The sequence below is a fragment of the Pseudoliparis swirei genome, chromosome 19 (genome assembly GCF_029220125.1).
Source record: "Pseudoliparis swirei isolate HS2019 ecotype Mariana Trench chromosome 19, NWPU_hadal_v1, whole genome shotgun sequence".
Taxonomy (NCBI): domain Eukaryota; kingdom Metazoa; phylum Chordata; class Actinopteri; order Perciformes; family Liparidae; genus Pseudoliparis; species Pseudoliparis swirei.
The window spans coordinates 16,209,605-16,274,111 of NC_079406.1; the positions used below are offsets into that span (position 1 = coordinate 16,209,605).

A 64,507-nucleotide genomic window follows, 5' to 3' on the forward strand; every position below is an offset into this window, starting at 1 on the left:
GGGCAAGGCGGTGTGCATTCATGGCACCTAGTCTTAATCTGACGGGGGGAGAGAAACTAAAGGCCATGTTCATCCCAGTCAACTCCGTTTAGTGAGTTAAAGGCTGATTCATGCTATGGGCACAGATTGTTACAATATCTAAATATTGGATGTTTATGGTTGATGGATTTCTTTAATGCTTTTGCCTTGGCTAAGTCACATGACTAAGTTCAACTGCAGCGCACAATTGCACATATTGCATGAGACTTAAGTCAGGCTTTGTTTTAAATGTTGAATAGCTTGACATTATTACATTTGTTAAAGCATGCACTGACAATTTTCAATGCGCACCATGTGATGGTCTAATTATTCTTTACTGGATAAGCATCTGATCCTTAGTTGTGGTTATGCATTATCAATTCGTCAGACTCTTATTAAAAATATATTTTCTATTCCCCTCCTAGCTATTTCCAGACTGGCAGATCGACTACGAATCATATGACTGGCGCAAGCTGGATTCAAAAAGCGAGGAGTGCAAGACCTTGGTGAAGGAGTACCTGGCCTGGGAGGGTGACTTTAAGCACGTGGGTAAAGCCTTCAATGAGGGCAGGATCTTAAAGTGAGGGGACTCCGGGAGCGTCTGAACTAAAGCACTCTGCGCTGCTTCCCAGCACTTCCAATGGATGGACCTTCAGCCACCACGTGCTTACTTTACTGCAAGAATGACTTTGAATTACAGTGTTTAAGGCGGGGGTGAATAGTCTCAGTGGCCCCAGACGTTGGTTTTTGTGGTTTTTGGGTTCACCTGTGAAATAAAGCATTTTCCACCAAGCTATCTATGGGATGTCTCGTCTTAAGTCTGTTTTTATTGTGCATTTTTAAAAAGTGTTTGAGTTAACAATTAAATAGTGAATTTAATTTATTTAATCGTTCCTTGTCAGTGCCACCTGTAAAAGTGACATTAATTGTCAACCAGAAGAAATTGATGTGCAAAATGATAACTACGACCTCCAGTCAAAAGTAGAAGTAAAAACTGCTAGTTATAAAGTTAGAAATACAATTTAAAAAAAACATCGTACAACTGTCAATACAGCAAGAGATTAGACTTGAGCGTTTCAGTTGGGTGTCAAATCCAGAAGAGCCGGGGCTGCGGATGAATACGTGGATCTGCTCCACTGCCGGGAGGAGCTGCTGGGGGCTGAAGGCCCTCCGCAGCGCTGCACGTGTGCACTTCTTCCACCAGGGGGCAGGCCGACACGTGACACTGGAAAGCTTCAGATAGTTATCGGTCTGATCTCCGGTTTGTTCAAACAAGATAATGTCGCCTGCTTCAAACTGGGTCATTGTTTTGATGATTCTGGAATCAAAGAAACATTTTATGAAGAACATCTAATTTGACGTCCTTTAAATGTCTTGTAGTTTTCCTTGAGTTTCAATGTGTTATAAATCATTACTTCTCCATACTGAATACAATATAATTGATGTAGACTGATTCAATTATATTAATATCTTGCCTTGTACACATTTTATTTGAGGATGACTAATTTACAGGCGGATATAAATATGTTTTACGGTTTGACCCCACCACTTGAAGGCAAAAATGTCATGTTTTGGTGCCTACTTCTGCAAGTTGGTATCGTTACTATTTAACAGGAACAGACTTGTTTCCAGTCTGCTGTTTTCTCTGCATACAGATACAGCAATTATATCCCCATAAGACTGAATAGCTAAATTGAAAACTAAACTTTTCTTTTGAGAAATATTTCTAAAGCTTCAGGATACTTTCCTATAGAGTAAATATTGGACTGAATATGAATCATTTGGTTTAATCAGCCACGCCCAACCATATCGTAGTTTTGGATTTCTCGTTGGACCGTTTGTTCCCACACCTGGAGACCTGGCTTATCCTTTCACTTCAGCTAGAACTTAATTCTTTGTTTGGCGCTGTGTGTCGTCTATAGCTGCAGGTCAAATAGCACACATCGGCCAAGACCACCGACTTTAGCTATTTGAATATCCCTCTTGAGAAGTGTAGAAATGTAGTGATTACAATCAATCCTAAATGTTGAATTGTAAAGCGGAGCTGATCTTGAGTGGACCTGTTTTGCTCTCCAACTTGAGATGCACAAGAAAGGATTCACGTGAGATCTGTTCGTTCTTCCAGCCTCCGATACGTGATTCAAGATCGCTCCGCTGCAACCGTCTTCCACCATCGTGTTGAACCAGGGAGGCCATTTTAGTTTGTTCTGTGGTCTCATGGAAATCAGAAAATGGAAATGTTCCCACAACAGCAAAGTGCCCCAGTCCTTGAACACATGACTCACCCATCCTGTGGATCATGGTGGAAGAGGGCTGTAACTTGAGCAAATAACTTCAACTCCATCCGCAGCAGTTACAGCAGCGCTGGTGGCGAATAACCCTTTGGTTGCTGAAGGAGTGGCGCCACAAAAGCCTCGTAATCGGGCTATAAAATATGAAGTTAATGTGACGGAGGCACTTTCAGTTTTAAGCTCTTGAGGCAAGTTTCTTACGCAATGTCTGCGATCTTCTAAACTGTTTTATGGTCCTTATTTGTGTTTAGCAACTTCAGAGTTAATAAACACATTTGTTTTTATCTCAGCCCAGCCAACCGTCCTCGCCCTGGTCTTTATTTCTCTCTTCTTCTTCCTTCCTCTCTCATTGCGCTCTACATATTTATATGTCCATACATGTGCTGGTGGTGGTGGTGGTGTGTGTGTGTGTGTGTGTGTGTGTGTGTGGGGGGGGGGGGGGTCTTAAAAGCTGTTGCAGCAGCTAGGAGTGGTGGCGAGAGAGGAACAGAGAGAGGCTGTATTGTTTCACCACATACGGTCCCTGTGTGGCTGTCAGCCCCCGGTAGGAGCTTCAAGCATGGCATGCATGTGCTGAGCATCTGGTGGTGGAAGACACATCTGGAAAAGAGTGAGGCGACCGGTGGGGAGTCTGACAATGTTTTCTTGAAAGAAGCTCAGATGCTATTGCTAAAGAAGTTATTCTATGGCTATAGCGTTTTCGTTCTGACACTAAAGTTAAAAAAGACAGTAGAATGAGCAATTTCTTTGTTGTGGTGGCCGCACAGTCCTTACAAAGAGGTTTCTTCCCATTTGGAGATGTTTACGGCTCAGCTGCAGTATCTGGGCTTAATAGTCCAGACACGACCGTGTAAGTTTTGTCAGGCGGCCGTAGAAGAACACAACACTCAGCCGCCACACATCCAGAGTCCCACCGTCCGAGTTTTATGGGGTTTCCCTGAGACCCTCGTCTGGGTTTGGGCTTCCAGCCTCATTGACACGCACACACTAAAGCTAAACAAAAGCAGGGGCAGGAGTATAAATCCGTAGTCAGCCCCATAGTGCTTCTCCTTCCCTTAAGCAGGGAAGTCATGTAAGGCCCCTCACAAAAGAATATGAAGCAGGGGAGCTATAAAAAAAAGCACGCAAACGTGACGGTGGTAGAAATGCATCACTACATGAGAGCTGAAGTAGCAAGAAAAGGGAGCGCCGTATCTTAACCTCTGTTTTTGGAGTCATGGGCGTTTGTTCCCATTGGTGCGCTGAAAGGGGTGTGAGGTTTCTCTGTGAACTAAAACTCTGCGTCGTCATTTAGGACTGGAATGTAATAAGGGAGGTCAAAGGTGAAGCTGCTCAGGGGGAAATAGCGGAAAAAAACAAGGAGAGGCAAGATATGTTACAGCATCCATAATGACGCTTGCAAGTAACATCCTTAAATTGAAGCGGGACATTATTGTTTACGGGGATTATTTATTCGTTGTTTCTGGCGGTGGGTTTTTGCGTCGCCCTGGAACAGAGATTGCTCGTGTGAGAGTAGAGAGGAAAGTGCGTGACAAGAAGGAAGAGAGAGAGAGAGGTACGGCGGAGGGAAAACAGAAAGCCCCTGCTCTTTTGGACGTGAAACCCCAGAGTTGCCTCTGGCTCATATTACCAGACTCAGGAGGTGGGGCACTGAGGCATGTTGTCAAACTAAAGCTAAACTGTAAAACGCAGTATGACTACCGAGTGTAGCAAAATAATAACTGTCATGGCAAATTGTAATAATGCTAATTTATTTCCTTTTGCCATCTTACAGTGGATACACTACCATCCAATGGTATTCAGATTTGTTTTTTAAACACTACGTTTAAAAGTTAGTCATAACAGCTTCACAAGCACTTTGTGGTTTGGGTGTGTACTGAACCATCAATTTTCCCATTGGGTCCAAGCTATCCATTATCTTCTCATGAAAACAACTGCAATGTTACCTTGTTGAAAATAAGTACTTTGCAAGTATAAGAGTGGAAATCAGCACAGTTTAGAGTAACTTACATTGTTTTTAGAGGTTTAATAGACTTCCTCCTGCATGGTTTGGTCACAAAAGAAGCAGTTTAGGCCTGGATGAGCTTTCTGAACAAACAGGTATCCCGGTCCTGTTTGTGAGGGTATAGATTGCAGCTTCATGTGTTGACTTGTCGGTGGTTTACAGTTTACATACTACCCAAAGACATTGCTGAAGTGTTGGAGCTGTTGCAGCTATGACTGAAATGTGCAGCCAAGGAAGGTTTCTGCTTCTGTTGAAGTACAACAGATGGGTTCCAGCCAAAGGGGGGAACAACTCTTGCGAAACTTTTTATTCCCTTGGATCAATCATTCAAAACAGTTAAACAGTGAGAGACTTTCACACACTGTACAGAAAGTGTTTCTGAATTGGGTTTCAATATTGTAGCGACCCTGGGTCAGGAACGCTACGAGACGTAGATGGCTTATAGGGTGTTTATTCAAGGAACATAGAACAAGCTACTGTTGGCCGTAGCCTACGCCAAAACCACAGCAAAACGCCGTGAAAACCTCCAAACCAGCTTCACGTCTGCTCCGGGTCATAGCTCTGCTCCGAACGAGCCGTAACACAACACCACACAACACAACAACATCACTCGCTGTCCAATCACAGACACGCCTCCCAGCTACCAGCTCGTGAGGCGTTCACTTACATCCGGAACATAACATTTATAACATAACATTCCCTCAGTCCGTTACACTACCCTCCCCCCACAAAGTCCCTCGCCCCCGAGGGGGCAAACAAAGTCTCTCAGGTGGTCAGGGGGCCTGCGGTTCCTCTGAGGCTGCCGTCGGCGCTGGGGAGAAGGAAAAGGGGTTAAGGGGACGCTGGGACCAAGGGCAGGGGATGTGAAGGGAGGGGCGGGGCCAGGGACACTAAGAGTCTGTGAAGGGGCGGCCGAAAGGCTGGGCCCATTGGGAAGGGTTTGGGGGGTAGTCTGGGCTGAGTCCAGGGTTCCCCGTGCCCCAGGCTCTTGTCCTGATGGGGTGGATGTGCCCTGAGGGGCCAGCCTGTCTCGATGCAGAGCGACTTTCCTTCCTCGTGGTGGCAGTTGGACCCTGTACACCACCTCTCCAAGTCTCTCCAGGACTCGGCAGGGCCCCACCCACTCACTATCGAGCTTTGGGCACCTGCCCTTCTTCCTCTGAGGGCTATACACCCAGACCAGCTCTCCGACTTCAAAATGTCGTCCTCTGACGTGCACATCGTAGTTCCTCTTCTGCCTTACGCCCGCACTGCGCATCTGGTTCCTGGCAAACTCGTGGGCCGACTCCAAGCGGTCCTGGAGTTTCCGAGCATAGTCGAGCCCCGGGGGACCCGCAGGGGCGTCAGGAGGTTTCCCCATCATCATCTCCCCTGGCGTCCGGATTTCTCTGCCGAGCATGAGAAGGGCAGGAGAGCAGGAAGTGGAGTCCTGCACCGCAGACCTGTAAGCCATCAGCACCAGAGGCACGTGGTCGTCCCAGTCGCGTTGATGTTTAGCTGCCACAATGGCCAGCTGTTGTGCCAGCGTGCGGTTGAATCTCTCGACCAGCCCATCGCTCTGTGGATGGAGGGGTGTAGTGCGGGTCTTGTGGGATCCCAGTTTGTCACACATGGCGGCGAAGACACGGGACTCAAAGTTTCTGCCCTGATCTGTGTGGATGACTTCAGGGGCCCCAAATCTGCTGAACATTCCCCCCACCAGAGCATCCACAATCGTCTCCGCCTCCTGGTTCGGCATGCAGTACGCTTCGGGCCACTTAGTAAAATAGTCCATGGCAGTGAGGATATAACGGTTGCCCCTCTGAGTGAGGAAACGGTCCAAGAACATCAATCCCCACCCTCTCCATGGGACACCCAGCCGGAAACTGCTGGAGCTGGGCATGAGATCTGTCTGCAGGGCCTTTCTTCGCTGTGCAGCTGTCGCAGCGGCGGCAGTAGTCCTCCACATCCCGCCTATGTTGGCCCCAGTAGAACCCCTGGCGGAGGCGACGGAGGGTCTTCGTAACGCCGAAGTGACCAGATCCCGGAGCTCCATGCATTGCCCGGAGCACTGTCTCTCTCAGAGCCCTGGGCACCACCACTTGCCACCGTGTCTCTCCAGTCGCCGGCTCTTTCCACCCCCTCTGCAGGACACCATCACGCAGTCGCAGGGCTTGAAAAATTGACCAGAGTCCCTTTGTGGCTCGAGAACACATGGTAACCTCTCCCAAGGTGGTCGCTGTTGGGATCCCACCCAAGCGAGCACTGGCCTTATGTCGACATCCTCTTCCTGTTTGCACCCCACTCTGCTGCGTCCACAGCTGTCAGTCCATGGCCTGCTGGCGTGCCCACCGGTCCCACGGCAGCACATTTCACATCAGGTTGCAGCCGCTCTTCTTCCTCGCCTCTCTTTTCTCACAGTAGTTGCAGCCCTCAGCGCTGCAAGGCCGGCGTGAAAGCGTCAGCATTTCCGTGGCGTGCCCCGGTCTGTGGACCACAGTGAAATCATCGCCTGTAGCTCCTCAATCCAGCGTGCCAGCTGGCCTTCTGGCTCCTTAAAAGACATGAGCCACTGTAAGGCAGAGTGGTCGGTCCGGACTGTGAAGTGGAGGCCCCCAAGGTAATATCTGAAATGTCGGATGGCACAGACCATAGCAAGCAGCTCCCGTCTCGTGACACAGTAGCGGCGTTCAGCCTTGTTGAACTGTCTGCTGTGATACGCCACCACTCTCTCTCCTTCAGGAGTCACGTGGGCCAGCACAGCACCTGCGCCTGCATTACTGGCGTCCGTGTCGAGGATAAAAGGCAGGGTGAGGTCAGGCGGTGAGAGGACTGGGGCCTCCACAAGGGCTCTCTGCAGTGAAGTGAACGCTGCATGGCACTCCTCTGTCCAATCAAACACCACCCCTTTTTGCAGCAGGCGGAATAGTGGTACAGCTATGCAGGAAAAACCCCTCACAAACTTCCTATAGTAGGAGGCCAGGCCCAGGAAGCTTTTCAGGTCCTGCACAGTGTTGGGGTAGGCCAATCCCTCACCGTCTGCACTTTATCATCCATGGTGCCGACACCGCCGCCCCCAAGCTTGTGTCCCAGAAATGTGACCTCCCGTTGCATGAAGGAGCATTTCTGTGGGTGCAGCTTTAGACCTGCTGCTGCCACTCTCTCCAGCACCCGCCTCAGGGCCTCGAGAGCCGCCTGGAAGGAGTCACCATGCACCAGTATGTCGTCCAGGTACACAACACACTCCTGCCGAGGGATACCAGCGAGTACCCTGTCCATTAGCCTCTCGAACGTGGCAGGAGCATTGCAGAGGCCAAACGGAAGGACTTTAAACTGCCACAAGCCCCCATTAGTGATGAAGGCAGTTTTGGCCCTTGCTTCAGGGCTGAGAGGGACCTGCCAATACCCGCTCCGCAGGTCCAAAGAGGAGTACCAGGCTGACCCTGCCACCGTGTCGAGGGCCTCGTCGATGCGTGGAAGGGGGTAGGAGTCCTTTTTTGTCACTTTGTTGAGGGGCCTGAAGTCCACACAGAAACGCCACGCCTCCTTCTGCTTTTTGGGGACCATGACGATCGCCGAGGCCCAGGGGCTGGTGGAAGGCTCGATGATTCCACCTCGCTGCATCTCTTGCAGGGCTTTGTCTGCCGCAGCCTGCCTGGCCAGTGGGAGGCGTCGAGGTCTCATCCTAATCGGCCGTGCATCTCCTGTTTCGATGTCATGCTGGATGAGATCTGTGCGGCCCACATCGTCCTCCGACATTGAAAAACAGTCCTTGAACTCAAGAAGCAGCTGCCACAACAGGTCTTGTTCGCTAGGAGTCAGACCACCACAGTTTGCCTGCCAGACCTCCTTCACTGCCAAGACTCTTTCACTGTCGTCAGGTGGAGAGGCGTTTGTCACCTGTGTGTGTGGACTTGTAGCTGGCCGGACCGAGGCTGGGGGTGGGTGCAACTCAGCAGCGGGCAGGGTGGAGGGCAGTGTGGATAGCTCATCTGAAGGGATGCAGCTAGGGGCAGCATCATTTGTTGTCTCAGCCGTCAGCGTGGCAATGGTGTGGGTCGCAATACAGCCAGGCCGGGGTGGCTGGCACCACATCTGGATGACATGACCATCAGGGAACGTGAGAGTTCCTCTCTTTGTGTCGATGACACAGTCCAATGCCCCGAGAACATCCAGTCCCAGTATACAGTCCTCCAGGTTAGCAACCCACACCGGGCAGCGGATAGACTTTTTCCCCAGGCCCAGAGTCACTATTGCTTCCCCAACCATAGGAGTTCGCTCCCCGGTGACTGACTGCAGTTTCACGATAGTGGGAAAAATATCAGTTCCATTTGTCACCACATCGGGCCTCACCAGGGTTGCTGACGAACCTGTGTCTACCAGTGCAGAGCAGCATGTCCCTCCAATGGTGAGCATTGCATACCAACAGTCTCCTATCCATGTTCGACCCAGCACCACTAGTCGCTCTAGCTGACCATCAAAATCCTCCGGTGGTCTGGTTGCCCTTATTTGGTCGGACTGTTGCGTAGCTTTGTTAATTAGAGGGGGCTGGGACAGAGTGCCAGGGGTCCGCATCGTCCCGATTATGCGGTCCCCGGCTCGTTTCCCTTGTTCGCGGTGGAACGGGGGCAGTGTCGGATCAGGTGGCCAGGCTGGCCACACCCCCAGCAGACTCTTGGTCGTGGCTTGTCTTGCCTCTCATCTCTCGAAGTGGCAGCCCTCACTAGCTGGGTTAGCTCCCCCACCCAGGCAGGCTGCGCCAACTCCCTTTCCGTCTCACAAGCAGCGCGCCCTTTTGGTGCTTTTTCAACCACTTTACCCATGGCGCCAGCACACAGCATCTCTCTCCGTTGCTGACTCCAAAGCCTCCTGGAGCGACCCAGGGTGAGCGAGTAGTGTCTGGATGCGCAGGTCAGCTGGCAGCAGGGCCTGGAGGAAATGGTCCCTAGCTAGCTCACTCTGGATGGACGAAGGCATGTGGGCGAGGTGCGGTGAACAAGCCCCTCAATGTCATTAGCGAGCTCCCTCAGCGGCTCCTCTGGCCGTCGCTGTCTGCTGCATAGTTCAGAGCGGAGCAGGCTAGTGGCAGAGCATTGTCCAAATCGTCGCTTTAGAGCCCCAATTAGTGCATCATAATCACTCCGATCATCAGGACTCAGCAGCAGCAGGCTTGATAAAGCGTCACCGGTGAGGCACATCGCTAACTGGAGAGCTTTTACTTCAGTGGACCATCTACTGGCATGGGCTAATAGTTCAAATTGTGCATGAAAAGCTTCCCAGTTGGATTTACCGTCATATCTGGGGGTCTTTATTGTGGACGGAATAGCTTCTCTCCGTGTCTCCGTGTGCTCAGTCATGTCCCTTCCTGCGGCCTCAGTTATTCCTCTACGGCCGCCATTTCCCTCACCGGCGCGGCCCGAGTGGCCAAAGCCAGCCTCCGCAGCCATCCTAGCGGTCATTTCTTTTACCCGCTCTCGGTGCTCCGTCGTCTGCCAGGCTCCGGCTGCGCCGTCCAATTCCCGTTCGTCACTTTCTCCTTCCCGTTTAATCTTGAGACGGCTCCCCGACGTCATGTTTCTCACCGTTGACGAGCGTTAGCCACTTAGCTTCTCTGCTGCTACCTCGCGTGGCGATGTTGATGATAGCGAAAGTTTTACTTCTGACACCAAATGTAGCGACCCTGGGTCAGGAACGCTACGAGACGTAGATGGCTTATAGGGTGTTTATTCAAGGAACATAGAACAAGCTACTGTTGGCCGTAGCCTACGCCAAAACCACAGCAAAACGCCGTGAAAACCTCCAAACCAGCTTCACGTCTGCTCCGGGTCATAGCTCTGCTCCGAACGAGCCGTAACACAACACCACACACACAACAACATCACTCGCTGTCCAATCACAGACACGCCTCCCAGCTACCAGCTCGTGAGGCGTTCACTTACATCCGGAACATAACATTTATAACATAACATTCCCTCAGTCCGTTACACTATGTTGAAACAAGTGTTCATCAGTCGTACACCTGAAGGTGAGCTTGCAGCAACGTAATCGTTCCGCCTGCTCGTTGTGAAAGCAGGCCAAGACTGAACCTGTGAAAGGTGTGACCAGCATTAGTCTGTTTCCATGAGTCGAGTGTGCAGACAAGGAAAGACTGAGGGGGGTGGTTTGGGTGAGGGAGGGGGGGGATATTCTTGTCAAAAAAAGAATGACAAACAAAGTAGAGCAAAGTTACTCACTACAGTAGAAACGTCTTTGTGGCATGTGATATTTATCCATGCACACAAAGAGCATTGCTATGGAAACACCCCTGGAAGTACCTGCCCCCTTGCTTATTATGTTGCTATGGCTGCCATCCCAGAATAGTCTCTTTTTTTCTCCCTGTTTCTGTAACTCCCTCGTGTTCGTGACTCACAACTTGCAGTGGAAACCACATTTCATCTGTCTCTGATTCCCCTTTTCCCCTTTACATTCTTCTCTGCACCAAAGGAACACAGCTCGCCTTTCTGAATCATCAGTGTGTGCGCGTGCGTGTGTGTGTGTGTTTGTGTGTGTGAGGGAGCACGCGCTGCGGGGAATTCCAAAATGATTGCCAATGATGAGTTACTATGGCGATGGCAAATATCAGGCGGGGTGACCTGTGTGTTGCGAGATAGTGTCGGCTGTCTTGCCTACTGCACACTGTCATTAGCGGGCTGTGACTTCTCTGGACTTGTAATCGCTCCATGGATACGCGCAGTGGTTACTTCAGGTTATCTTTGTTTTGAGAGGTTGCAATGTGTGGTGACTTACTCACAGGGCTCTAAGCACAGGATAGCACAACATCACATGGGCAACAATATGTTCAATATGATGCAACAAATGATGCATTTGTCGCTATTAAGTTAAGTTCACTTTTCGCACATCGTCTCTGTTTTGCTTTGGTTCCATGGTCCCGAACTAATTTGCCAAGAAGATGAAGAAAATCCAATTATCTGTGCTAATTGAATTAAGTTAAATTAAATAGGAAAGTCAGGAATTTTCAATTGTATTCAAAGCTTCACTGGTCTCAGTATGAGCTAATAAAGAATGAAAAGAAAAGCCAGCGACTTTGGACTGGGGCTAACAGTTAACATGTTGTGGAAATATGTGTTGCTGTTGTTTCTGACAAAAATGAATTAAATAGCATAAAAGTAAGTCGCAGACTGGCATTCTATTATTTTATGGTAATACTATATTTAAGCTTAATTTATACGCATCCTTGTATTGTTGTAGCAGTCTACGGTGGAACAAATGTTAAGTTCTTAAGATGCTGCTCGGTAATGTAATCATATAGCATTCACCAAATGCTACTGAATTACTTTATTACATTCAATCACTGATTTATTAAGAAAATATTTCTCTTTACGAGGTCGTAATGACTCGTTGTAAAGATAATTGTGTCGTGTAGTATTTCACTTGTTAGTTAATCAGATTTAGGAAGTTCTGTTTATTTCTTAAACTATTTACTTACAGTATCCATTGTGTTGAACATACTCAAAGAAAAGTATCCAAAAGTATTCATATATGTATATATATATATATATATAAACCTTTCTTAACCTTATATATATACTTCCATGACATAATATGATTTTGGATAACATTACAAACTTCTGATTTTAATATCGTGTAAATGTGTGAATAACTTTAAGGTTGCGTTTGAAGATGGGTGTTGTCTGAGCGAGGGCGCCGAACGTAGGCGGGTAGAGGAGAAGGGGTCACTGGCCCCATGGTCTCTTCTTGGATTTAAACAACATCTTTATCTCAGAATTGCAACATTATCGTTTCAAACATTCAACAGATGTGCAATTCAGTGTGTTTGTATTAATCATTCACACACAAGAGATACAAGATACCCCTTACAAAGGAATTGTTTGTCTTGCTGCATCGATTGAGTTCAGGACTCTGAGCTGAGCGAGCCAGCTGGTCATCACACACCACTTACATTCATCTTCACACAAGGGGAACTGGTTTGTTCTTTTTTATGATTCTCTGTACACGTGGAAAATAGTTCCTATCTCATCAATCTGCCTGGTTAACTATAGGAGACATGGTCAAGTGCAACGGAAATAAACAGCAACATGACCAGAAGTAAACAGCAGAAGAAGATATTGCTCAAAATTGATGCAGTTAGAATTTTGCAACCTTTTCGACTCATCTAAAGCAATAGCACACGTCTTAATTTGTGTGGAGCACGAGATGAATCTGTAGTACACTTCCTTTGACATCCTTTAACACTGACAATGCCTCTTTGATCGTGTTTATCTATTCGTCTGACTTCAGCAGTCACAGTATTGACAATGTTGCATTGTGTGGAACATGGAGAACTCTTCTATTTGCACACAATAAGATGTTTAGTGAGTACCGTCTTTCATTACTGATCTCGACAACGACTTTTAAGTTAAAAGGCATTCTTAAGTGACCAAATGCAGCAAACAAGATCAGTTCCAGTGAATGCAGGCCATTTGCATGGTTTTGGAGTTTATGTAAATCAGTATTGTGTTTGTTATACTCACTCTTTATATTGCTCTCTTTTCAGAACAGAGGGAATAAATCAATCCCGGGTGCTATCATTTTGAAAATGTGACACTTCTAATAATATAATTATTAAGTAATTCGTTACGTGTTCAAGTACTCTCAGAATAAATATTGTTCAAGATCCTAAAAGGGGAACAAAGAGAAGCAAACATTGAGCTACATTCTCAAATGTATTTCAGAGTAAAACCCTTCTAGTGTATCTCATGTTCTCACTAATTATCTTGATGACTCATACAAACAAGGCCGTGTGCCATGGACACTGTGTGCATTGTCTGAATTTAGGAATGAATTCCAGCTGATAATTGTGACACTTAGTCAGGGTAACACATGGGCTTTCTCTTTTTTTATCGCATCCAAACCTTTTTCAGCTATTTTCAAAACTATTGTTCATTTGCTTGGGTTGACAACTCTATTGAGATGTGTTCAGATAGTCCATTGTGTCTGATTAATCCTGCGTTACGCAATCAAATGGGCAACTGCCATCTGCCTCTTATGCCAATAATGGGCAGGATCTCCGATAGAATTCAAACAATCATTATATCCAGGTGTGGTGTCATTTCTGCTAAATAATTGTTTCACAAGTTACAGTTCTGCTCCGGCCAGTGCCACATGTGACTTCCCTTATCCTGCGGGAAACATTAATCATAGCCACACTGTCAAAAATACACAAACAAGCATACACAGGCTTACACACAGACTCACACACACATATTCAACCTTCCATCCCCATCTAATCCTTTGATTTTTCTCTCCTCAACAGTCTGAGCTGCCCTGTTTTCATTGTAGTCACGGGCCGTGAGTCATCCGGCGTCTGAGCCAAGCTATTCGCGCTGGTTCACTCTGGCTGACACACCTAGGACCAGGAAACACACCCATTCCCACCCTTGTATTCAACTCGAGTTACCTGCCACAAAAAGGTGTCTGAGAGGTTCCAGTTTGCTAAAACATGCCCTGCATGTGCATATTATTAAGGACATCTCTTTTTTTAGTTGTTTAGCTTTGTCACTGTCGCTCAATACACATTTTTGCTGCGTCATCGTCCATCTCTACTACTTATCGTTATCTTTGTTATCTTAATCTTCAACTCCTGTTTTGGATTGATTTAAATGTATTACATAACAGGTGAATTAATACGTAATCCATCTGTTTATCAGTCACCACGTCATCAGTGTTAGAAGAAAGTTCATAAACATGGTCATCATTCTGAGTGGTAACACAGTGTTTCACTGCGGGGTTGTTATTTGACCTTAAAGACTCAAAACCTACACGTTGTGAAGTAGCATGCCGTCTCCCGGCCTGTTTACATGTGCACACACTAGGAGTTGCCTGTCTGGAAGCGCCATTTACTTTGAGCTGAAACTGTTCTTCAAACGACGGCCACACCTCAGTGGCAGAGAGTCAAACATGTGTGGAGCTCAGCAAACAGGTGCAGTAGCAGGTCACTTTGTGTGAATATGATAATTATCTTTTTGCAGCACGGTTGAAAAGTACCAGATGGTCTCTAAAAGAATCATGTGGACATTGTACGTGATCTCGACAGTCAATACAATTAAATGTCATGTAATGCATGTTGTTCACCTACTCATTTGCAGAATATGATTTAATAAGAACTTTCCGAGCCCCTCAGTCATTGTTTATATGAAACACGGTTGCAGTCTATAGAGAAAAGCAATGCCGCTCTTCATACAGAGTTCTTTACAATCTCAGGGTTGTTTTGTACATAGATTGGATGACTTCTTTGCTTTTATCTCAACATTCTCACAGACAAATTCACACATGTGCACACACAATCCTTCGGGATTCTTCTTTCAGAAGAGAAAAGGACCCGGAAAATCAAAGCGGCCTTGCCTCACGGTGGTGTAATATTAAAGTGTGCGTATGCTCATTTGTGTCTGTGTGCCACTCCCTGTTCGATCTTTGCAAAGCCATGCAGGAACCTCCTCTGTGGACTGCTTGCATGTTTGCTATTTCACCTCGCTAAGCATGGGCGGGACATGTGCAGGGAGGAAAGGGGGGTTTCAAGGACACTGAACATTGGTGAGAGAAATGAACAGGCGCACACGTCCCATTTACAAAACAGGATGCACAAACCTATCCTAAATGAGTGATTTCCAACCAGGGCGACTCGAGTAACTAAACTAAGAAAAACAATTGGAATTCTGTTCTGCTGCTCAATCGCCAACACTTAATTACCACAGGGATGCACTGGCCAGCTGCATCGTGTCAAAGAATCCTGTCGCTCGGCCTCCTCTCCAGCTCTTTCTGTGTGCGTTTGAGGGCGTGCTCCTCCACAGCAGCACGCTCAGTCGCCAACGTGCGGCTAGATCAATTGCTTAGAGCGTCACACCCTCTGAAATGACATGTTTCACAATCGAATTAATTACATTTTAAAAGTTGAAGTGCTGTACAATTGAATGACTTTATTCCAATAAACATTAGCATAGGGCTAAATCGGGGGTTAGCTGGCAAAAGCAGGTACCCCTCAACACGGGAGGCAACAGCATTAAGAAAGCGGATAACAGCAACTTCATTCAGTACGCCAAAGCTGTAAGAGGAACATTAAACATGCCGCTCCTAGCAAGACTTCCGTGTAGGCATTGTTAAACAAAAAACTTAGATAATCCTGTCTTGTAAATACATACTTTGGCTTTCGCATGTAAGTAAAGGACTCACTACTTTTTAATTTTTGTTAATGCTAACTTTCAGTTAGTTTGTGTGCAGTAGTTCAAACACTGTAATTACATGTTTATGCTTTTGTCCAGCAGATCATGTGGTGTGCAACTCTGTTTAATTTATTCTTACTCTAAAAGGTGAAACAAAAGATTAGGAAAAACTATTTATTACAGTTTCATTCAGTTTAAACAGATAATAGAATGGCAAAAATGTAAGAAACAAAGATACAACTGTGAGCATTTCTTCAAGGCAGTTAAAGTTCGCAGCTGGCTGTCGGCTACGAGTCACATGCCTTGCATTCGCTTATACAGTCAACATGAATCTTCAAGTTTTTTATTTTTTTTGGCAGCAAAGATGAAGCACACAATATCCAAAGCGGCCCTGCTTGAATAATATATTATATGGATTCAAACAATATCTCGTCAGCCACTGCTAGTTGCTCACTTTTGATACTTTGACACTTTTGCCAAAAGTAATGTTAAAGTCGCAGACTGCAAGTAATAGTTTGGTGATAAATATAGGTATTTATTGTCCTTTCATTGAGTTATTTTATAGTAAATAACCCTTTCTCTTCATTTGTTAAAGCTTAAGTTACTCTTCCTGTTGCATGTCATCAGAGCCTTCTATCAGTGGGTGGTCCCACGGCTGCTGGGAACCACTCCCTCCCTCCCTCCTTCCCTCCCTCCCCTGAATTCCCTTCCTTCTGCAAACCAGGAGCCCGACCCATGCAGCTACATCTGACCACTTTTCTCAGCCCAGAGAAGCAGCAACACAGACCAAAAAAAAGTTAAAATCAACTCAGAGCAGAGGAGGGCGGGAGAGAGGGGGGAAGAAAACGCCCTGGAAACTTGGTTGATCGAGAAATAGGAAAAGAGTGACAGAATCCTAACAGACGACAACGTTGTGACTGGAAGAAGTGCTTTTGGTTGCTTGGTCTGGGGAGAAGGGACCAGGACACGTTTTCAAGGATGCTCAAGTTGGCGTGAGGCTTCTTGGGCGCAAAGACTGCGCACAGGTAAAGATGCACTTTTTATTTCTTTAGATTTAAGTGAATGCTTTAAAAAAAACGGTGTTCGTGAACTTTGTTGACAGCTGTGCTTTGCTTCAATGCTGCTGACGGGTATTGTTGCTGAACAATAGCAAATCCCGTACAATAACCTGGCTTTAGTTTAAACAACCATGCTGCAAAATCCAACATTCTTGTAATATTCCAGGCAACTGCGTGTGTGTGACAGATACTATTATAGTGTCTTTGTCCTACTTTATCTTGTGTGTTTGTGGATTTTGCGAGTCATGTTTTGTATTAAGAGAAAATGTGTATTATTTCTTGTGTTTTTTTCTGTTGTGCAAAGTGGCAGTGATTTTGGTTTGAATTTCAACATAAGTTTAAAAACTAAACACGATAGGGAAAGCAGTGAGAAGTGGGTGTGTATCTACAGCCACCACATGAATGCAGAGGGCCTGTCTGGAGTTGCGCACTTTCCTTTTCCTTTAACTGTGCACAATGTTTTTTAACCAAGGTGAATATGAGTGCTGAACCCGCTCTTTTAGAAAGAATACACCGTACCTCCATATGATTTAAGTCAAGAAATAAGAGGTGTACATTCTACTGACCTTTGAATACACATAATCACAAGTCTTTGGGATAGATCACTTTTTTTACTGCACAAGAATGTCCCAAACAGTAGGGAAGGAGCTTGAAGATAAAATGTCGGGTACTTTGAGTTCATGCTATTGATCAGGCGTTTCTCTTATCTGTCCAACGCCCTTGGTGAGGATTGTGTAATATAAAAAGTAACGGTAATTCTCTATCAACGCCTGCAGCAACAAGCTTGGGTGTGGATTCCTCCCTCTTCCCTCCCTCCACCCCCATCTTTTCCCCCTCCCTCCCTTCCTTCTTGCTTCACTGTCTCCTCACAGAGGCACACCCTTTAAATAAAAAAAACAAAAAAACATACATGCTGCATACTGCTGTCGCAACGGCTCCCTCTAAATCATACAGAGTTGCACAATTAAGACGACTGATAAATAACTTTTTTATCTGCCTATCCATTGTGTTGTCGGGTGTTGTATTATCAGCCACATGGAACAATGAAACATCTAATATGGGCATTTTAAACACAGTCTGTTGTTGTGGAATGTGGCAAACGCGTCTGAAGGTTCTTGATAAGACGTACATCTGTTTTTCACCAAGGCCCATTCCAGCTAGCGTCACACGGGAGAAAGTTGGCAACTATTACTGCTGCTTTGTAGCCTACTGAGGATTCTTATGACTTACTTTTTTAATATCTTGGATGAAGAGAGATTTCTCTGTCTTCCTTTTACCTTGGGTCTCTTAACCTGGGCACCCGGCCAGGGTGTGCTGGGGAGGAAAGAAGGGGCGCGGGGAGGAGAAGGAGGGAGTCAGAAAGGGAAAGAGAGTCAGGGAGTGAGTAAGTAAGGGGGGATGGGCGGGGTGAGTGCAAGGAGGGGAGTAATGGAATGTCGTGGTTTGGAAAGACAAGCTAATTGAAACCAGATTTGAGGCATGGAGGGGGAAGTTTAGGCTCGGCCCTTTTAGAGAAATAGAGAAACGCACTTTATCTGCCCGAAAAAGTTGTGGAATATTTATTTTTCTGCCTAACTTGTGTACATAGCATAAGCGGCACCTTTCCACGTCTGGTTCAAACCAGAATCATCACATATAGTCTTGTCCGATTGATATGATGGATTTGTTCAAGTTGAGGAAAAAGTTGTGGAAAAAAAGGACCCAATGTAATCGTTTGTGGAATTAAAAGTCTAAGTTCTCGTCGTGGACTTGCTCCACTGCTCATTCTTGCCACACCCAAAAATAATGTCAGCGTTAGGGAGAGCTGCTTTTTGCTCCGCTCTGCACAATCCTGTCTACAATGGGCACCTAACAGTACTGTACATTTCTCAAATTGGTTCAGATGATTGTGACACAGACTTCTTGAGGAGCCACATTTTGACACAGGTCTAAAAGGTGTTTATGTTGTAGTTTGTTATTTAAAACATTATATGTTTAGTGTACATAGCATTTAAAAGAAAGTCATGCTTTCCTTGGGGACAATAAACCTGTTGGTTCATGTTCTTGCCGAAAGGCTATGTATGGTTCTATATGAATATTTGAGCACTTTCATAACTGGTTCCTGAATGCCTGCAGCTAAAACGCTTGTCAGTTAATAACTGCATCTTGGCCTCGGGCGGATACTGTTTCTTTCAACAGAGCAGAGACTATTTTACATTGACACATGACATAATGTAGGACATTGTGAATTGCAAAAACCCAACTTCAAAAGCTTAATTGCTGAGTCATTGTAGCCGACATCGCGGTGCACAGTGTTGATTTTGATGCAGTTGCCACCCATGTGACAAACAGCCTCTCCACTCGCCTTAACCCTTGTGTTGCCTTCGGGTCATTTTGACCCGATTCAATATTTAACCCTCCTGTCGCCTTCGGGTCAATTTGACCCGATTCAATGTTTAATGTCGGTGTTCTTTCGGGAGTCAACAAACAAACATAAAGTACCTCACACTTAAACTTGGAAAACAATATTAATTCTAATAATTTTCTGGAGATTTTAATAGCTGGGGTCATATTGACCTCAAGGGTAAAATATGTTAGTAAATATAAAGGTAACAGGAGGGTGAAACATTGAATCGGGTCATATCGACCCGAAGGCGACAGGAGGGTGAAACATTGAATCGGGTCAAATTGACCCGAAGGCAACACAAGGGTTAAGGACCTGCCTCCTGACGGTTTGGAGGCTTTTAATCATGTCAAGATATTTCTCACAAAAGCACAGAAGCGATTATTGACAGGCAGAACGGGCGAGAGTGTTATCGCTCAGACGTGCCAAGTGTGAAACGGAAAGGAACGGGTCTCGATGCCACCTCCTCTCGCATTTCCTCATGAGCTTGTTGAGCGGGCGGTTGGAAGGAGGGAGGCCAAAAAGAGGGATGGATGTACTAGTCAAAAGAAGGAAGGGGAAAAAAGGAAGGAAGGAAGGAAGGGTGGTTGTAATTAAGCTACATATGATTTTTTTGAGTACTTGGCATTCATGCAGAAGCAACGCTCAGCTTTTGGAGATTCTGCAGTTCCAGCAGCCTCCCTGAAGTCCCACCCAAGAGATCGGTTAAATGAAACAATAGCAAATGAAGTTTGTTTTTCATACAGCTGCAAATCAACAGCAAACGGCAGTGTGCGATCTAGTTGGGAGTGTTTCTAGGCAACCCGCCCATCAGCCACTCCCTTCTCGCTCATCCAGTACCGGTTTGTAATATTTTAGCATGTCCTCAGGTAGCTCTGTGGAGCACCCATCTTCAGCATTGCTTGTCTTGTTGTGGAGGAATAGTGATTTGAAAAGTATGATGGAACAGTCGTCATAAGCCGCATATAAATCCTCTGCAAGTCACACCCATGCACAAGCATGCAATTCACACTCATTGTGGCTTTAAGCTCCGTGAGGTTTATGCAATCATGGGATTTAGAAAGGGTGTGTATCACTATTTGAAGGTGATAACTTTTGCCACTCCTCTGTCAGACATCCGCTAAACAAATCCATCCAAAAGAGATCAATCACATATAACTGTTGCTATACTGCATGCTCTCCACTAATTTTATGACATACACCCCAGCACCTAGAAAAGCTGTTATCTGGCCCTCGCAAGCAATGACACGCATCATCTGTTACAACAACTCTTTGGAATGGTGCAGACAAAATGTCAGGGCAGCACGGCTCGGAATGTAAATTCAGGAATACATTCAGCTTTGTTTAAGTTTTCTTTATCCGCCACGAGATACTCCAGAATGGCACGTGATCACAATCCAACACACTCTTGCGCTAAACAACTCTGCACTACTGCTGCGGTCAGAATGCATACACATACTAACACTGTGTGCTTCCAGCGCTACAGCTACGGACGCCTTCTGTCTATATATACATTCTGCCATCTAGCCTCCTCTTAACCATCTTGTCTGCTGCTCCATGAATGGACTTGCATGAGCTGACAAACTAAAAAGAGTTGAAGTTGGGCAGTTATGGTCTATACTGTTGCTATGTCTGTAAACTGCACTTGACCTCTTATTTCTGTGCCAGAACCTTTTAAACGTCGTCATGCTCTTTTTCTCTGTCCGTGTAACTGGTTGATCTTCAGCTGTGCTTGTCATCGTCCTATTTCTTATGATTTTAATTTATCGATGTTGGCTTTTAAAACTGCCCACAGGCACCAGCCGAGGATCATCAACATGTTTGCAAATATGTTGCTTTTGCTTTTTTTGCATCGCCCCATATTCCGTGTCATGTCTCAGAGTCACGGACTCACAGCCTAAGCCCCTAAGAAGGCATGACAAACTCCCCTTAAAACATCGCACAGAAGGAGAAAATGGAAGAAACCCCGGAAGAGGAAATTCAAAGTGTGATCCTCCCTCCTCGGATGTCTAGAAGTGTGAAAGAGAACGATGAGTAATGACAGGCACTATGATTTATCTGCTACTGATTATCTCATAAAGCATAAAACAGTTATTTTCTTATCCTTTTGTGAAATCGAGGCTTTAGAATAGAATTTAGATGAAAATGTAGACATAGTAGACTCGCAACCCTTGATTCACTTTGTGATCCCATAAAAGAGGATTTTAAGACTCTTTTTCAGTTTTTCCATTTTGTGTGCAAATCCTTCCAGAAACACAATAGTTTAATCAGCAGGCGAAGTCGGCGTCAGCGGGCAGGCTTTGGTTTATGTATTGTGGTTTGGTTGAGGGCTATGTGGACTATGGAGTGCCGAAAAGAACCATTTATTTTGACGTGCATTCCTTTTACATGTGTCACAGATGCATGTCCTATCTGCCTTTTGGAAGGAAGAGTTAACCCTAAGCTGGCTCCCACTGGGTCTCTCTGGGTTTGTGTTGTACTTGCTGTGTCAAACGACAATGGAGAGAGACTAACGGGGAGTTTATTTTGTTTTGACAACACAACTGGTTTGGTCTCTGCTGGTCTCTCTATTTCCCTCTCGGCACTGAGGCCTTTTTATTTTATTCATAATCAAATCACTCACCAGCACCACTGTGCTCGATTCACTTACAATTGAGCTGTAATCGTTGTCACACTGCCACTGTTTTCTGTCCGCCAAATAGATTACATTCGACAATCAACATGATAGATTGTCTCCAGCTACTTTGATAATGTTCCAGTGTACTGTGACCCGATACAAACTGTGCAGGTATGTGCCATGGATGATGATGATGATGATGATGGTGACATGGATTGTGAAACTGGGATCCAGGGTTGCTTCTCAGTCTATATTTTTGAGCGCTTATTTCAGGGTGCCTCTAAACTTGCATTTCTGACTGAATGCGGTGTTCCTGTTTATTTGAGCAGAACCTGGAGGTTGGGGGTGATGGGCGATGGCAGGGGGTGGGCACTTAGGCAGGGTTCGCGGTGGGCGGCATAGAATCGGAGAGTCGCAGAGAAAGAGGACATTTCTTTGGAGTTAGTCACTGTGGGGAGAGGCTGGGCTCCCTTCCAGCTGGCCCGGCGGCTCGATCAAGGAATGTGTGTGACTGGAGGCCTGGGTGGGGCTGAGCACTGAGCTGCTCCCTCTGTAAGCAGAGCGCAGGGGCAAAGCGACGGGATCCACCTCGTGGTATTTCTACTCTTCAACATGACATGTGTTTTTATTACCACACTTCACCGCACTGCGCATGCATGCATGCGTGTGTGTTTATGTAGGGCCTCACCGAGGTATCGAGAACAGAAGGTGTTTTTGTTATCTTTTGAGTCATGTATCTGGAAGTCGTTACAAATCACATTCATGAACAAATCCCTCAAAAACAAGTCATAAGCACCTCTTTTACACTCAGAGATCTCAAATACTCTTTATCTAATTTTAGTTTGGGGCGCGAGTGATCTAGTTGGTTATATCTCATTACCTTCAGTAATTTAACAGATTATTGACAAAAATCAGACTTTGATATTTAGTCAGCCCTTTATCTGAACAACTCTGATTATTACGTCTCTCTACCAGGAATATGGGTGTGAGAGTGTACACAGCTGCTGTGGAGCAAATTTCCCTACACAAACATAATGACAGGCACAAACTGGCTGGCATTTGTCTCAGCTACGTCCCATCTATTTCAGTATAAGGCCCGTTCAAAAAGGTAATCAACAACCCATTCTTAGGCAAAGCTTTGAAGCGTTTTACAAGCTGTGCACTAATGTCGCTTGGTTTAAGGAGCATGTTTGCTTTCTGTCTCTCCATAGCGTCGGTATTACATATGAGACTGTTTAGAAAGAGGTTCAGAGTCATTTGGACAACATTTCCTAGCGTAATGAGCGACTTCATTTGCACATGGGGGTCTGGGGAGGCGAAGCGTAATGATGGGGTTGGAGAATTTTTTCTGAGAGACATGTTCCCACTGGTAGATGCCTGCCTCTACACAAATGAAGTCTGGTTCTGTTTGTACTGAGACTGACAAAGAGAAGGCTTTGTTTCACAATATGCAGACGGGTTGTCGCAATAATCCTTGTGAGTCTGGAAAGATGTCGGGCTTGTCACAGCGGGTAAAAGTAAGATGGACTTGGTCTGCAGAATGACACATAAATGATGAATATAGTCGCAACATTTTAATTGACATATTGATTTTTGTAGCTGCCCAGTTCTGTAGTTGTATATACCTTGGCAGTGCAGTCTTGTCTCACAGTCATCTCTCAAGCACTGAAACTAGAGCAGAGGAATTCACACGCATATTATTATTCTAATAAAAATTGCTACTTTTTAACTCTCAAATTCCAAATTCCATCTAACTGAACAGAATCCTGTCTATATTTTGTGTTTATCTTCTCATCTGTAGAAATGAGGGTTGGATATATTTTCTAAAAGGGAATATTTTGCATAATTACTTGCCAGGGTCAGTGCTTCTACTTCACTTGGTTTAATAATTAGAGTCTCTGATGGATGGGATTGGTTATGGGAATGACCATTGAGCGTGGACATGAGTGAATCCTGGATGTATTTGGCTTTATGTGTCATGTTGGGACACGCTTCTGAAAACAACGCTGACTTGTATGTGATGAATATCTGTCAAACATCTGACATGTTGAGTGTTGTAATGCATGATGAATTCAGGGTAGGCTTCCATGATAACAGTACAACATATTGACTTATTGTTTATGTTATTTAAATCCCAATCCTGTTTTTGTTCCTCTGCCCACAGAAGCCAAGACAACAAGAACCACAACATCAGACTGAAGGCCTTGGCCTGGCTTGAGCAATCTAAGGTGAGTGTCCTTTAAACACAATGCAAGAGTTCCACACAACACATCTATTATTGGTTAAGTAACTAAAAGAAAACATCTTTCGTATTCCCCATTACTCCAATCAAGGCCATCTAGTCAGTGTCCCCTTAGAACAGTGTTCTATTATTCGGCCAAACGCCGAAGCACTGATGGAATGCTTTTTGCAAAGTCTCCTTTGAACCTGGAAGGTCATTCCACCACCATTCAGCTGTGAAAGACCTGCCTTGTGGAAACCTGACACTTGGCTGCTTCTGCCTCCTCTTTGCGGCCCTCCTTCCTCCCCCAGACACCACCTGTTCTGCTCGAAACGCTTTACCCCTGTTATGAAACAAATTAAAGGCCTGACATGCCCATACTGTTTTAACTTTTTGAAGTTGACAGCTGTGGACAATTTATTCCTGAAGAGTCGAAGAATAGCATCAAAAGCTAAACCAAACCCAACACGTATGCATTCCAATGGCAGGCTATATAAGAGAGGCCTATCCAGAGAAGCTGTGGTTGTACTCTAGTAGTTCACAGAAACGTTTGTACCTCTGGTTGTTTTCACATCCCTCCTTGCTCAACACACATACCAGGCCATAATAAAACGTGATAGATAAACAGGCTCATCTGTTTCTTTTTCTTTCGTGCCTCCATGGTTTCCTTCAATGCTTCTTGCAAAAAATCTAATTATGTTTGATCTACAAATATGTATTTGATGACATCACTTATTAATTAAATTCAAGACCATGTGACATCAGGAACATCCATCTTAGGCATGTCAGCGAATGAAAGGGAAAGAACAGAGGACTGGCTGATTCTCATGTTGACTGATTGTTTTCAGCCACAGCCAAATCATGTCTTATGATCTCAAGAGCCGAGTTTTACTTATTTAGCATCTGTTTACAGCACACTTATTATCTAATCATATGATCTTTGTCAAGTTAATTGTTTCTCTGTGCTCTATTTCCAAAAGAGGTTATGCTATGCAAGGACATATTTTAAGCTTATCTTTTTAGAGGGATTCTTATACTTGAGACTTATAGAGAGTGAAGCCTTCAGGGACAGGCCCTCCTTTTCAAACATACTTGCCCTGTTTCATCCCACCTCTTACTGTTAATATGTATGCTTACATTTCAAAGACAGTTTCACAACCATTACTCCTTCTTTCTCGCTTACTATCTCGGTAACTTTCTCTTTATTTTAACCATTTCCTCTTCTCACATCTCCCCCTCTCACCAGTTGCTTCCTTTCCTATATTGCTGCGAGCCTCAGCTCTTCACTGTGGCTTGCTGCCTGAAATATGTCAACGGTTATAGAATAAGGACAGTTCAAATAGTTCACTCTCGATCATGTGGACCAATGTGGGAATAAAAAAATAAAAATGTCACTATGGAAGGTAATTCTATATTCAAATAGAGAAAATAAGAGAGTTGTGTCCTGAGCTCAAACCTGTGAGTTTAAGATTAAAGTTTAAAAAAGAAAATAGTTTTCTCTCCCTTGATTTTACTTTTCAAAAAACCTCCAGCCAACAATAATATGTACCTCGTCTTGAAAATACTTCAATCCCATTGTCCCCCTCTGAAACTGAAGCTATACAATGTTATGTAATGTCAACAAGTCCTGAGAAGCATATGAAGGAAAAGGAAGTGAGGAAACGGAGATCATGTGAAAAGTTTGTCAGCTATTCTCGTCTGATTTCATTGACTGGATGAAGAGAGGAGGCGAGTATGTAAAATGAGCTGCATTGTGACCCGTGGGGAAAACACACATTCTTTTGGTTCAGTTCAAATGCTCTCGGCCCGGTTAAGATACTATAACTGGGAGTGTCAGTCGACCTAAACGGAATTTGATCGTCATGTGTTAATTGGATATAGCCGGGTTTGTGGAACTGCAAACTGCCTCGTTGGTCCCTCCATACATATTTCAGTTGTGTTTGATGCATATAATGTTATGCATACTGTAATGCTTGAGGTCTTGATATATTTTTGTTACTATATTCAATCAAGTCACACTGACAGAGACAATGAGACAGAGGGAGGAGGGAGAAGATCAGGTTGGAGATTTCTGCGAGTGGTTGCCGTCATATTTGGCATAAACACCATTCCTATCTTATCGTATTATCACTCTCCGTGGCCCTGGCTCTTGTTATTCAGCCCTGAGAGTGTGCAAAAGGCTATTTTAGAGAGCGGACTTAGTATTACCCCAAAGCATTGCATGCATTTTACAGTATTCCCAATCACGCAGGACCATTCTATTTATTGACCTGCGTTAATTGGTGTATTGCTTGTTGCGTGCCCTTGGATAGGGTACAGTCAACTAGGGAGAGCAGTTTGCAAACAACTTGGACTTCCAAACTGTTTGTTTATAAGTGCTTTCACACACACCCTAACTTTCAAATAGTTATTATGTGTTAATAGTTGGGATACAATTACGTCAGGAGACAAACTGGTCTCGGTCCCAGTGAACTAGCCAAAACATCAGTGGCGTTATCTTTTAAAATATATAAGAATAATAACTTTATTATATACTTCTATACTGGCAGTGTGGCATGAGAGCCAGGTGGCTACTGACCGAGTAATACTTAATATCGCCCCTTTTGAAACAGCTGTTTCTTTATCTTTGCCTCAGGTTCCTCTTTTTCCCAGCAGCTTGTTATCTTACAGAGCAGTGTGGCAGCTTCAGTGAATGAGGAAGGGAGGCGTACCGGTGTAATCATGTTATTTACTGTGGTGCAAAATTGTATGGAAAAATGTGTGTGTTATTTTCTTATTTATTTCTAAGATTAACATTAGAAAGACACATTTGATCAGTTTACTTTAAAAAGTTGAAATTAGCCTCAAATGTATATCAAGGTGTTGTGACTGTTTCTTCTGGGTTTACATGTCTTATCTTGTTGTATTCCCATGTGTATGTGAATTAAATGATCACTCACAGTTTACTATGTACTATCTCAGCAATACAACCTTAAATAATAGTCTTGAAGGATGATCTGCTTATCTCAGGTTGTATACAAAGTTAAAAAATGCACAATTGATCCCCCACACGCATGCATGAAGTGTGGACTGGCCACCCAGAAGTATTTTGCAATGCCCTGAATAAGTAGGTGCAGAGTGATACAACTAGTAAAGAGCTTCTAGAGTCCGTTTCCAAGTTGGTATCACGTTGCCAAGTACTCCCCATAAAAACACATGCAATCAGTCAGCACTATGACTCAACTATGTCTTGTGCCATCCTGTGGATAGGGTTCTGCCAATTATTTTGACTAATTACAAGCAAATAGATAATTTGCTGAAACTTACTGAATGGCTACACAGTTTATGTGGTAAGCTGCACCAGGCAGCAGCAGAATGATTCTCTCATTAAAGTTACTGTGGTAATACAGCGTTGTCATGATTGTAATATCGTTCAGCAAAAAACGTCTTTTAGTACTGTCAATTTTTGACTGGCTACTGTTGGTATAATAAGATCATTTGATGAAAACAAAGCCCACGGAACAACCTTGCCTTTTTTATCGAGACTATTGACCACAACAATATGTGATCAGTGGGAAAAATATATTCCTTTGCACATGAGTTTGAACCAAATGAATGCAATGTAAAAACACTCAAACCGTAGCGACACATGCTCATACAGCTTTGTGTAATTAAAAGTGTGGGTTGTGGAGAGTTTGGTAGTGATGAAACAATGCTATGTCGTATCCATGTTTGAGGAGGCTGGGTTGAGACGGATGAAAAAAAAACCGTATTATCTTTATAATGGTTGCAAATTAGTTTTCTTGTTTTTTCATATAAAGATAGAGAGCTAAAAAAGCTAAACATACCTGGTTGGCTTGATATGACCTGATAGATAGATGGTGAATTGGTACCTTGTTGAAAGGGTTTCTGTATTAAACAAGCAATAGCTAGTAAAGTTGACTGACCACACCCAATCAGTAATATGATGTGTTTTTGTATCGCTGAGTTAAAGGTGATCAATTTCGTGATGCAGCGGTAGTCATGAATGCAATTACCATATGGTCAACCTAGAATTAGATTAACTGATTAATCATAATTAATTCATTAAAACGGATATGCATTTGTCATTAAGAAGTTTGCTGTACATTGTGTCTCTGAGTACATTTAGAAATGTGCACATATTTTAGTATTAAACTACTGTTTGTGGATATGCATGTGTGTTAAAGAGAAGACATGCACCAACATACTGGTGTATGTGTTACTGTGCATATCTGTGTGTGTGTGTTCATAACACAAGGCAGCTTTAACCATCATTGTCCTCTCTATTGACACTAGTAAGGATGTAGGCGCAGGATTGGGCTGCTTTCCTCAGGGCAGGGTGTGGTCTGACTCCAACCAAAACACAGAACGCACTGGAGAGAGGGAGGGGGCAGAGCCCATGTTTTCTGGAAGGGTTTTACCACCATCTAGTGTTCACCATTTGGTCATACATGCCGGACCTATTGAAAGGGGGGTAACATGTTACATTTAGGATTAGTCATAAGGGTGAAAGAATATTTTCTGGAATAAATTACATTGTGAACATAAAGTGATTAATTGTTCTCACAAGTTTGTCTTAATGATTCTTCTTCTTTTTTTCTTGTGCAGGAAAATCAAGATAGAGTTTCCAACACACCAGGGCTTAAATAGAGTAAAGCAAAACAAGGTATTTTACAAAAGCGATAATAACTCTTTTGTACGATCTATATATCATGTATAGCTTGGTGAAAATACACTGTACACTATGTATGTACTGTAAGTTCCTGCCAACTATTGTTTCTCTCAAGCACATTATTTGTATTGTTATGTTTGCAGATGGCTGAAGAAGAGGACACCAGAGAGGTGCTCTTTCTGGATTGGGAGGGCACAGACAAATCTGGCTTAATCATTGAACATAGTGGAGGAGAGATCTTTGTCAAGGAGGTGAAAGGAGAGTCACCTGCAGCACGGACTGGACAAGTATACAAAGGTAGGAAATAATAATTTTTTCTCAAATCAAGGACGAAGTAATGTATGTCTCACGACTTGTATTCTTAACATATTTTGCCCTGTTTCTACACAATTCATAGGTGACCAGATTGTGGGTGCCACTGTCTACTTTGAGAACTTGAGCTCAGAAGAAACAGCTGACATACTGAAGACATTGAACCGCCACAAGGTTGGACTGAAACTACAAAACAAAGACAGATCCCCTTACTGCTCCCCCATGAGCACACCGTGTCGTTCGCCAATCAGCACCCTCACATGGGAAGGGAAGACCAGGTTCAGAAGTTCCAGTCCAGACATCATCCTCGTAAGTTAAATTTGAAATGCTATCATCACTGATTTGTTTGTGGGGCATCTAATGAACAAAATACATGGGACGATAACATTTCTATGTTGTATGTCTTACCATCTTTTTCTAAAGAGTGGAGAGGATGAGGACTATAAGAGAATATATTCAAAGAAGATTAAACCGAGGCTGAAGTCTGAAGACCTTGCAGAGGGCGTAGATGTTCGCACAGAGCGGCATAGCAGCACAAGCAGCGATGGCAGCACAGTTACGACCATCACCCGCCGCATCACCACCTACACAGTGGACATGCCAGGTGGCATAAGTGAGCAACTTGAACTTTCAAGCCCAGAGTTCAAGGGGCTAAGGCACAAATCTGGTGATGGCTCTCCTCGTATACAAATCTCGCAAGGCAACTCTTCAGGTAAAGTGGGAGCAGAAGAGGGACTTTTTGAGTCAAGTAATGTCTCTTACACTGGGCCACACGTTAGCTCCACAGAGACAGGATGGGGCAGTGGGGAGGATAAGGTCTCAACAACTTCAAGAGAGGTAGAAGGTTCCAGATTCCAAGGGCCTAGCTTTGGAGTAACAGAGGGTAACGGCCAGAGAGGCTTTGAGATCTCAAGAGGGAGTGGGGAGCAAGGTGATAGAAGAATTCAGATGTCAGGAACAAACATGACATTAAGAGACAGCACAAACACTGGTGGTGAGCATATTACAATAGAAGGGTTGGGAGGTGCAGATGTAACCTCAACTGGTGAGAACCGAGGGTCAATTGGTCTTTCTTTACCAGGAAAAAGCCTGCAGATTTTGACTTCTTCCATGGATAAAACACAGGAGGGAAGTATTGACACCAGTTTAGGTGAGAGGACAAAGATGAAGGTATCTGAAACTACCATCAGTCAGCCACAGGCAAAGGGATCAGACATCACACTAGGAGGACCAGCAATACAAGTTGTTAATGTCAGCAAAGGATATTCCTTAGTGCCAGGCAATATTTCAATGGCAGGTGACGATGTCAACATTGAGGGTTCAAAGTTGAAAGGTGAGGTTGATTTCAAAGCACCTGAAATCCACTCGAGCATTCAAACCAAAGTACCAATGAGTGATATCAAATACAAAATGTCTGAGGTTAAAATTCCATCATTATCTGGGTCAGATACAGAGGATTTCAAGGTCGGGGGAAATATTGATGTAACAATGGCGAAGACTGAGGGAGAAATAAAGCCACCGAAAATAGACATTAAAGTTCCAGCTATAAATATTGAGAAGAATGAAGGCAATTCAAAAATGCCCCAGATAAAGACACCATCATTTGGGGCCAAGGGACCAAACTTTGATGTGAAAGCTTCTGGGGTTGACTTTAAAGCACCATCCAAAACAGGGCCCACAATTCCAGAATGGGATATCAGTCTGAAACGAAGAAATGTGAAGGGAGATGTGGATGTGTCTGTTCCAAAGATTGAGGGACACACAACACAATCTAAAGTTGAAGGACCAGAAGTTGATATTGAAATGCCTCAAGGTGGATTTGAGATCCCTGGAATCAAAATTCCATCGTTTGGCTTTACTGGACCGAAGATCGAAGCTCAAGATGGCGATATAAAACTAACAAAACCTGAAATTGATTTCAAGGCACCTGAGGTTGACATTAAAGCATCGAAAGGGAAATTTGAGAGCCCAGATATAGACATACAAACTCCCAAAGTGAATATTGACCTTGAGGGAGCTAAAGGTGACTTCAACCGTTCAAAAATTACAATGCCGTCCATTGGCCTGAAAAGTCAAAAACTTAAAGATGATTTTGATTTATCCAAACCAAAGATTAAAGGAGACATAACAGCACCTGAAGTAGACATTAAATGTCCACAGGTTGATATTGAAACACCAAAGGGTGGATTTGAAATGCCTAAAATCAAGATGCCAACCTTTAAAATCAAAGATCCAGAAATGGTTGGTCAAGATATTGATCGAAACATTGATGTGAAAGCACCTGAAGTTAACATTGACGTGCCAGGAGTTGGAACGAAAGGACCGAATGCAAAACTAAAAGGAGACAAATTCAACATGCCAACCATAACAGGAGCAAAAACGACTATGCCAAATGTGGATTTTAATTTGAAAGGTCCAAACCTCAAAGGCGAAGTGTCCGCTCCAAAGATAGAGGGAGACATAAAAACAGCTGACTTTGACATTGAAGTTCCAGAGGTCAACATTGGGGGGCCAAAGAGTGGATTTGAAACACCTAAAATGAAGATGCCCTCATTTAACATAAAAGGACAAAAATGGGATGGTCCTGAAAGAGATTTTAATAATCCTAAAACTAAAATTGATGTAAAAATGCCTAAAGTAGACATTAATGCTCCAGCAATTGACGTTCAAGGCCCGGATCTTCCAGAGTTTGACATTGATGTTCCAACGGGTGGGTTTGAAATGCCGAAAATCAAAATGCCATCATTTGGTTTCAAAGATCCAAAAGATGAGATTGCTGTCAAAGTACCCAATGCTAATATAACAGGATCGGGCCTTGATGTTGAAGGTCCTGATGCAAAATTGAAAGGACCAAAAATCCAACTGACATCAGGATCAGGACCCAAGCTGCCAGAATGGGACGTGAGTCTGAAAGGGGCCAAAATTAAAGGAGATTTCGATGTGTCAGTTCCAAAGACTGAGGGTGACATCAAAGCTCCCAAGGTTGACATTGAAGGACCGGATGTCGACATTGAAGGCCACAAAGGAGGAATTAAAATGCCTACATTTACTATGCCCTCATTTGGACTAAAAGGTCCAAACATTGAAGGACCAGACGTTGATGTCAGCCTCCCGAAAGCTGATATTGACATTAACGCTCCTGACTTGGATATCAAAGGACAAGACTTTGACATTGAGAGTACAAGTGGAAAATTCAGAGGACCCAAATTCAATATGCCAAGCATTTCAGGATCTAAACTATCCATGCCAGATGTGGATTTCAATCTGAAAGGTCCCAAAATTAAAGGTGATGTGGATATGTCAGTGCCGAAGATAAAGGGAGGCATAAAAACACCTGAAGTTGACATCCAAGGTCCAGAGGTTGATATTGAAGGTCACAAAGGTGGATTTGAAATGCCTAAAATCAAAATGCCATCATTTGGCTTCAGGGGTCAAAAAATGGAAGGTCCAGATGTTGATATAAACCTTCCCAAAGGTAATATTGATAAAGAAGTACCTGATGCTAACATTAAAGGACCAGACATTGATGTTGAAGGTCCTGATGTAAAATTGAAAGGATCCAAATTCCAACTGCCATCAATATCAGTACCTAAGCTTCCAGAATGGGATGTGAGTCTGAAAGGGCCCAAAATGAAAGGTGATGTGGATATGTCAGTGCCGAAGATTGAGGGTGACATCAAAGCTCCCAAGATTGAGATTGAAGGACCAGATGTCGACATTGAAGGCCACAAAGGAGGATTTAAAATGCCTAAATTTAATATGCCCTCCTTTGGACTAAAAGGTCCAAACATCGAAGGACCAGACGTTGATGTCAGCCTCCCAAAAGCTGAAATTGACATTAACGCTCCTGAAGTGGATATCAAAGGACAAGACTTTGACATTGAGAGTCGAAGTGGTAAAATCAGAGGACCCAAATTCAACTTGCCAAGCATTTCAGGACCTAAACTATCCATGCCAGATGTGGATTTCAATCTGAAAGGGCCCAAAATGAAAGGAGATTTCGATATGTCAGTGCAGAAGATTGAGGGTGACATCAAAGCTCCAAAGGTTGAGATTGAAGGACCAGATGTCGACATTGAAGGCCACAAAGGAGGATTTAAAATGCCTAAATTTAATATGCCCTCCTTTGGACTAAAAGGTCCAAACATCGAAGGACCAGACGTTGATGTCAGCCTCCTAAAAGCTGATATTGACATTAACGCTCCTGAACTGGATATCAAAGGACCAGACTTTGACATTGAGAGTCCAAGTGGTAAAATCAGAGGATCCAAATTCAACATGCCAAGCATTTCAGGACCTAAACTATCCATGCCAGATGTGGATTTCAATCTGAAAGGGCCCAAAATGAAAGGAGATTTCGATGTGTCAGCTCCAAAGATTGAGGGTGACATCCAATCTCCCAAGGTTGAGATTGAAGGACCAGATGTCGACATTGAAGGCCACAAAGGAGGATTTAAAATGCCTAAATTTCATATGCCCTCCTTTGGACTAAAAGGTCCAAACATTGAAGGACCAGACGTTGATGTCAGCCTCCCAAAAGCTGATATTGACATTAACGCTCCTGAACTGGATATCAAAGGACAAGACTTTGACATTGAGAGTCGAAGTGGTAATATCAGAGGATCCAAATTCAACATGCCAAGCATTTCAGGACCTAAACTATCCATGCCAGATGTGGATTTCAATCTGAAAGGTCCCAAAATGAAAGGTGATGTGGATATGTCAGTGCCGAAGATAAAGGGAGGCATAAAAACACCTGAAGTTGACATCCAAGGTCCAGAGGTTGATATTGAAGGTCACAAAGGTGGATTTGAAATGCCTAAAATCAAAATGCCATCATTTGGCTTCAAAGGTCCAAAAATGGAAGGTCCAGATGTTGATATAAACTTTCCTAAAGGTAACATTGTTGTTAAAGTACCTGATGTTAATATTGAAGGACGGACTTTGATGTTGAAGGTCCTGATGTAAAATTGAAAGGATCCAAATTCCAACTGCCATCAATCTCAGTACCTAAGCTGCCAGAATGGGATGTGAGTCTGAAAGGGCCCAAAATGAAAGGAGATTTCGATGTGTCAGCTCCAAAGATTGAGGGTGACATCAAAGCTCCCAAGGTTGAGATTGAAGGACCAGATGTCGACATTGAAGGCCACAAAGGAGGATTTAAAATGCCTAAATTTCATATGCCCTCCTTTGGACTAAAAGGTCCAAACATTGAAGGACCAGGCGTTGATGTCAGCCTCCCAAAAGCTGATATTGACATTAACGCTCCTGAACTGGATATCAAAGGACAAGACTTTGACATTGAGAGTCAAGTGGTAAAATCAGAGGACCCAAATTCAACATGCCAAGCATTTCAGGACCTAAACTATCCATGCCAGATGTGGATTTCAATCTGAAAGGTCCCAAAATGAAAGGTGATGTGGATATGTCAGTGCCGAAGATAAAGGGAGGCATAAAAACACCTGAAGTTGACATCCAAGGTCCAGAGGTTGATATTGAAGGTCACAAAGGTGGATTTGAAATGCCTAAAATCAAAATGCCATCATTTGGCTTCAAAGGTCCAAAATGGAAGGTCCAGATATTGATATAAACCTTCCCAAAGGTAACATTGATGTTAAAGCACCTGATGCTAATATTGAAGGACGGACTTTGATGTTGAAGGTCCTGATGTAAAATTGAAAGGATCCAAATTCCAACTGCCATCAATCTCAGTACCTAAGCTGCCAGAATGGGATGTGAGTCTGAAAGGGCCCAAAATGAAAGGAGATTTCGATGTGTCAGCTCAAAGATTGAGGGTGACATCAAAGCTCCCAAGGTTGAGATTGAAGGACCAGATGTCGACATTGAAGGCCACAAAGGAGGATTTAAAATGCCTAAATTTCATATGCCCTCCTTTGGACTAAAAGGTCCAAACATTGAAGGACCAGACGTTGATGTCAGCCTCCCAAAAGCTGATATTGACATTAACGCTCCTGAACTGGATATCAAAGGACAAGACTTTGACATTGAGAGTCGAAGTGGTAAAATCAGAGGACCCAAATTCAACATGCCAAGCATTTCAGGACCTAAACTATCCATGCCAGATGTGGATTTCAATCTGAAAGGTCCCAAAATGAAAGGTGATGTGGATATGTCAGTGCCGAAGATAAAGGGAGGCATAAAAACACCTGAAGTTGACATCCAAGGTCCAGAGGTTGATATTGAAGGTCACAAAGGTGGATTTGAAATGCCTAAAATCAAAATGCCATCATTTGGCTTCAAAGGTCCAAAAATGGAAGGTCCAGATATTGATATAAACCTTCCCAAAGGTAACATTGATGTTAAAGCACCTGATGCTAATATTGAAGGACCGGACTTTGATGTTGAAGGTCCTGATGTAAAATTGAAAGGATCCAAATTCCAACTGCCATCAATCTCAGTACCTAAGCTGCCAGAATGGGATGTGAGTCTGAAAGGGCCCAAAATGAAAGGAGATTTCGATGTGTCAGCTCCAAAGATTGAGGGTGACATCAAAGCTCCCAAGGTTGAGATTGAAGGACCAGATGTCGACATTGAAGGCCACAAAGGAGGATTTAAAATGCCTAAATTTCATATGCCCTCCTTTGGACTAAAAGGTCCAAACATTGAAGGACCAGACGTTGATGTCAGCCTCCCAAAAGCTGATATTGACATTAACGCTCCTGAACTGGATATCAAAGGACAAGACTTTGACATTGAGAGTCGAAGTGGTAAAATCAGAGGACCCAAATTCAACATGCCAAGCATTTCAGGACCTAAACTATCCATGCCAGATGTGGATTTCAATCTGAAAGGTCCCAAAATGAAAGGTGATGTGGATATGTCAGTGCCGAAGATAAAGGGAGGCATAAAAACACCTGAAGTTGACATCCAAGGTCCAGAGGTTGATATTGAAGGTCACAAAGGTGGATTTGAAATGCCTAAAATCAAAATGCCATCATTTGGCTTCAAAGGTCCAACAATGGAAGGTCCAGATGTTGATATAAACCTTCCCAAAGGTAACATTGATGTTAAAGCACCTGATGCTAATATTGAAGGACCGGACTTTGATGTTGAAGGTCCTGATGTAAAATTGAAAGGATCCAAATTCCAACTGCCATCAATCTCAGTACCTAAGCTGCCAGAATGGGATGTGAGTCTGAAAGGGCCCAAAATGAAAGGAGATTTCGATGTGTCAGCTCCAAAGATTGAGGGTGACATCAAAGCTCCCAAGGTTGAGATTGAAGGACCAGATGTCGACATTGAAGGCCACAAAGGAGGATTTAAAATGCCTAAATTTCATATGCCCTCCTTTGGACTAAAAGGTCCAAACATTGAAGGACCAGACGTTGATGTCAGCCTCCCAAAAGCTGATATTGACATTAACGCTCCTGAACTGGATATCAAAGGACAAGACTTTGACATTGAGAGTCGAAGTGGTAAAATCAGAGGACCCAAATTCAACATGGCAAGCATTTCAGGACCTAAACTATCCATGCCAGATGTGGATTTCAATCTGAAAGGTCCCAAAATGAAAGGTGATGTGGATATGTCAGTGCCGAAGATAAAGGGAGGCATAAAAACACCTGAAGTTGACATCCAAGGTCCAGAGGTTGATATTGAAGGTCACAAAGGTGGATTTGAAATGCCTAAAATCAAAATGCCATCATTTGGCTTCAAAGGTCCAACAATGGAAGGTCCAGATGTTGATATAAACCTTCCCAAAGGTAACATTGATGTTAAAGCACCTGATGCTAATATTGAAGGACCGGACTTTGATGTTGAAGGTCCTGATGTAAAATTGAAAGGATCCAAATTCCAACTGCCATCAATCTCAGTACCTAAGCTGCCAGAATGGGATGTGAGTCTGAAAGGGCCCAAAATGAAAGGAGATTTCGATGTGTCAGCTCCAAAGATTGAGGGTGACATCATAGCTCCCAAGGTTGAGATTGAAGGACCAGATGTCGACATTGAAGGCCACAAAGGAGGATTTAAAATGCCTAAATTTCATATGCCCTCCTTTGGACTAAAAGGTCCAAACATTGAAGGACCAGACGTTGATGTCAGCCTCCCAAAAGCTGATATTGACATTAACGCTCCTGAACTGGATATCAAAGGACAAGACTTTGACATTGAGAGTCGAAGTGGTAAAATCAGAGGACCCAAATTCAACATGCCAAGCATTTCAGGACCTAAACTATCCATGCCAGATGTGGATTTCAATCTGAAAGGTCCCAAAATGAAAGGTGATGTGGATATGTCAGTGCCAAAAATCAAGGGAGGCATAAAAACACCTGAAGTTGACATCCAAGGTCCACAGGTTGACATTGAAGGTCACAAAGGTGGATTTGGAATGCCTAAAATCAAAATGCCATCGTTATCAGGTCCAAAAATGCCAGAATTAGATTTTAGTCTTAAAGGACCAAAGATGAAGGGAGATGTGGCCACTCCAAAGATTGAGGGAGACATGCAATCACCTGAGTTTGAAATCAAAGGTCCTAATGTCGATTTTGAAATTCCAGAGGGACAACTTACTGGGCCAAAGGTGAAGTTACCAAAAATATCTGGACCGAATATTTCATTGCCAGATGTTGACATCAATCTGAAGGAGCCAAAGTTGAAAGGTGACTTGAAAGGGGATGTTCTACTTGCAAAAGCTGAAGTTGAGGGTCCAGATGTCACAATTGATGTTCCCGAAATTGGCACGAAGAAGTCTAAATTCAAAATGCCAAAGTTTGGGTTTAAGAGCCCAAAGATAAAGGCACCTGAAACTGATGTTGAAATGGTAAAAGGAGGAATCAGCATTAAAGGGAAAAGTGGTAGCTCTGAAGGTCTTGATCTTGACCTTGGAATGACTGGTTCGAAAACTAAAGGAGGAAAATTCAAGATGCCAAAGTTTGGTTTCAAAGGATCAAAGGTTGAAATGCCAGAAGTTGATCTTCCCAATGTTGACATTGAAAGACCAGATGTTAAAATTGAGACTCTCGATGGAAAAATCAAAGGAACAAAACTGAAAATGCCAAACATCTCAGGACCAAAATTGTCCATGCCAGATGTGGATTTCCATTTGAAAAGTCCAAAACTCAAAAGTGATGTGGATGTGTCATCTCCAAAGATTGAAGGAGAGATACAAATACCGGACATTGATGTCAAAGCTCCACAAGTTGATATTGAAGGTCCTAAAGGTGGATTTGAAATGCCTAAAATCAAAATGCCTTCCTTTGGCTTCAAAGATCCAAAAATGGAAGGTTCGGATGGAGATATAAACCTTCCCAAAGGTAACATTAATGTTAAAGTACCTGATGCTAGCATTAAAGTCCCGGACATTGATGTTGAAGGTCCTGATGTAAAATTGAAAGGATCCAAATTCCAACTGCCATCAATATCTGGACCCAAGCTGCCAGAATGGGATGTGAGTCTGAAAGGGCCCAAAATGAAAGGAGATTTCAATGTGTCAGTTCCAAAGATTGAAGGTGACATCAAAGCTCCAAAGGTTGGAATGGAAGGACCAGATGTCGACATTGAAGGCCACAAAGGAGGATTTAAAATGCCTACATTTAATATGCCCTCCTTTGGACTAAAAGTTCCAAACATCGAAGGACCAGATGTTGATGTCAGCCTCCCAAAAGCTGATATTAACATTAGCGCTCCTGAACTGGATATCAAAGGACTAGATCTTGACATTGAGAGTCCAAGTGGTAAAATCAGAGGACCCAAATTCAACATGCCAAGCATTTCAGGCCCTAAAATCTCCATGCCAGATGTGGATTTCAATCTGAAAGGTCCAAAAATGAAGGGAGATTTCGATGTGTCCATTCCAAAGATAAAGGGAGGCATTAAAACACCTGAAGTTGACATTCAAGGTCCACAGGTTGACATTGAAGGTCACAAAGGTGGATTTGAAATGCCTAAAATCAAAATGCCATCATTTGGCTTCAAAGGTCCAAAAGTGGAAGGTCCGGATGTTAATATAGACCTTCCCAAAGGTAACATTGATGTTAATGTACCTGATGCTAATATTAAAGGACCGGACTTTGATGTTGAAGGTCCAGATGTAAAATTGAAGGGATCCAAATTCCAACTGCCATCAATATCTGTACCCAAGCTGCCAGAATGGGATGTGAGTCTGAAAGGGCCCAAAATGAAGGGAGATTTCGATGTGTCAGTTCCAAAGATTGAAGGTGACATCAAAGCTCCCAAGGTTGGCATTGAAGGACCAGATGTCGAAATTGAAGGCCACAAAGGAGGATTTAAAATGCCTACATTTCATATGCCCTCCTTTGGACTAAAAGGTCCAAACATTGAAGGACCAGACGTTGATGTCAGCCTCCCGAAAGCTGATATTGACCTTAGCACTCCTGACTTAAATATCAAAGGACCAGACATTGACATTGAGAGTCCAAGTGGTAAAATCAGAGGACACAAATTCAACATGCCAAGCCTTTCAGGCCCGAAAATCTCCATGCCAGATGTGGATTTCAATCTGAAAGGTCCGAAAATGAAGGGAGATTTCGATGTGTCCGTTCCAAAGATTAAGGCTGACATAAAAACTCCGAAGGTTGACATTGAAGGACCAGATGTCGACATTGAAGGCCACAAAGGAGGATTTAAAATGCCTAAATTTAATATGCCCTCCTTTGGACTAAAAGGTCCAAACATCGAAGGACCAGACGTTGATGTCAGCCTCCCAAAAGCTGATATTGACATTAACGCTCCTGAAGTGGATATCAAAGGACCAGACTTTGACATTGAGAGTCCAAGTGGTAAAATCAAAGGACCCAAATTCAACATGCCAAGCATTTCAGGACCTACACTATCCATGCCAGATGTGGATTTCAATCTGAAAGGTCCCAAAATGAAAGGTGGTGTGGATATGTCAGTGCCGAAGATAAAGGGAGGCATACAAACACCTGAAGTTGACATCCAAGGTCCACAGGTTCAAATTGAAGGTCACAAAGGTGGATTTGAAATGCCTAAAATCAAAATGCCATCATTTGGCTTCAAAGGTCCAAAAGTGGACGGTCCGGATGTTAATATAAACCTTCCCAAAGGTAACATTGATGTTAATGTACCTGATGCGAATATTAAAGGACCAGCCTTTGATGTTGAAGGTCCTGATGTAAAATTGAAGGGACCCAAATTTCAACTGCCATCAATATCTGGACCCAAAATGCCAGGATGGGATTTGAGTCTGAAACGGCCCAAAATAAAGGGAGATTTGGATGGTTCACTTCCAAAGATTGAGGGTGACATCGAAGGACCAGAAATAGACATTGAAGGTCACAAAGGAGGATTTAAAATGCCTAAATTTCATATGCCCTCATTTGGACTAAAAGGTCCAAACATTGAAGGACCAGACGTTGATGTCAGCCTCACGAAAGCTGATATTGACCTTAACACTCCTGACTTAAATATCAAAGGACCAGACATTGACATTGAGAGTCCAAGTGGTAAAATCAGAGGACCCAAATTCAACATGCCAAGCCTTTCAGGCCCGAAAATCTCCATGCCAGATGTGGATTTCAATTTGAAAGGTCCGAAAATGAAAGGAGATTTCGATGTGTCAGCACCAAAGATTGAGGGTGACATCAAAGCTCCCAAGGTTGACATTGAAGGACCAGATGTCGACATTGAAGGCCACAAAGGAGGATTTAAAATGCCTAAATTTAATATGCCCTCCTTTGGACTAAAAGGTCCAAACATCGAAGGACCAGACGTTGATGTCAGCCTCCCAAAAGCTGATATTGACATTAACGCTCCTGAACTGGATATCAAAGGACCAGATTTTGACATTGAAAGTCCAAGTGGTAAAATCAGAGGACCTCAATTCAACATGCCAAGCATTTCAGGCCCTAAAATCTCCATGCCAGATGTGGATTTCAATCTGAAAGGTCCCAAAATGAAGGGAGATTTCGATGTGTCCATTCCAAAGATTAAGGCTGACATAAAAACTCCGAAGGTTGACATTGAAGGACCAGATGTCGACATTGAAGGCCACAAAGGAGGATTTAAAATGCCTAAATTTAATATGCCCTCCTTTGGACTAAAAGGTCCAAACATCGAAGGACCAGACATTGATGTCAGCCTCCCAAAAGCTGATATTGACATTAACGCTCCTGAAGTGGATATCAAAGGACCAGACTTTGACATTGAGAGTCCAAGTGGTAAAATCAAAGGACCCAAATTCAACATGCCAAGCATTTCAGGACCTACACTATCCATGCCAGATGTGGATTTCAATCTGAAAGGTCCCAAAATGAAAGGTGGTGTGGATATGTCAGTGCCGAAGATAAAGGGAGGCATACAAACACCTGAAGTTGACATCCAAGGTCCACAGGTTCAAATTGAAGGTCACAAAGGTGGATTTGAAATGCCTAAAATCAAAATGCCATCATTTGGCTTCAAAGGTCCAAAAGTGGATGGTCCGGATGTTAATATAAACCTTCCCAAAGGTAACATTGATGTTAATGTACCTGATGCTAATATTAAAGGACCAGCCTTTGATGTTGAAGGTCCTGATGTAAAATTGAAGGGACCCAAATTTCAACTGCCATCAATATCTGGACCCAAAATGCCAGGATGGGATTTGAGTCTGAAACGGCCCAAAATAAAGGGAGATTTGGATGGTTCACTTCCAAAGATTGAGGGTGACATCGAAGGACCAGAAATAGACATTGAAGGTCACAAAGGAGGATTTAAAATGCCTAAATTTCATATGCCCTCATTTGGACTAAAAGGTCCAAACATTGAAGGACCAGACGTTGATGTCAGCCTCACGAAAGCTGATATTGACCTTAACACTCCTGACTTAAATATCAAAGGACCAGACATTGACATTGAGAGTCCAAGTGGTAAAATCAGAGGACCCAAATTCAACATGCCAAGCCTTTCAGGCCCGAAAATCTCCATGCCAGATGTGGATTTCAATTTGAAAGGTCCGAAAATGAAAGGAGATTTCGATGTGTCAGCACCAAAGATTGAGGGTGACATCAAAGCTCCCAAGGTTGACATTGAAGGACCAGATGTCGACATTGAAGGCCACAAAGGAGGATTTAAAATGCCTAAATTTAATATGCCCTCCTTTGGACTAAAAGGTCCAAACATCGAAGGACCAGACGTTGATGTCAGCCTCCCAAAAGCTGATATTGACATTAACGCTCCTGAAGTGGATATCAAAGGACCAGACTTTGACATTGAGAGTCCAAGTGGTAAAATCAAAGGACCCAAATTCAACATGCCAAGCATTTCAGGACCTAAACTATCCATGCCAGATGTGGATTTCAATCTGAAAGGTCCCAAAATGAAAGGTGGTGTGGATATGTCAGTGCCGAAGATAAAGGGAGGCATACAAACACCTGAAGTTGACATCCAAGGTCCACAGATTCAAATTGAAGGTCACAAAGGTGGATTTGAAATGCCTAAAATCAAAATGCCATCATTTGGCTTCAAAGGTCCAAAAGTGGACGGTCCGGATGTTAATATAAACCTTCCCAAAGGTAACATTGATGTTAATGTACCTGATGCGAATATTAAAGGACCAGCCTTTGATGTTGAAGGTCCTGATGTAAAATTGAAGGGACCCAAATTTCAACTGCCATCAATATCTGGACCCAAAATGCCAGGATGGGATTTGAGTCTGAAACGGCCCAAAATAAAGGGAGATTTGGATGGTTCACTTCCAAAGATTGAGGGTGACATCGAAGGACCAGAAATAGACATTGAAGGTCACAAAGGAGGATTTAAAATGCCTAAATTTCATATGCCCTCCTTTGGACTAAAAGGTCCAAACATTGAAGGACCAGACGTTGATGTCAGCCTCACGAAAGCTGATATTGACCTTAACACTCCTGACTTAAATATCAAAGGACCAGACATTGACATTGAGAGTCCAAGTGGTAAAATCAGAGGACCCAAATTCAACATGCCAAGCCTTTCAGGCCCGAAAATCTCCATGCCAGATGTGGATTTCAATTTGAAAGGTCCGAAAATGAAAGGAGATTTCGATGTGTCAGCACCAAAGATTGAGGGTGACATCAAAGCTCCCAAGGTTGACATTGAAGGACCAGATGTCGACATTGAAGGCCACAAAGGAGGATTTAAAATGCCTAAATTTAATATGCCCTCCTTTGGACTAAAAGGTCCAAACATCGAAGGACCAGACGTTGATGTCAGCCTCCCAAAAGCTGATATTGACATTAACGCTCCTGAAGTGGATATCAAAGGACCAGACTTTGACATTGAGAGTCCAAGTGGTAAAATCAAAGGACCCAAATTCAACATGCCAAGCATTTCAGGACCTACACTATCCATGCCAGATGTGGATTTCAATCTGAAAGGTCCCAAAATGAAAGGTGGTGTGGATATGTCAGTGCCGAAGATAAAGGGAGGCATACAAACACCTGAAGTTGACATCCAAGGTCCACAGATTCAAATTGAAGGTCACAAAGGTGGATTTGAAATGCCTAAAATCAAAATGCCATCATTTGGCTTCAAAGGTCCAAAAGTGGACAGTCCGGATGTTAATATAAACCTTCCCAAAGGTAACATTGATGTTAATGTACCTGATGCGAATATTAAAGGACCAGCCTTTGATGTTGAAGGTCCTGATGTAAAATTGAAGGGACCCAAATTTCAACTGCCATCAATATCTGGACCCAAAATGCCAGGATGGGATTTGAGTCTGAAACGGCCCAAAATAAAGGGAGATTTGGATGGTTCACTTCCAAAGATTGAGGGTGACATCGAAGGACCAGAAATAGACATTGAAGGTCACAAAGGAGGATTTAAAATGCCTAAATTTCATATGCCCTCCTTTGGACTAAAAGGTCCAAACATTGAAGGACCAGACATTGATGTCAGCCTCACGAAAGCTGATATTGACCTTAACACTCCTGACTTAAATATCAAAGGACCAGACATTGACATTGAGAGTCCAAGTGGTAAAATCAGAGGACCCAAATTCAACATGCCAAGCCTTTCAGGCCCGAAAATCTCCATGCCAGATGTGGATTTCAATTTGCAAGGTCCGAAAATGAAAGGAGATTTCGATGTGTCAGCACCAAAGATTGAGGGTGACATCAAAGCTCCCAAGGTTGGCATTGAAGGACCAGATGTCGACATTGAAGGCCACAAAGGAGGATTTAAAATGCCTAAATTTCATATGCCCTCCTTTGGACTAAAAGGTCCAAACATTGAAGGACCAGACGTTGATGTCAGCCTCCCGAAAGCTGATATTGACCTTACCACTCCTGACTTAAATATCAAAGGACCAGACATTGACATTGAGAGTCCAAGTGGTATAATCAGAGGACCCAATTTCAACATGCCAAGCATTTCAGGCCCTAAAATCTCCATGCCAGATATGGATTTCAATCTAAAAGGTCCCAAAATTAAAGGTGACGTGGATATGTCAGTGCCAAAGATAAAAGGAAGCATAAAAACACCTGAAGTTGACATCCAAGGTCCACAGGTTCAAATTGAAGGTCACAAAGGTGCATTTGAAATGCCTAAAATCAAAATGCCATCATTTGGCTTCAAAGGTCCAAAAGTGGACGGTCCGGATGTTAATATAAACCTTCCCAAAGGTAACATTGATGTTAATGTACCTGATGCGAATATTAAAGGACCAGACTTTGACATTGAGAGTCCAAGTGGTAAAATCAAAGAACCCAAATTCAACATGCCAAGCATTTCAGGACCTACACTATCCATGCCAGATGTGGATTTCAATCTGAAAGGTCCCAAAATGAAAGGTGGTGTGGATATGTCAGTGCCGAAGATAAAGGGAGGCATACAAACACCTGAAGTTGACATCCAAGGTCCACAGGTTCAAATTGAAGGTCACAAAGGTGGATTTGAAATGCCTAAAATCAAAATGCCATCATTTGGCTTCAAAGGTCCAAAAGTGGAAGGTGCGGATGTTGATATAAACCTTCCCAAAGGTAACATTGATGTTAATGTACCTGATGCTAATATTAAAGGACCGGACTTTGATGTGGAAGGTCCTGATGTAAAATTGAAAGGGCCCAAATTCCAACTGCCATCAGTATCTGGACCCAAGCTGCCAGAATGGGATGTGAGTCTGAAAGGGCCCAAAGCGAAGGGAGATTTTGATGTGTCAGTTCCAAAGATTGAAGGTGACATCAAAGCTCCAAAGGTTGACATTGGAGGACCGGATGTCGACATTGAAGGCCACAAAGGAGGAATTAAAATGCCTAAATTCCATATGCCCTCCTTTGGATTAAAAGGTCCAAACATCGAAGGACCAGACGTTGATGTCAGTCTTCCGAAAGCTGATATTGACATTAACGCTCCTGGCTTGGATATCAGAGGAGCGGACTTTGACATTGAGAGTCCAAGTGGTAAATTCAGAGGACCTAAATTCAACATGCCAAGCATTTCAGGACCTAAACTCTCCATGCCACATGTGGATTTCAATCTAAAAGGTCCCAAAATGAAAGGTGATGTGGATATGTCAGTGCCAAAGATAAAAGGAGGCATACAAACACCTGACGTTGACATCCAAGGTCCACAGGTTGTCATTGAAGGCCACAAAGGAGGATTTAAAATGCCATCAATCAACATCAAAGGTCCAAAATGGGAGGGTTCAGACGTTGATCTAAAACTTCCCAAAGGAAACACTGACATGACAGCACCTGATGTTGATGTCAAAGTAAAAGGATCTCAAGTTAAAGGAAATATGGATGCATCAGTGCCCAAATTGGAAGCAGATATCAGAGGTCCGAATTATAACATTGCTGGACCCATCATCACTACGGAAAGTGTATCTGTTGACCCTGTATGGACTGGAGTTACATTTCCCAAGTTCAAAGGTCCTAAATTCGGAATTAAATCCCCTGAACTCAGTGTGGAAGCACACGGTTCCAAAACAGAAATGAGTTTCCCAGATACTGAAGCAAGTCTTGATGCCCCTGATATTAATGTCAATGTAAAGGGGAAAAAGGGGAAATTCAAACTTCCTAAAGTGAAAGGAAGGGCAAAGAAACTTAATATAGACATAGAAACACCAGCAGCAGACTTGGATTCAGACACACCTAATATTCATGTCAAAGGAACAAAGGCAAAGAAGCCTCTTTTTGGTAAGCTTCATTTTCCTAATGTGGAATTTGATATCAAATCACCAAAGTTGAAAGGCGATGGATCTTTTTCAGAAGGATTCAAATCATCTGACATAGATTTTCCATCTGCTAGCTTGAACACTTCTATTGATGCTTCTGGTATTGAGAGTCCAAAAGTTCACTTCGGAGAAACAGATGTAAAATTTAATCCAAAATTAAAAATGACAAATGTGAACGTTTCCACTTCGGATATTGATGCAAATCTTAACAGACAAGGAGAGGCAACATTGAGTGCAGGTTTTACAGGACAAAAAATTAATGTGAAAGGTGGTTCAGAGTTTGATGCAAGTGTTTCTGGGGCCAGTACCAGCGGTGGCCTTCATTACCCAGAAGGTACTGTAACATTTCCCAAAATCAAGGTACCAACATTTGGTATTGCTCTCCCTCAGATTGAAGGCCAGGCAGATGAAGGACATGTTGCTTCAGCTAGTGGAGGAATGAACATAAAGTCTCCATCAGTCAGTTGCCAAGTCAGTTCACAAAATGTTGAGGTTCCCAGTCCAGAACTGAGGCACAGAGAAGGAAAGGTAAAGTTAAAGATGCCAAAAATGTTTGGCAAATCAAAAGCAAAGGGCAGTAGTGCAGGTGACCTTCGAGGACCAGAGGTTGAATTGAGTTCAAGTGGAAAAGGCAGTAAGGTACATACTGGGGAACTGATAGGTGGGAAATTGAAAGTAGAGGGTAATCCTGGGCTCAGTGTGTCAACTAAAGGCAAGTCAGCCTCACTGGATCCAATGAAGAAATCAAGGCATCGGTCTTCTTCTCTGAGTGATGAGGGGGAGCTTGCAGTAAGTTCCCCTTCAGCTCACTTAGATGCTGAGGGTGGTGATATTTCATTAGACCTGGGAGGAAGCAAGATGAAAGGGAAAAAAGGCAAGTTGAAGTTTGGCACCTTTGGAGGTTTTGGTTCAAAGTCAAAGGGCTCATATGAAGTTTCACTTGGTGAGGAGGGGGAAGCAGGTGCAGGTGTTAATCTACCCTCTAAAAAATCAAGATTGTCTTCATCGTCCAGCAGTGACAGCGGTTCAAGAGGTGGTTTTAGGTTCCCAAGACTTGAACTATCCGTTTCACCAAAAAAATGATTCATTATGAGGGGAATTAAACTCTTTCATATACAACCAAATAGATAAATAGAACTGACAAATGATTCAATGTATACATCTTTAAAACCTAAGGGCACGTACACAGTCATCTCAATATTGTTAACTCTGTGTAATCTTTTTTTCAGTAATTAGACAGGAGTGCATGAGATTGTTCAAAATCCCTTATAACTGTAAATAAGATTAATTTGTATTGTAGTAATACATATTGTGTTTTGTATATAGTCCAGATTTATTGAACACATGCCATCCGACCAAATTTTTAAAAATAGTCTATTACAGGGATGGCATTTTGTCCTGTTTTATTCTAATAAATGAATGTTATTAAGGAACAGGTGTGGTATATTTGTATCCAGGGGTCTATTGCACAGAACAGATAGTTACAATTGTTATTTTGAAGGAAGACGTTTGTACAACCAAACACAATTATAAACAGTTACCAGTTCTTTTATGTATGACATTATATTTCAAGCTTTGTAATAATATAATCTGCATAGAAGTATATTCAGGCAAGATCGAGCTGGCCCTTTATAATCCATTCTAAAGAGTAGTGGTGTTGTGCCGTATTTGCAAAGACAATCACTGTTTGGAAACTACCAATTCTCTGAAATGCTGTTCATTTTTTTTGAAACTTTATTCACCCTCTGATTATGTAACATTTATGAATACATATGCAATGTTTTATTTGTTTTCAACATTTTTTGCTTCCAAATCCTGTATCATTTTCATCCTCACCTGTTTCATGACCCTTTTTTATTTCCTGTTACTCTCCATTTGTACACTCACCTTTAAGATAATGTTTAAAAAAAATATATATATATATAAGAAACTCACTTTTTGATTCCAAAAAAACATAATATGTGTTAATAATAGCGAGTTGCATAGCTTTGATCAGATATGATGGAGATAGAGCATGATTATTTGGGTCTATTCTTTTGTGTGCATTCTGCCAAATAAACAAACAAAAAAGATCTGTCTTTGCAATTGTCTTAATCATATGATATGGTATCGGTTATACTTGATTGTGTTTGTATGTATTTCATTCTACGTCAGTCATTTTATCAACGTTTTTAATTAATACAAATCATCAATTAATCCAACTTGAGTAACCATTGACTTGTTAAGTACCAATACAACGATGTAAAATAACTTCACTACAAGTACTGTATTTAAAATGTAAGTCAAGTATAACTACAGTGTGTATATTATTAACTAATTGTACTTAAATTAAGTAAATGTGCTCATTCTGCAGAAGATTTGCCTCTCTGATATATATTATTACATATGTTATCATTAGGTTGTTAAATGTAGTGCATCATTGCTAAAGCAGCATTTTACTATTGTAGCTACTAGTTTGATCTACTTTGTAGACAGTTAAATAGCTTGCGTGTGTGCGTGCATGCATCCATAATTGCATGTAGCCTACAGCTCTGTGTCTGTCCACAGCTAATTGTGCAAGATGCTACTGCAAACCTCATAAGAATTTGGTAGACTAGTTATGACTGCATGATCAATGAGCTCTCATGGTTGGGGTGACTCGCGTTCTCCAAGCACCTCTGATGCCTTTGTTATATTGCCATTGCCTGTCTGCTGACTCCTCTCTTCCTATACTCTGACCAGGGCCACTAATGATAACACAGCTGAGTACATCTCTGCACCCACAGACACGATGGGGGGGGAATCCATTTGCTCACTTCTACAGTTTGTGAAAGTATGTTTGGCTATATCAGCTGACAACTTACACAACTATCAGTTCACACACTGCTGAGTACCGCGGTGGCCAGAAACGCAGTGGTTGAAAGCAGTGTGCACACTTTCATTGTGTTGGATGGTGTATTAGGCCAACAGCTAACAGGCTCAGCTAATGACCTACCAGTACCCACAATGCTGAGCACATCGCTGCCACTCACACACTGCAACATTAAACAATTAACCAAGTCTGAGGTAAAGAAACAACTCATGTATATTTAAATATTAACCACTAATTACAGAGTATTGGGTTTCATTATGTATTAATCAAAATGTTGTAAACTACTACAAATGGACAAAGGAACAGTTATTAACTGTGGCATGCGATGTGTGGGTGAGTGAGTGGTGTGTGCCTGATTCAGACCTTTAGCTTTGTGCAGGGAGCAGGCTCCGGCGGGGAGAGGATCGTAGTGAGCTTCTGGAGCAGAGATGCACACACTACTTTGCACACTAATCATTGCACATGCACTTTTTGCACTCCTCCCCTGCTTTTTGTATTTTTAGAAGTACTTCTTGTGTTTGTATGTTTTTATGTTTTATGTTCGCTGTATGCACCCATACACCAGAAAAAAATTCCAGGTAGGTGAAAACCTACTTGGCAATAAATACAATTCTGATTCTGATTCTGAGATGGGGACAAGTATCTGACTTGGATTCAAGTGGCACTTGAGTCGCACATACAGTCACTTGAGACTCAATATTTGGGAATCGTGAACAATCATTCATCATTGCATCGGTACACTCTTGATACACTTTTACCTGTAGCGCTTTCTCACTCTTCTCTTCTTTCAGCCAGCTGACGCACACACCCGCAGACAGCGCTGCAGTGCCCCTGTAGCCCCGCCTCCTTTTCTTCTCGCCACTCCTCTGGTTCGCTCCGGTTAAATATAGTCATTTATGCGTTGTTTTTGTCATGTTTTAGCACTCAGAGTTTCTCATCAAACAGTCTCGGCCAGGCTGTTTTATATCACACCAAACATACTTTTACACTTCAAGCTCAGTGGGTCAGGGAAGTATGGAAGCCCATTTCTGCACTGTGTAAAACAAAAGAAGAAAATCCTTTCAGTCATTATAATGAGAAACCGTCTCATAATTATGACTTAGTTTCTCATAATTATGACTTATGACTTGATAATAAGTCATAATTTTGAGATGCTAAATCCTTATATTTATAATCTATGTCTGAGTTTATGGGATTATGTTGAGAAAGTTTGTCATTATAATAACTTTCAGGATTTTTATTTTTCCATCACGTTGTCGAAAATATGCTTCCATATTTACAGCTGCTCGGTGTGGGAGGATCCCCTCCAGGTATCTCTGTGACGGTGTGCCGAGACCTGCAGGCTTGTGGCTCCGATTGTGATCTTTACAGGACCTTGTCCTATTTAACATGCTTTGTGACTGTGACCCTGTCATCATCTGAAAACGTGTGACTGTCACGTCTAAAAAGCTCTGATCGCCCATGCTACGCACACAATTAAAAACATTTGCCCCATGACCTGTGAACCTTTGCTCACGAAGCACAGGCAATAGTAATGCCATTTTCTGGCGCAAAAGCCTTGCGCTGGCTTTACTACAGCGAATATAAGCAATGTTGAGTCAGACCTTTAGCTCAGGGCAAGGATTGTGCCCATGCAGGGCTGCGAGAGCAAGTACTCAGTTACAAGCTCCATTGTGATTGCTTTTCTCACCGCAGGGCTAGCATTAGCATGAAGAAGGGTTGAGTCAGTGAATAAGTGGTTGAAGATGAGCAGGCACGTGCACAGACATTTTGGGGGGCAGGTGCTCAAACCAAAAAAAAGGGCACCCAATGCTAAAAACAAATTCTAACAGAGATGAAGCATTAGCAGCAATACACTGATGATGCAATACATCCTCGACCTGCGTTTCCTCTGGGCAGCATCAGACCACTAGCTTACATTTTCTTTATGAATAAAGATGAATTATTATATAGCAACAACAGTACACACGTTCTGATTGGCTAATGGGCGTCATGCCAGCCACGTATCGCCCTCCTCGCTGGTCTGATACGGATCAGTATTGCCCTCTGACGTCATTTTCAAAATGAGCGATATTGATAGACATCAACAGCCAAGAGCAGTGGTCCTCAAACTCCGGCCTGATTTTTTTTTCAGTCTGGCCACGCAAATCCTAGACTAGCCCCTGTTAAATAGAACGGAATATGAATTCTCTCTCTCTCCCTCTCTCTCTTCTCTCTCTTCTCTCTCTTCTCTCTCTCCCTCTCTCTAGTCTCTAAACATAACTAACGTCAGTAAACAGCTGGATGAGGCTTTGAAATCACAGTTTAAATTTTTTTTTTTTTAGGAAACGTCGGACCAGTTGTGACGTCATGTTTTCAGCAGCGCTAATGTTGTGGTTGATTTATCACAAAACAACGTCAGGGGACAAACACCGTCATGACCTGTGTGTCTGGTGCTGCGGGTAAGGAAAAGGAGGTGCAGCCGAAGTGGAGGAGGAGCGCGGCGGGGGGAGGGAGAGGAGGGGGGGGGGCTCGTGAGCGCCGCAGGGTTGCCAGGTCTGTGTGACAAAACCAGCCCAATGGCCAATTAAAACCAACCCAAAAACCAGCCCAATATCAGAACTCAAAATATGCCCGTGCCAAACCATATACACTGCTTTTAAAGTCCATGTCCAGTACCGCTGCTAACCATGTTGGTGTCCTAAGCATAACTCCTTCATGATGGGGGGGGGGGGGGGGGGCAAGTGACTTTTTGTTCGTCAGGCGCCGGCACCGGAGCTCTGCGGCGCGCGAGACGGAGATCGGAGTAGTGTTAACGCGACACGTAGAGACAGAATGACATGCTGCTGTAGAGACGACCAACAACAGACGTATTGGAAGCCCATTCTGCACATGCGTTAAATGCGTTAAAAAAAATTAACTAATTAATCCTGTAATTTAATCATAACGCGTTAACGCGTTATTTTTCACAGCACTAATATATATACAGGACTGTCTCAGAAAATTAGAATATTGTGATAAAGTTCTTTATTTTCTGTAATGCAATTAAAAAAACAAAAATGTCATGCATTCTGGATTCATTACAAATCAACTGAAATATTGCAAGCCTTTTATTCTTTTAATATTGCTGATTATGGTTTACAGCTTAAGAAAACTCTAAAATCCTATCTCATAAAATTTGAATATTTCCTCAGACCAAGTAAAAAAAAAGATTTATAACAGCAAAACAAAATCAAACATTTGAAAATGTGTTTCCAGGTGTTTCGAGTTAATTAGACGATTCAAGGATTTGTTTAATACCCTACTAGTATACTTTTCATGATATTCTAATATTTAGAGATAGGATATTTGAGTTTTCTTAAGCTGTAAGCCATAATCAGCAATATTAAAAGAATAAAAGGCTTGCAATATTTCAGTTGATTTGTAATGAATCCAGAATGCATGACATTTTTGTTTTTTGAATTGCATTACAGAAAATAAAGAACTTTATCACAATATTCTAATTTTCTGAGACAGTCCTGTATATATATATGGTTCTTTGAAATAAGTTTTTTTGAGAAATCATAGGTTAGGGCACTTATAAGCTCGATAGCTTCAGCCTCGACCCTTTCGGTCAGCCACTTTCTTCTTTTGTTGAATTCTGATTGTTGTATATTTTGCTGATCGAAATAAACTAAACTAAAATAAACTAAACTAAACTAAAATAAACTAAACTAAACTAAACTAAGGGGTTAAAAGGGCCCCATTTGTGAATCCCACAGAACCAAACCCACCCCGGGATGGGGTGTAGGAGTAATCACACGAGGTGATTCTCGCCAAACCGTCCCAACCCGTTGGGGAGGTAGGCGATTCATAATCATACTCGCCTATGAATCGCTCCTCCCGTGTAGGCGATTCTGAACCGCCTATCGCCCACCGCTCCTGTGAGATTCACAAATCCCTGCTGCTTTGCTGGAAATCACTTACTTACAGACTCTGGTCCGGCTCCGTGACGTCACTAGCACCAAAGCGCTTAGATGTCACGTGACAATGTTTCCATGGTGACGGACAAGGTCGCGGAGATCAAGGCACTGCGCGGATGTGTCGGCGTGTACGTGCTGATCTGGAGTCAGTTTGGTAGGATTTGGGTATAAATAAATTATTTCATTTAAAATATGGATTTTATTTTAAGATATTCATGTAATTTGCATGCAAAATAGGTCGACCGAACCAGCGGACAAAAATTCAACCGCGGCAACAATTCAAAAGTAGCCCAATTCAGGGAAAACCGCGGACCTGGCAACACTGGTCATGAGCATGTCGGGGCGAAATTCTCACAATAACTCAAATAAATGCCCCGCCGGATGATAAAACACATTTGGGGGGACTTGATGACAGAGAGAGTAACTTTTATTCTTAAATACGGATGAATAAAAAAAATGTTTCTCCAGCAAAAAGGGCACTTTTCTCATCCAGGGCAAAGGGGCTGGTGCTTGAGCACCACTAGGGCTCTATCTGTGCACGTGCCTGAAGATGAGGACTTGTGTCTCGGGTCAATAAAAAGAGACGTTCTTTGGATGGATTCATCATTATATAATACTCAACACATTTATATTTACCTGAAGATGAGGACTTGTGTCTCGGGTCAATAAAAAGAGACGTTCTTTTGGATCGATTCATCATTATATTATACTCAACACATTTATATCACCTTTTAAAAAATATATATTTTTCAAAAGTCATGTACACTGTAAAACCTGATGAGTAAAGTCAACTCAAATCGTTCTAGGAAAACGATTGCCTTGAACCATTTAAGTTAAATAACTCAAATCCTTTTAGTGAAAATAATTGCTCAAATGGAGTATTCCTAACTCAAATATGTATTGTTAGGTATACTTAAATAAATAAGTGACTAGTACTAACTCCATTGTTTGTATTGAACTTAAAACATATTCATTATTTAAACTTATTTGTAACGTTTGTATGAACTCATTAAAATGATGTAAAAGCAAATGTATGATTTATGTCTGTCTTACTTAAATAGCTTGTGTTACAAGAACTCAAAATGGTATAGCAGCTACTCAATTCATTGAAGGAAAACGATTGCCTTGAACCTTTAAAGTTGCATTAACTCAATTCAAATACTCTGTTAGATACAATACATTTATTTGAACAAATATGATTCTTTGACCACAACATTACACATTATGCCATTATTACACATTATGAAATTACAAAAAATTCAATCATTACAAAAAATACAATCTTTACAAAAAATGAAACGTTGAAACGTTTTTAAAAAAACATATCATTTATTTATAATTATTTTCTCTCCATTCCTGTCTCCTCTCCATTCCTGTCTCCTATCCATTCCCCTCTATTAACAAAATGTTGGGCTTGCTTAAGAACTATCTTAACTTAACTAACTATGCTACCTAATTTAACTAGGTGCGCTCTTTCATTTCCTCTGGAACAGGATGGGACATAACTAATCTCAGCAGCCAACAACAAGCAATTTTAAACCATGACTGCTGGAAGTATTGGTGCAGGACGTCCCGTTTACACCAGCTGATTTTTTAAGGCCTGCAACTTACGTTTGAGCTGCTTTCTTGTATCGTCTAGATTTAATAGGACAACCTGAATAAAGTCAAAAAAGCCACTCAGCTGCGCCGCATAGCTCAAATTGAGAGCATAAACCAAGCTGAACAACACCACCAGTGCATCAGTCCAAGATCTGAGAGTCATAACCTGATCCTCCAGGATGACTGAGACATGGAGAGGTTGAAAGGGAATCCCTGCAGCCGTGTCCTCTTCAGCCACCACGGCCAACAGCTCCACTGCACCCTCCTGGAATGCTTCGAATTCCTCCTCCTGAAAAAGGGAGTACACATGAGGTCCAGAACATGTGTGTACCAAACACATCAACTAAGATAGACTAATTAAGTTATAAACCTTAGCTGATACTCCTGGGAAACATATGAAATTAGTGTTCTTCAAGTATTCACAGGTGTAGCATAAAACAGTTAACAATGGTATGGTAGAGGGAAGACACTTGATTGCAGAGGTGGGACAAAGTCATCAAGTCTAAGTCTCAAGTCTTTTCATTCAAATCTCAAGTCAAGTCCAGGGAGAATGAGAGATTAACGTTACCTTGCAACTCTTTAAGATCACTGATGAGTCTTCTTTTAGGTAGTGGCAGCCCTGCCAGTGCTGCTGTTCTAGTTGCACTGATGTCATTCTTGTCCTTTTACACAGAGAAAGGTTTTTAACTGAAATATTGAATATATGATTTTACAATTTTATTTCATTGATTTTGATGCAACATTTAATTTTATTTAATTGACCTTATAATTTGATAGCCGTTTCATCAATTCAGTCATTATTATTGTAGTTACTTCCAACCTTCTGTAAACATTAATAGCACCCTTACCTGCTCCTCATATGCCATCAGCAGATCTGCCATCTTCTCAACAAAAGCTCCAGTCTTCCTTTCTTTGTAGTGTTTTTATCGAGCGCAGCGAAGAAGGAATATTGAAGGCTTTGATTTGTGATCCTATGGAATTCGCCATAGAGCTGTACCAAACACAAAAGCAAAAAGAGACATCCCATAATGAGCCTAAAATTAAAAAATGTTGGACAACAGTTACAATTCCTAAGCATATCTGTAAAGGGCAAGCAGGTTGCAATGAAGCTGTTATTTTTCAAAGTTTCCCAGAGTAAGATTCAAGTAATGTATTTTTTACATAAATCATGAGCTGTTTCCCTGATGAAATTATCCTGAGGACAATGTCACAATACATTTTTAAAATCAAATCAAGCAATAATCAATGTTGGTTGTTTGTGTATAAAACATGTCACCTTTGTTTTTTGTGTAGTGTCCCATTATGTTTTACTTACTTGAGCTTCAGAGAAGAGGGCAGGCCATCTATCTTTCTATTCTGCGATGGGAGGAGCTAACGTCACAATCTCTTCACGGCGGAGTGGAAAGGTGCGCTGCATGTGCTGATGGACGAGAACCATGTCTCTGTTAGCTGGCATCTTCTTGAATTCCTCCAGGATCTCCATCCTTCTGGTCTCCAGTGTGTCCTTGTTCTCACCACAGGGATAGTTAGGTAGGAACTGATTTCTCTGGATTTCTCTGGGTTTCCCTCTGGGGTTTAATGCTGGCCCGGTATGGTGTCCTCCGGTTGCTGCGGCGGGTTGCTCTAGGCTCGCTTTTTCCTGCATTCACGGACTGCATTCATTTAATCTGAAACCGGAATGAAATGTTTAGGCGTGAGGATCAGTTTGCTTGACACTTTGAAGAATACTGACTAGTCTGTTGTGTGGTAGCTTCTTGGACTTTCTCCAATACATCTGCTTTTTTCAGCAACTCCTGCAGAGATGAGAGAATGGGCACATACATACATGTATGCTGTAAAGACTCAATAAGGTACTCCACAGGCTTAACAAGTGGAAACTTGTTTTCATAATATGACTTCCTCTTCTTAGCAGTTGACAATGGAGCATCAGATGTAATTGATTTGTGCAAAACGTTACTCTCTGAGACTGCTTGGACAATATCACTAACAACTGTGGCAGTTAAAGGGCAGTTATGTTTTTTCAGTACTTTCGTAACAGCTTCTTCTACAAGAGGTTTTGATAGTGCAAACAACTCAACAACATGCTCAATGAGTTCCTGTGTTGCCCTCTCTGATACATGGAGAATAGTTTGCAGTTTCAAAAAGAAGGCTGCCAAATTATGTTCCAATTGGTCAGCTAAACCGTCAGTGCTGCTACCAGCCACTGGGTTGGAAAAGATATTGTCTTCATCTGAAAGAGCTGCATCTTGGACAAGTTCAATATCCTGGGAATCATTTGATTCATTTGGCACTACAACAGACACATCGTAATCAGAGTTATTCTGATATTCTCTGCATTTGTGAGAATTATATGTCGAGTACACATTTGATTTAAACCTGCAGTCCCTGAATGGACATGGAACAGTTTGCTTCATTTTTAAATGTCCCCTTAGATGAAGAAACATATCCCTCTCAACAAATGGCTGCTTGAAATCACACAGAGGGCAATGAAATGCCAAATTGTCTGCCACACCATGCGAGTCACTGCCTGGCCCTGCTACCCTTCTCTCAGTAAAATTATGTCTGTGTATCTTGAGTGAATTAAAACTGCTAAAAGTGCACAAACAGTTGTAATACAAACATGGTAAGGGAGAAACATTAGAATACTGTCCATGTTGGAGTCTGTAATGTCTCAGTAAGCAGACTTTGATGGGACTAGAAATAGCACATATCTTACATTTCCACATTACTTTGGTCCATGAGCTCAGCCACACCTGAAATGAAAATGATCTGTTCAATTTATTAAAGTTAGGCTTAAAAGAAAGAAAAAGTGTAGCTAAAATAAGTAGTAATAATATAGTTGTGTATTAGCTGTATAAGCAACAAATATATTGAATGGCTTAAATTAAATCAATCGTTTGATATCATTTTCAGATTAAAAATCTAAATCCCATTGTCCTTACGGCGCAACTGGTGAAAATTGCATGTGAATGAAACACACTGAATTATCTCCCCACGTGGAGCCCAGCACAATCATGCTAACGTTAACAATGTTAAGCGATCGGGCGTTAACTTAAGATAACTCAAAAAAATCATGTGCAGACGTCAAAAACCCTAACGGGTGAAAAGAGACTTGTTTCGTAGGCAAACTAAACGTTAAGAGAAAGGGCACGCTTTCCTCACAGTAATGTCGACGTTAACGTTAGCTTTCACATATCTTGCTAGCAAGCTAATAAAAGAGAGAACATCATTAGAACATCATTACTTACTGGTATAAGGACAGCAAACACCACGGAAAGTTTCTCTCTTCACTTTCTTGAATTTCTCTCTTCTCTCTTCACTTTCTTAACTGAGCTGCTGAGCTGGGTCAACGTGCCGTGTATCGTTACACCTGGCTAGTTCTACTTCACACAAACAACAGCATGTGAGTGCGCTGCAGTGTTGCCAGATCCGCGGTTTTCCCGCGGAATTGGGCAACTTGCCGCGGGTTGAATTTTTTTCCGCTGGTTCGGGTAGACCTATTTTGCATGCAAATTACATGAATATCTTAAAATAAAAATCCATATTTGAAATGAAATAATTTATTTATACTCAAATCCTACAAAACTGACTCCAGATCAGCACGTACACACATGGACATGGACTTTAAAAGCAGTGTATATGGTTTGGCACGGGCATATTTTGAGTTCTGATATTGGGCTGGTTTTGGGCTGGTTTTGTCACACAGACCTGGCAACCCTGGTCTGGCAACCCTGGTGCGGCTATGATATGTTAAATAGATCGCTTGTCTAGATCCCCAAAACGCAGAGTATGGAGTCATTCATCCTGATTTTGCAACCCTGTATCACAAAAATGTAGGGTTGTAAACTGCGTTAATGTTAGAAAGTTGGCTGACTGACGCCTTGCAAATCACATCAACCATTATGGCGTGTTACAATAACGATGTTATCGGATAGTACAGTGTCTATTTCTCGGTAACTGTCTATTTCGCATTTGAAAAATCTAAGCGAGAAAACAAAAATGTACATTTACATCCAGAAAAGACAGACCCACTGTCTTGACCTCTCTCCTTAGCATCGATGCAGCCTTGAAGCTGCTCTTTGCCACACATCTGCCCGGCCCTCTGCAACTGGAAATTGTGAACAAAGATGGCGGACCAAACTCCGCTGACAGCCGTGTTTTGTATGTAAATGTACATTTTAGTGTTTTCTTGCTTAGATTTTTCAAAAGTTACAGAAATAGACACTGTACTATCCTATAACACCGTTATTGTAACCAGTAATAATGGTTGATATGATTTGCGAGGCGAACACGTTTTCAGACACAGCCACTGTATGTAATGTCAATTTAGATCAAATGAGTTAATACAACACATTGGAATTGATACACATAACTTGAAAGTCTACCAGAAGTTGATCAAACTCCAAATGACTGAGTCATTATGGCTGCAGTTCAATTATGAGTTCATGTTAGTGTATCACTCAAGTAGCTACAACTTTTTATGCCATTTAAGTTGGGGTAGCTTACTTCTTTTATTAAGATGAGCTGGTAGGTTTTACAGTGTATTTGGTTTGTAACTCAGCACAACTGCCCCTGTTTAAAGTGAATATCTGCAAACTGTTTGCAGGGCGGCCAGTTTATTGTCTACAGCTGCTTTTATTTAGATCACACAGTCATGGTGTGCAAGTACATATCACCTTATGTCTTTGTCAAACTTGAATGTTTCTTGAAACAGAGTTATCAAAATGGTGGCCAAACAAGTGTTTGCAGTGAAGAAGTCATCATAAAGATTTAATAAAGTCCCCAAAAAGTGAAGAAGTCATCATAAAGATTTAATAAAGTCCCAAAAAATTGAAAAATTAATAAGTTATACAAATGTTATACACAAGTTATTGTATGGTAAGTTAAAAAAGTCAGAGTATAGCTTTTCATTAAAAAAAGGTGCACGATGAAAAAATCTCCCAAAAATATATATTATAGGATTTAAAGTATAGTTTTGCATGTACATTAAGTCATAAATATCCATGCTATACTACATGAAGATTCAAGATTCAAGATTCAAGATGTTTTATTTGTCACATACACACACAGGGTGTGCAGTGAAATGAAAGTGGCAATGCTCAGCAGGAATGTGCAAGGGCAACAAGTACACACTATTTACAAATAAAAAAACAACACAATATTTACAGTAAGTGTGTGTGTGTGTGTGTGTGTGTGTGTGTGTGTGTGTGCCTAAGAGGGGCAGTTGTGTGGGTCTATGTGGGGGTCCTGGTGAGGTCGGAGTTCACAATCCTGATGGCCTGAGGAAAGAAACTCCGTCTCAGTCTCTCTGTTCTTGCAGCGTGACTACGGAGGCGCCTGCCTGACCGCAGCAGCTGAAACAGTCTGTTGTTGGGGTGGTGAGGATCCTTCATGATCCTGCCGGCTCTGGTTCTGCACCTCCTGGTGTACAAGTCCTGCAGGGTGGGAGTGTAGTTCCAATAGTGCGCTCAGCCGAACGCACTACTCTCTGCAGAGCCTTCCTGTCCTGAGCGGGGAGCAGTTGCCAACCAGGCTGTGATGCTTCCTGTCAGGACGCTCTCTACAGCTCATGAGTAGAAGGACTGAAGGATCCTCTGGGAAACTTTAAATTTCCTCAGCTGCCTGAGGTGGTAGAGGCGCTGCCTTGCCTTTCTCACCAGAGTGTCTGTGTTTGTTGACCATGTCAGATCCTCGGTGATGTGGACTCCCAGGTATTTATACCCGCTCACCCTCTCCACAGTAGTCCCGTTAATCCCCAGTGGTGAGTACGTCCTCTGTTGTTGTACCTTCCTAAAGTCCACAATCAGCTCCTTAGTTTTGGTGACATTCATGATGAGGCTGTTGTCCTGGCACCAGAGTGACAGATCAGCAACTTCCTCCAGGTAGGCCTTCTCGTCGTTGTCGGAGATCAGGCCCACCACCACTGTGTCATCCGCAAACTTGATGATGGTATTGAGTTGAACCTGGCCACACAGTCATGTGTGTACAGGGAGTACAGTAGGGGCTGAGGACGCAACCCTGGGGGATCCTGTGTTCAGGGTGAGGGATTTGAGGTGTGTCTGCCCACCCTGACCACCTGTGGCCTGGCGGTCAGGAAGTCCAGGATCCAAGCACAGGGGTGTTCAGTCCCAGCTCAATCAGCTTGCCGCCAGTCTGGAGGGACTATGGTGTTGAAAGCTGAACTATAATCAATGAACAGTAGTCTCACATAGCCCCCTCTGGCTGTCCAGATGAGAGAGTGTGGTGTGCAGTACCTGGGAGACAGCATCATCCGTGGATCTGTTTGGGCGATAAGCAAACTGCAGCGGGTCCATGGAGGAAGGAGGAAGGCGCAGATGTAGTCCTTTATCAGCCTCTCAAAGCATTTCATGACCACCGAGGTGAGGGCCACCGTCGGTAGTCATTCATACATGCTGGAGAAGCATTCTTGGGCACAGGGAAAATAGTGGATCTCTTGAAGCAGGCGGGACCTCGGACTCAGCCAGGAGAGGTTGAATATTGTGGTGAACACTGGAGCTAGCTGGTTAGCACAGGTCTTCAGTACTCGCCCAGATATGCCATCTGGACCTGCAGCTTTCCTGGTGTTCACCCTCAACAGAGCCCTCCTCACACTGTGCTCGGTCACAGAGAGTGTGTGTTCATCCCCAGCGGTAGAACTCACCTCGGCCACGCTTAACGGTGTTGTTGTTAGCGGCGAGCTAGCGCTGTTGTTGCTAGCTTCAAACGGTGCATAAATTGAGTTCAGGTCGTCCGCTAGGGATCGTCGGCACTCACCATAGCGCGGGTCTGCTCTGGTAGTTTGTGATAGTCCGTGGCCTGAGGCCCATAGGCGCCTGGTGTCGCGCTGCTCCATCTGTGATTCCACTCTGTCTCGGTACCTTCCTTTGGCGTCCTTCACCGCCCTCCTCAGTCCATAGACCGCTGCCTTGTACTCGTCCATGTTGCCGGATACAAGACCGGAGTTATAGGCAGCAGTACGGGCGTTCACAGCTTCACGGATGGATCTATCAACCCACGGCTTTTGATTAGGAAAGACCCTAACTTTTACCGTGGGGACGTTAATGGTGTCCGTTGTTTAGTGCTATGAGGCTCATTGCTACTTCCATAACGCATGACGCCACTGGAACTGGATTGGATCATGTCCCAGTCAACGATACTCAGAGCGTCCTGTAGCTCAGCCTCTGATTGGTCAGACCACCGCATTACGTCCTCGTCACTACCGCTTCCCGCGATCCTTTGTTTATACTCCGAAGCAGAAAAATGGCGGCATGGTCTGATTTCCCTAACGGAGGGAGAGAGACAGCCTTGTAGCCTCTCTTGAATGGCGATAGCAGTGGTCCAACGTTCTTTCCCTCTGGTAGCACACGTAATGTGCTGGTGAAAGTTCGGCATGACTTTTTAGGTTTGCCTTGTTAAAGTCCCCAGCCACCACCACAGCCGCCGGGATACTTGTTCTGATGCCGACATAACACATCATGTAGGTCCGATAGTGCTACGCTTTCGGTGTCCGCTTGTGGTGGAATGTAGCGGCTGTGGTGATGACCGAGCTGAACTCCGGGAAGGTAGAATGGACGGCATGAGATCGTCAGATGTTCCAGGTTCGCGAGCAGGAACGAGAAAGAGTCTTAATGTTCTTGGGGTCGCACCACATGTTGTTTGTCATGAAGCAGACCCTCCACCCTTAGATTTACCAGACTCTTCCGTTCTGTCTGCACGGAAAACAGAGAAGGACTCGGTTGGACATATGACTCGATCCGCACCAGCGGGTCAGCCAAGTTTCCGTCAGACAAAAGATGTTACAATCCCGCATGTCCCGTTGGAATCTGATCCTTGCCCTAAAATCATCCATCTTATTTTCCAGAGACTGGACGTTAGCAAGAAGGATGCTGGGCAAAGGTGGACGGTGGGCTTGAACTCTCAGTCTGTTCGAATTCGCTCCGTTTCCCATCGATGTTTTCGCTGCCTCCCCGTAGTAGCGGCTCCACTGCTGTTGTTGTGGTTCGCACGATCTCTGCCGCCACGCTGGATCGATGGAAAAAGTGGACAAAAACCCTTGTTTTGCGCAAAAGTTTATGTCCAAAAGTGTGCTGCGGTCGTATGTTGTTAGTGCCGATGTGTTTGTGGCAAAGAAAATATTAAAAATAAACACAAAAACTAAAAGAGCGCACAATCTCCTTGAGACTGCCAGCGTGCGACTGGACACAGCCGCGCCATCTCTTGTTTTTTTTTTGAATATACTATTTTTTGAATATACTATTTTTTGAATATACTATTGAATATACTATTCATGTAGTATAGCATATCCATGCTATACTACATGAATAGATTGCGTGAAGATATCAAATATGCCATGAAACAATTGTCAAGTGTGTTTTGCTCAGGGTAAGAGAAGACTTGTCTGAAGGTTGCAGGTGTTGTGTTCAATCCTGAAGTGTTGCAGTACATTTTGAGGTCAACACCCAAAATGAAAAAGTCAAATACACACAGAGAATAGTTCAAAGGGCATATTAGTAGCCCGGTAGGTTAGTTCCTGTTACGGCGGGCTCCAGTACTGGGTTCAAGTTTCCATCGCTGTGTCTCCTCTGGGAGATAGAAGGAGGAGGTTATGTAATAGAATACCACAATTTAAATAATCTGAGGGCCAACTCGATTTGAGTTTGTTCATATATAATATACACTTTTATTAATCCCCAAGGGGAAATTAGTATATGATATACTTTTTGATGTCATAGTATACTATGATATCTTTCATGACTATTTTACTTTGATATTTGTGACAAAATGTTGACAAAACTACAGTATGATATTGTTAGAACATATCTATAATATTCTATACTTGGGTTTTTTATGACCTAATAATCCAATAAGTTTTTTAATAGCAGCTTGTCCAGTGTCCTCCGCTTGTAGGTCTTTGTCATGGTCTTGATCGGCTTCTGACAAGCCTCGGTCTGGTTTCCCCCAAAAACATTTTTACAGACACTTCAGCATTCTTATATAAAAATCATGGATTAACAGATTTAGAAATTTAACTGTTGAAGTTTCCACCTGTGTACAGGTGGTAGGGGTTTTCCTCGTCCACATCCAGTCTGCTGCTCCTCGTACTAATCCCTTCTGTTCTTTCTCTGAGAACCAACAAAGAACAAAAATGAGCTCCTTAGACGGGCTGTAATTTCAATTTCAGATTTTCCTAAATTCAGGATATAATCAAGTTTGGGATAATGCTATTCTCTCGAACTGTCAATCATTCTGAATGTCTATTACAGACCATATCCTCTCATTTTAATGAATTTTAAAAGAGTCATGATGAAGCTAAAGAGGCCACCGAACAAAACATATTTTGTAAGCAAATATCTTATATCAGTTGGTCTGTATACTGGAGAACCTGTCTTAAAAATACAACACAACTAACAGTTAGAGTGACAAATATACAACAATAATAGGATTTTATAGAATTCCTAGTTACACAGTTAATATTAACACTCAAAAGTGGAGAATTTTATGATATCATGAATAAAATGGCAAAGATACATAGGATTTGGCAACCTGGTCTCAATCCCATCTGATTAAATACCTACAGTTGGTCAGTGCTCTTTTGTCTCTGATACTGATACACTGTGCTTTCAACTAACTCCAACAAAAAACCACCATCATTATTAAACAGTCAGAGCAACATCATAATATAAAGAGTGAGATAGTCCGCACAGTGACTGGGGAGTGCGATGAGAAAACAAACACAGACCTTTCATTCCAGAGACAGCGAGTCGGGTCCTGTGAAACATAAGGTACACCTTGATTAGACACACGAGCTGTCAGTCACATCTTGAAAGACCCGATGCATTTAACGAGTGGAAACTGACATAATTGTATGTCTGTTGTAATAACAAAGCATGCCTAGTAGATTTATTGTTATAAGACAGTTACAGTTTATAATACAGTTGTGTTGGACAAACAGTATCATATAATACTGTTCAGATGAAAAAATACACTTTAATTATATGCATAGCTCACTAACTCTTTATTAAAATTCATCAAATATGTAGGTCTATTAAAAAATATGATCATACTATTCAGATTACTTACAATGTAGCTACAATTTGGCTTGAATGTCGGAATGAAGATGGAGAATGGAATACTTTTGGCAAAACTATTTTCATACCCCCTTGAGATGACTGACCATGAAACAAAGCTTTACTAAATTGTTTGTATAAGT

At 42.7% G+C, this 64,507-nt stretch overlaps 2 protein-coding genes across 2 annotated transcripts in view; both read left to right on the forward strand.

The window, feature by feature from the left end:
* eef1g (eukaryotic translation elongation factor 1 gamma) overlaps positions 1-814 on the forward strand; it is a 7,605-nt gene extending 6,791 nt beyond the window's left edge. Inside the window, exon 10 of the mRNA XM_056439254.1 lies at positions 444-814. Within this exon, the coding sequence (XP_056295229.1) occupies positions 444-602 (159 nt within the window). The 3' untranslated portion in view covers positions 603-814. The remainder of the gene's footprint in view (positions 1-443) is intronic.
* A 15,507-nt stretch (positions 815-16,321) lies between these two features.
* ahnak (AHNAK nucleoprotein) lies at positions 16,322-47,980 on the forward strand. Its single transcript, XM_056439249.1, is given in 11 exon segments — positions 16,322-16,534; positions 23,732-23,795; positions 28,397-28,454; positions 28,604-28,757; positions 28,858-29,081; positions 29,196-33,708; positions 33,711-34,079; positions 34,082-34,336; positions 34,339-34,413; positions 34,416-34,553; positions 34,556-47,980. Coding segments are annotated over 8 exon segments (18,162 nt in total). The 5' UTR covers positions 16,322-16,534; positions 23,732-23,795; positions 28,397-28,454; the 3' UTR covers positions 46,990-47,980.
* The last annotated feature ends 16,527 nt before the right edge of the window (positions 47,981-64,507 follow it).